Below are 72089 nucleotides of genomic sequence, written 5' to 3'. Positions count from 1 at the left end.
TCCAGCCTGCGCTGTCGCTTCTGCCTCCTCCTGTGTCTGGCCACCTCGGCTGCCACCAGCAACGCGAGGGCAGCCGCTGCGAGATTAACTCCACAACAATTTGAGAAGAAGATAGACCGTTAGGAGTTCCATCCCGGGACCCTCAAATCCAAGCCTGCCCCACTCTTATGTGTCTCACAAACCTTGCTCCGCACACTCATCCCTTGCCACTTCAGGTGTCCCTAGATCTAGACGCTAGACTTCTGCCGGGAACTTTCGGGAGACTGCGCTATAGTGCCCTCCCCTGATCCACAAACTTACTCCCTGGTCGTGAGAAGATTCAGTGCTGAAACCCTGCTCTTTAGTGTTTGATTATTGGCAGCTGCCTCTATAACTGTACACAGTTACAACAACTACGAAAACAGAACACCGAGAGGCCTTGTTCATCGTGGCCGGGGACAAGGCCAACCTCAAGAGTGTACTGCCAAAATTCCATCAGCACATCTCCTGCCCCACCAGGGGCGACAACACCCTTGCCCACTGCTACTCAAAAATCAAGGGTGCCGACTTCCGGTTGCGGCGATGACCAACTAAGCCACACGTTTCGGCGGCTCCAACTCAAACGGACCCTCGGGCTCTTTTAAGAGCCCCAACGGGAAATTCTTTCGTGACGAAACCCGGTGTGGGGTGTGGCAACAGGGAGTCCCCCCCAGCGGAAAAGAAAAATATCGGCGACGGCGGCCAGATCTCGGAGAATCCTCGAGGACAGGGGCAGAAGGAAAAAAGGAGCAAGATGGCGTCGGAGGGAGCCCAGGCGACATGGGGACCGGACCAGGACGATTATTTAAGACGGTGTGAGGAGCTGCTTAAGAAGGAGGTGCTGGCCCCGATGCTACAGGCAATCGAGGGGCTTAAAGAGACACAAAAGGCCCAGGAGATAGAGCTCCGTGTGGTGGAGCAGAAGGTAACGGACAACGAGGACGAGATCCTGGGCCTAGCGGTCAAAATGCAGACGCACGAGGCGCTCCATAAGAAGTGCACCGAAAGAATTGAAGTTCTGGAAAACAGATCAAGGAGAAAGAACCTCCGGATCCTGGGTCTCCCCGAGGGAGTGGAAGGAGCTGACGGCGGGGCTTATGCGAGCACGATGCTACGCTCGCTAATGGGAGCTGAGGCCCCCTCGGGCCCCTTGGAAGTGGAAGGGGCCCACCGGGTCCCTGCGAGGAGACCAAAGGCTGGAGAACCACCTAGGGCGATGATCGTGAGATTTCACCGCTTCAATGATAGAGAGGTGGTTCTGAGATGGGCCAAGAAGATACGAACTAGCAGAGGGGAGAATGCGGTTGCTGCTACGGAGATCTAAGGGGAGCTGGTAAGAGAAAAGGTGGTCGAGGCTGGAATGCGCCGCCTGAGGGATGGGTGGGTGCGTGGAACCAGGACGTGGGACTGGCCAAGAGGGTGATGGCTAGTCGACACGGGAGGGGGGCGGGCAGCCCCCCAGTCCAGCTGATCACGTGGAACGTGAGAGGCCTAAATGGGCCGATTAAGAGGGCCCGAGTGTTCGCGCACTTAAAGGGGCTGAAGGCAGATGTGGCCATGCTTCAAGAGACGCATCTGAAGGTGGCGGACCAGGTTAGGTTAAGGAAAGGATGGGTGGGACAGGTGTTCCACTCAGGACTGGACGCAAAGAATAGAGGGGTGGCCATATTGGTGGGGAAACGGGTGTCGTTCGAGGCTAGGAACATTGTAGCGGACGCGGGAGCAGATATGTGATGGTGAGTGGCGGACTGCAGGGAATGGAGGTCGTGCTGGTCAATGTATATGCCCCGAACTGGGATGATGCGGGATTTATGAAGCGGATGCTGGGACGCATCCCGGACCTGGAGGTAGGAAACCTGGTAATAGGGGGGGGACTTCAACACCGTGCTAGACCCAGGGTTAGATAGATCTAGATCCAGGACCGGAAGAAGGCCGGCAGCGGCCAAAGTGCTTAGGGGGTTTATGGGCCAAATGGGGGGAGTAGATCCGTGGAGATTTGCTAGGCCACTGGCCAAAGAGTTCTCCTTTTTCTCCCACGTCCATAAGGTATACTCCCGGATAGATTTCTTCGTTTTGGGAAGGTCACTGATTTTGAGGGTGGAAAGAACGGAGTACTCGGCCATAGCTGTTTCAGACCATGCCCCACATTGGGTGGATCTGGAACTAGGAGAGGAGAGGGAGCAGCGTCCACTCTGGCGACTGGATGTGGGATTATTGGCGGATGAGGGAGGCTGCGGAAGAGTGCGGGGATGTATCGAAAGGTACCTGGAGCCCAAGATGATGGGGAGGTCCGAGTGGGGGTAGTATGGGAAGCGCTGAAGGCGGTGGTCAGGGGGGAGTTGATCTCCATCAGGGCTCACAAGGGGAAAACAGAGGCCAAAGAAAGGGAAAGATTACTGGGGTAGATTTTGAGTGTGGATAAAAAATATGTGGAGGCCCCGGACGAAGGACTATACAGGGAGAGGCGACGACTCCAGACGGAGTTCGACCTGCTGACCACAGGGAGGGCAGAGGCACAGTGAAGGAAGGCACAGGGGATGAGATATGAATATGGGGAAAAGGCGAGTCGCCTGTTGGCCCAGCAGCTTTGAAAGAGGACAGCGGCAAGGGAAATAGGGGGAGTTAGGGATGAAACGGGAACCACGGTGCGGAGAGCAGGGAAGGTAAATGAGGTGTTCTAGACCTTTTACGAGAGGTTATATAGGTCCCAACCCCCGGAAGGAAAAGAGGGGATGCAGCAGTTTCTGGACCAACTAAGGTTCCCAAGGGTGGAGGAGCAGGAGGTGGCAGGCCTGGGGGCGCCAATTGGGGTGGACGAGGTGACCAAAGGGCTGGGGAACATGCAGGCAGGGAAGGCCCCGGGACCTGACGGGTTCCCGGTGGAATTTTATAGGAAATATGTGGACTTGTTGGCCCCTCTGCTGGTAAGAACCTTTAACGAGGCCAGAGAAGGGGGGAACCCTATCCCCGACAATGTCGGAGGCGACGATATCACTAATCCTGAAGCGAGATAAAGACCCGCTGCAATGTCGGTCTTATAGGCCTATCTCACTCCTAAATGTGGACGCCAAGTTGCTGGCAAAAGTGCTGACAATGAGGATAGAGGATTGTGTCCCGGGGTGGTGCACGAAGATCAGACAGGGTTCGTAAAGGGGAGACAATTGAATGTCAACGTGCGACGGCTATTGGGGGTGATAATGATGCTCCCAGCAGAGGGGGAGGCAGAGATAGTGGCGGCAATGGATGCAGAAAAGGCATTTGATAGGGTAGAGTGGGAGTATCAATGGGAGGTGCTGAGGAGGTTCGGGTTCGGGGAGGGGTTTGTCAGCTGGGTTAAACTCCTCTATGGGGCCCCAATTGCAAGTGTAGTCACAAATCGGCAAAGGTCGGAGTATTTTCGACTACATAGGGGAACAAGACAGGGATGCCCGCTGTCCCCATTACTGTTCGCGCTGGCAATTGAACCACTGGCCATAGCGCTGAGAGACTCCAGGAAATGGAGAGGGGTAGTTAGAGGGGGAGAGGAACACCGAGTGTCACTCTACGCAGATGACCTACTGCTATATGTGGCGGATCCAGTGGGGGGGATGATAGAGGTTATGCAGATATTGAGGGAGTTTGGAGATTTCTCTGGATATAGGCTTAACATGGAGAAGAGTGAGCTTTTCGTGATACACCCTGGAAACCAGAGTAGAGGGATAGATGGCCTGCCGCTAAGGAGAGTGGAAAGAAACTTTGGATACCTGGGGATTCAGATAGCCAGGAGCTGGGGAACCTTACACAGACTCAATCTGACTCGGCTGGTGGAGCAAATGGAAGAGGATTTCAAAAGGTGGGATATGCAGCCGCTGTCACTGGCGGGCAGAGTGCAGGCGATTAAGATGATGGTCCTCCCGAGGTTCCTATTTGTGTTTCAATGTCTCCCTATATTGATCACTAAGGCCTTTTTCAAAAAAATAGATAGGAGCATCATGAGGGCAGGGAAGGCCCCGAGGGTAAGAGGGGGTTCCTGCAACGTAGCAGGGACAGAGGGGGACTGGCGTTGCCGAATTTGGGCGACTACTACTGGGCCGCCAACGTGGCGATGATCTGTAAGTGGATGATAGAATGAGAGGGGGCGGCGTGGAAAAGGCTGGAGATGGCGTCCTGCAAAGGAACGAGCTTAAAAGCGCTGGTGACGGCGCTACTACCGCTCTCCCCGAAAAAGTTTACCACGAACCCAGTGGTGGCGGCAACATTAAGTATCTGGGGGCAATGGAGGCGACAGAGGGGTGTGTTGGGAACCTCGGTGTGGTCCCCGATCAGGAACAACCATAGGTTTGCCCCAGGGAGGTTGGATGGAGGGTTCCAGAGCTGGCACCGGGCAGGAATTAGGAGAGTGGGAGACTTATTTATAGATGGGACGTTTGCGAGCTTGGGAGCGCTAGATTAAAGTATGAGCTGCCCCTGGGGAATATCTTTAGGTATATGCAGGTGAGAGCGTTCACGAGTCAACAGGTGAGGGAATTTCCGCTGCTCCCGACACAAGGGATCCAGGACAGGGTGCTTTCGGGGGTGTGGGTCGGGGAGGGCAAAGTGTCCGAAATATACCGGGAGATGAGAGAAGAGGGGGAGGAGCTGTAGAAGAACTGAAGGGAAAATGGGAAGAAGAGCTCGGGGAGGAGATTGAGGAGGGTTTGTGGGCTGATGCCCTAACAAAGAACAAACAAAGAACAAAGAAATGTACAGCACAGGAACAGGCCCTTCGGCCCTCCAAGCCCGTGCCGACCATACTGCCCGACTAAACTACAATCTTCTACACTTCCTGGGTCCGTATCCTTCTATTCCCATCCTATTCATATATTTGTCAAGATGCCCCTTAAATGTCCCTATCGTCCCTGCCTCCACTACCTCCTCCGGTAGTGAGTTCCAGGCACCCACTACCCTCTGCGTAAAAAACTTGCCTCGTACATCTACTCTAAACTTTGCCCCTCTCACCTTAAACCTATGCCCCCTAGTAATTGACCCCTCTACCCTGGGGAAAAGCCTCTGACTATCCACTCTGTCTATGCCCCTCATAATTTTGTATACCTCTATCAGGTCGCCCCTCAACCTCCTTCGTTCCAGTGAGAACAAACCGAGTTTATTCAATCGCTCCTCATAGCTTATGCCCTCCATACCAGGCAACATTCTGGTAAATCTCTTCTGCACCCTCTCTAAAGCCTCCACATCCTTCTGGTAGTGTGGCGACCAGAATTGAACACTATACTCCAAGTGTGGCCTAACTAAGGTTCTATACAGCTGCAACATGACTTGCCAATTCTTATACTCAATGCCCCGGCCAATGAAGGCAAGCATGCCGTATGCCTTCTTGACTACCTTCTCCACCTGTGTAGCCCCTTTCAGTGATCTGTGGACCTGTACTCCTAGATCTCTTTGACTTTCAATACTCTTGAGGGTTCTACCATTCACTGTATATTCCCTACCTGCATTAGCCCTTCCAAAATGCATTACCTCACATTTGTCCAGGTTAAACTCCATCTGCCATCTCTCCGCCCAAGTCTCCAGACAATCTAAATCCTGCTGTATCCTCAGACAGTCCTCATCGCTATCCGCAATTCCACCAACCTTTGTGTCGTCTGCAAACTTACTAATCAGACCAGTTACATTTTCCTCCAAATCATTTATATATACTACAAAGAGCAAAGGTCCCAGCACTGATCCCTGTGGAACACCACTGGTCACAGCCCTCCAATTAGAAAAGCATCCCTCCATTGCTACCCTCTGCCTTCTATGGCCTAGCCAGTTCTGTATCCACCTTGCCAGTTCACCCCTGATCCCGTGTGACTTCACCTTTTGTACTAGTCTACCATGAGGGACCTTGTCAAAGGCCTTACTGAAGTCCATATAGACAACATCTACTGCCCTACCTGCATCAATCATCTTAGTGACCTCCTCGAAAAACTCTATCAAGTTAGTGAGACACGACCTCCCCTTCACAAAACCGTGCTGCCTCTCACTAATACGTCCATTTGCTTCCAAATGGGAGTAGATCCTGTCTCGAAGAATTCTCTCCAGTAATTTCCCTACCACTGAAGTAAGGCTCACCGGCCTGTAGTTCCCGGGATTATCCCTGCCACCCTTCTTAAACAGAGGAACAACATTGGCTATTCTCCAGTCCTCCGGGACATCCCCTGAAGACAGCGAGGATCCAAAGATTTCTGTCAAGGCCTCAGCAATTTCCTCTCCAGCCTCCTTCAGTATTCTGGGGTAGATCCCATCCGGCCCTGGGGACTTATCTACCTTAATATTTTTTAAGACACCCAACACCTCGTCTTTTTGGATCACAATGTGACCCAGGCTATCTACACCCCCTTCTCCAGACTCAACATCTACCAATTCCTTCTCTTTGGTGAATACTGATGCAAAGTATTCATTTAGTACCTCGCCCATTTCCTCTGGCTCCACACATAGATTCCCTTGCCTATCCTTCAGTGGGCCAACCCTTTCCCTGGCTACCCTCTTGCTTTTTATGTAAGTGTAAAAAGCCTTGGGATTTTCCTTAACCCTATTTGCCAATGACTTTTCATGACCCCTTCTAGCCCTCCTGACTCCTTGCTTAAGTTCCTTCCTACTTTCCTTATATGCCACACAGGCTTCGTCTGTTCCCAGCCTTTTAGCCCTGACAAATGCCTCCTTTTTCTTTTTGACGAGGCCTACAATATCACTCGTCATCCAAGGTTCCCGAAAATTGCCGTATTTATCTTTCTTCCTCACAGGAACATGCCTGTCCTGTATTCCTTTCAACTGACACTTGAAAGCCTCCCACATGTCAGATGTTGATTTGCCCTCAAACATCCGCCCCCAATCTATGTTCTTCAGTTCCCGCCTAATATTGTTATAATTAGCCTTCCCCCAATTTAGCACATTCATCCTCGGACCACTCTTATCCTTGTCCACCAGTACTTTAAAACTTACTGAATTGTGGTCACTGTTACCGAAATGCTCCCCTACTGAAACATCTACCACCTGGCCGGGCTCATTCCCCAATACCAGGTCCAGTACCGCCCCTTCCCTAGTTGGACTGTTTACATATTGTTTTAAGAAGCCCTCCTGGATGCTCCTTACAAACTCTGCCCCGTCTAAGCCCCTGGCACTAAGTGAGTCCCAGTCAATATTGGGGAAGTTGAAGTCTCCCATCACCACAACCCTGTTGTTTTTACTCTTTTCCAAAATCTGTCTACCTATCTGCTCCTCTATCTCCCGCTGGCTGTTGGGAGGCCTGTAGTATACCCCCAACATTGTGACTGCACCCTTCTTATTCCTGATCTCTACCCATATAGCCTCACTGCCCTCTGAGGTGTCCTCTCGCTGTATAGCTGTGATACTCTCCTGAACAAGTAGCGCAACTCCGCCTCCCCTTTTACATCCCCCTCTATCCCGCCTGAAACATCTAAATCCTGGAACGTTTAGCTGCCAATCCTGCCCTTCCCTCAACCAGGTCTCTGTAATGGCAACAACATCATAGTTCCAAGTAGTAATCCAAGCTCTAAGTTCATCTGCCTTACCCGTAATGCTCCTTGCATTAAAACATATGCACTTCAGGCCACCAGACCCGCTGTGTTCAGCAACTTCTCCCCGTCTGCGCTGCCTCAGAGCCACACTGTCCCTATTCCTTAGTTCTCCCTCAATGCTCTCACCTTCTGACCTATTGCTCCCGTGCCCACCCCCCTGCCATACTAGTTTAAACCCTCCCGTGTGACACTAGCAAACCTCGCGGCCAGGATATTTATGCCTCTCCGGTTTAGATGCAACCCGTCCATCTTATACAGGTCACACCTGCCCCGGAAGAGCTCCCAGTGGTCCAGATAACAGAAACCCTCCCTCCTACACCAGCTGTTTAGCCACGTGTTTGTCTGCTCTATCTTCCTATTTCTAGCCTCACTGGCACGTGGCACAGGGAGTAATCCCGAGATTACAACCCTCGAGGTCCTGTCTTTTAACTTTCTGCCTAGCTCCCTGAACTCCTGCTGCAGGACCTCATGCCCCTTCCTGCCTATGTCGTTAGTACCAATATGTACAACGACCTCTGCCTGTTTGCCCTCCCCCTTCAGGATTCCCTCTACCCGTTCGGAGACATCCTGGACCCTGGCACCAGGGAGGCAACATACCATCCTGGAGTCTCTTTCACGTCCACAGAAGCGCCTATCTGTGCCCCTGACTATAGAGTCCCCTATAACTATTACTCTTCTGCGCTTTGACCCTCCCTTCTGAACATCAGAGCCAGCCGTGGTGCCACTGCTCTGGCTGCTGCTGTTTTCCCCTGATAGGCTATCCCCCCCGACAGTATCCAAAGGGGTATATCTGTTCGAGAGGGGGACAACCACAGGGGATTCCTGCACTGACTGCCAGCCCTTTCTGGTGGTCACCCATTTCTCTGCCTGCACCTTGGGTGTGACCACACTTACATAACTGCGATCTATGACGCTTTCCGCCACCTGCATGCTCCTAAGTGCATCCAATTGCTGCTCCAACCGAACCATGCGGTCTGTGAGGAGCTGCAGTTGGGTGCACTTTCTGCAGATGAAGCCATTCGGGACGCTGGAAGCCTCCCGGACCTGCCACATCTCACAGTCAGAGCACAGCACCCCTCTAACTGACATTGCGTCAATTAATTAAAATTAAAATTTGTCTTTTTTTTTATAAATACTTTTTTAAAATTTCAAAGTTACTGTCAACTATCTTTGTCCTAGCACTAGATTTCTAATAGAAATGCGATAGCTAACTATAATATCCTCCGATCTCTGGCTTAGATATCCTCTAAATTATAATTAAGTTATTATGTTTAATTAGTTCCCAAATACTCAAAAAAATTTAGGTTAGAATCCCAACCAGCCACTCAGGTCACAGCTTTTCTGTGATGTCACTTCAGTTTCCCCCCGACACACACAATTTGAAAAACAGGTATAAAAGTAAAAATCACTTGCTTACCTTCTGAGATGTTCTCAGGTTCTCTCGCTGACAGAGACTGCTCCTCCACCTCCAATCCTTGACCTGCACAATGCTAATAATATAATAATATAATATGGCACTTACCTTACACCAATGGGTCTTATTATTAGGTTAGAGGAGGAGGGCGGGTGGGAGACACTACACGTGTAGTGTCTCGGGTTTCCTCTCCACCAGAATTTATTGGTTGGGGGGGGACTTGCCAGAGGTCGAACTTCCGGTTCCCGCCGAAATCCAAAGGGCTGCTCCTGTAAAGGTAAGTGCTTTTAAATTCACTACTCACCTCCAAGAAGGCCCCTGCGCACCGCTGCCGCCGAAATCCAAAGGGCTGCTCCTGTAAAGGTAAGTGCTTTTAAATTCACTACTCACCTCCAAGAAGGCCCCTGCGCACCGCTGCCGCCGAAATCCAAAGGGCTGCTCCTGTAAAGGTAAGTGCTTTTAAATTCACTACTCACCTCCAAGAAGGCCCCTGCGCACCGCTGCCGCCGAAATCCAAAGGGCTGCTCCTGTAAAGGTAAGTGCTTTTAAATTCACTACTCACCTCCAAGAAGGCCCCTGCGCACCGCTGCCGCCGAAATCCAAAGGGCTGCTCCTGTAAAGGTAAGTGCTTTTAAATTCACTACTCACCTCCAAGAAGGCCCCTGCGCACCGCTGCCGCCGAAATCCAAAGGGCTGCTCCTGTAAAGGTAAGTGCTTTTAAATTCACTACTCACCTCCAAGAAGGCCCCTGCGCACCGCTGCCGCCGAAATCCAAAGGGCTGCTCCTGTAAAGGTAAGTGCTTTTAAATTCACTACTCACCTCCAAGAAGGCCCCTGCGCACCGCTGCCGCCGAAATCCAAAGGGCTGCTCCTGTAAAGGTAAGTGCTTTTAAATTCACTACTCACCTCCAAGAAGGCCCCTGCGCACCGCTGCCGCCGAAATCCAAAGGGCTGCTCCTGTAAAGGTAAGTGCTTTTAAATTCACTACTCACCTCCAAGAAGGCCCCTGCGCACCGCTGCCGCCGAAATCCAAAGGGCTGCTCCTGTAAAGGTAAGTGCTTTTAAATTCACTACTCACCTCCAAGAAGGCCCCTGCGCACCGCTGCCGCCGAAATCCAAAGGGCTGCTCCTGTAAAGGTAAGTGCTTTTAAATTCACTACTCACCTCCAAGAAGGCCCCTGCGCACCGCTGCCGCCGAAATCCAAAGGGCTGCTCCTGTAAAGGTAAGTGCTTTTAAATTCACTACTCACCTCCAAGAAGGCCCCTGCGCACCGCTGCCGCCGAAATCCAAAGGGCTGCTCCTGTAAAGGTAAGTGCTTTTAAATTCACTACTCACCTCCAAGAAGGCCCCTGCGCACCGCTGCCGCCGAAATCCAAAGGGCTGCTCCTGTAAAGGTAAGTGCTTTTAAATTCACTACTCACCTCCAAGAAGGCCCCTGCGCACCGCTGCCGCCGAAATCCAAAGGGCTGCTCCTGTAAAGGTAAGTGCTTTTAAATTCACTACTCACCTCCAAGAAGGCCCCTGCGCACCGCTGCCGCCGAAATCCAAAGGGCTGCTCCTGTAAAGGTAAGTGCTTTTAAATTCACTACTCACCTCCAAGAAGGCCCCTGCGCACCGCTGCCGCCGAAATCCAAAGGGCTGCTCCTGTAAAGGTAAGTGCTTTTAAATTCACTACTCACCTCCAAGAAGGCCCCTGCGCACCGCTGCCGCCGAAATCCAAAGGGCTGCTCCTGTAAAGGTAAGTGCTTTTAAATTCACTACTCACCTCCAAGAAGGCCCCTGCGCACCGCTGCCGCCGAAATCCAAAGGGCTGCTCCTGTAAAGGTAAGTGCTTTTAAATTCACTACTCACCTCCAAGAAGGCCCCTGCGCACCGCTGCCGCCGAAATCCAAAGGGCTGCTCCTGTAAAGGTAAGTGCTTTTAAATTCACTACTCACCTCCAAGAAGGCCCCTGCGCACCGCTGCCGCCGAAATCCAAAGGGCTGCTCCTGTAAAGGTAAGTGCTTTTAAATTCACTACTCACCTCCAAGAAGGCCCCTGCGCACCGCTGCCGCCGAAATCCAAAGGGCTGCTCCTGTAAAGGTAAGTGCTTTTAAATTCACTACTCACCTCCAAGAAGGCCCCTGCGCACCGCTGCCGCCGAAATCCAAAGGGCTGCTCCTGTAAAGGTAAGTGCTTTTAAATTCACTACTCACCTCCAAGAAGGCCCCTGCGCACCGCTGCCGCCGAAATCCAAAGGGCTGCTCCTGTAAAGGTAAGTGCTTTTAAATTCACTACTCACCTCCAAGAAGGCCCCTGCGCACCGCTGCCGCCGAAATCCAAAGGGCTGCTCCTGTAAAGGTAAGTGCTTTTAAATTCACTACTCACCTCCAAGAAGGCCCCTGCGCACCGCTGCCGCCGAAATCCAAAGGGCTGCTCCTGTAAAGGTAAGTGCTTTTAAATTCACTACTCACCTCCAAGAAGGCCCCTGCGCACCGCTGCCGCCGAAATCCAAAGGGCTGCTCCTGTAAAGGTAAGTGCTTTTAAATTCACTACTCACCTCCAAGAAGGCCCCTGCGCACCGCTGCCGCCGAAATCCAAAGGGCTGCTCCTGTAAAGGTAAGTGCTTTTAAATTCACTACTCACCTCCAAGAAGGCCCCTGCGCACCGCTGCCGCCGAAATCCAAAGGGCTGCTCCTGTAAAGGTAAGTGCTTTTAAATTCACTACTCACCTCCAAGAAGGCCCCTGCGCACCGCTGCCGCCGAAATCCAAAGGGCTGCTCCTGTAAAGGTAAGTGCTTTTAAATTCACTACTCACCTCCAAGAAGGCCCCTGCGCACCGCTGCCGCCGAAATCCAAAGGGCTGCTCCTGTAAAGGTAAGTGCTTTTAAATTCACTACTCACCTCCAAGAAGGCCCCTGCGCACCGCTGCCGCCGAAATCCAAAGGGCTGCTCCTGTAAAGGTAAGTGCTTTTAAATTCACTACTCACCTCCAAGAAGGCCCCTGCGCACCGCTGCCGCCGAAATCCAAAGGGCTGCTCCTGTAAAGGTAAGTGCTTTTAAATTCACTACTCACCTCCAAGAAGGCCCCTGCGCACCGCTGCCGCCGAAATCCAAAGGGCTGCTCCTGTAAAGGTAAGTGCTTTTAAATTCACTACTCACCTCCAAGAAGGCCCCTGCGCACCGCTGCCGCCGAAATCCAAAGGGCTGCTCCTGTAAAGGTAAGTGCTTTTAAATTCACTACTCACCTCCAAGAAGGCCCCTGCGCACCGCTGCCGCCGAAATCCAAAGGGCTGCTCCTGTAAAGGTAAGTGCTTTTAAATTCACTACTCACCTCCAAGAAGGCCCCTGCGCACCGCTGCCGCCGAAATCCAAAGGGCTGCTCCTGTAAAGGTAAGTGCTTTTAAATTCACTACTCACCTCCAAGAAGGCCCCTGCGCACCGCTGCCGCCGAAATCCAAAGGGCTGCTCCTGTAAAGGTAAGTGCTTTTAAATTCACTACTCACCTCCAAGAAGGCCCCTGCGCACCGCTGCCGCCGAAATCCAAAGGGCTGCTCCTGTAAAGGTAAGTGCTTTTAAATTCACTACTCACCTCCAAGAAGGCCCCTGCGCACCGCTGCCGCCGAAATCCAAAGGGCTGCTCCTGTAAAGGTAAGTGCTTTTAAATTCACTACTCACCTCCAAGAAGGCCCCTGCGCACCGCTGCCGCCGAAATCCAAAGGGCTGCTCCTGTAAAGGTAAGTGCTTTTAAATTCACTACTCACCTCCAAGAAGGCCCCTGCGCACCGCTGCCGCCGAAATCCAAAGGGCTGCTCCTGTAAAGGTAAGTGCTTTTAAATTCACTACTCACCTCCAAGAAGGCCCCTGCGCACCGCTGCCGCCGAAATCCAAAGGGCTGCTCCTGTAAAGGTAAGTGCTTTTAAATTCACTACTCACCTCCAAGAAGGCCCCTGCGCACCGCTGCCGCCGAAATCCAAAGGGCTGCTCCTGTAAAGGTAAGTGCTTTTAAATTCACTACTCACCTCCAAGAAGGCCCCTGCGCACCGCTGCCGCCGAAATCCAAAGGGCTGCTCCTGTAAAGGTAAGTGCTTTTAAATTCACTACTCACCTCCAAGAAGGCCCCTGCGCACCGCTGCCGCCGAAATCCAAAGGGCTGCTCCTGTAAAGGTAAGTGCTTTTAAATTCACTACTCACCTCCAAGAAGGCCCCTGCGCACCGCTGCCGCCGAAATCCAAAGGGCTGCTCCTGTAAAGGTAAGTGCTTTTAAATTCACTACTCACCTCCAAGAAGGCCCCTGCGCACCGCTGCCGCCGAAATCCAAAGGGCTGCTCCTGTAAAGGTAAGTGCTTTTAAATTCACTACTCACCTCCAAGAAGGCCCCTGCGCACCGCTGCCGCCGAAATCCAAAGGGCTGCTCCTGTAAAGGTAAGTGCTTTTAAATTCACTACTCACCTCCAAGAAGGCCCCTGCGCACCGCTGCCGCTGAAATCCAAAGGGCTGCTCCTGTAAAGGTAAGTGCTTTTAAATTCACTACTCACCTCCAAGAAGGCCCCTGCGCACCGCTGCCGCCGAAATCCAAAGGGCTGCTCCTGTAAAGGTAAGTGCTTTTAAATTCACTACTCACCTCCAAGAAGGCCCCTGCGCACCGCTGCCGCCGAAATCCAAAGGGCTGCTCCTGTAAAGGTAAGTGCTTTTAAATTCACTACTCACCTCCAAGAAGGCCCCTGCGCACCGCTGCCGCCGAAATCCAAAGGGCTGCTCCTGTAAAGGTAAGTGCTTTTAAATTCACTACTCACCTCCAAGAAGGCCCCTGCGCACCGCTGCCGCCGAAATCCAAAGGGCTGCTCCTGTAAAGGTAAGTGCTTTTAAATTCACTACTCACCTCCAAGAAGGCCCCTGCGCACCGCTGCCGCCGAAATCCAAAGGGCTGCTCCTGTAAAGGTAAGTGCTTTTAAATTCACTACTCACCTCCAAGAAGGCCCCTGCGCACCGCTGCCGCCGAAATCCAAAGGGCTGCTCCTGTAAAGGTAAGTGCTTTTAAATTCACTACTCACCTCCAAGAAGGCCCCTGCGCACCGCTGCCGCCGAAATCCAAAGGGCTGCTCCTGTAAAGGTAAGTGCTTTTAAATTCACTACTCACCTCCAAGAAGGCCCCTGCGCACCGCTGCCGCCGAAATCCAAAGGGCTGCTCCTGTAAAGGTAAGTGCTTTTAAATTCACTACTCACCTCCAAGAAGGCCCCTGCGCACCGCTGCCGCCGAAATCCAAAGGGCTGCTCCTGTAAAGGTAAGTGCTTTTAAATTCACTACTCACCTCCAAGAAGGCCCCTGCGCACCGCTGCCGCCGAAATCCAAAGGGCTGCTCCTGTAAAGGTAAGTGCTTTTAAATTCACTACTCACCTCCAAGAAGGCCCCTGCGCACCGCTGCCGCCGAAATCCAAAGGGCTGCTCCTGTAAAGGTAAGTGCTTTTAAATTCACTACTCACCTCCAAGAAGGCCCCTGCGCACCGCTGCCGCCGAAATCCAAAGGGCTGCTCCTGTAAAGGTAAGTGCTTTTAAATTCACTACTCACCTCCAAGAAGGCCCCTGCGCACCGCTGCCGCCGAAATCCAAAGGGCTGCTCCTGTAAAGGTAAGTGCTTTTAAATTCACTACTCACCTCCAAGAAGGCCCCTGCGCACCGCTGCCGCCGAAATCCAAAGGGCTGCTCCTGTAAAGGTAAGTGCTTTTAAATTCACTACTCACCTCCAAGAAGGCCCCTGCGCACCGCTGCCGCCGAAATCCAAAGGGCTGCTCCTGTAAAGGTAAGTGCTTTTAAATTCACTACTCACCTCCAAGAAGGCCCCTGCGCACCGCTGCCGCCGAAATCCAAAGGGCTGCTCCTGTAAAGGTAAGTGCTTTTAAATTCACTACTCACCTCCAAGAAGGCCCCTGCGCACCGCTGCCGCCGAAATCCAAAGGGCTGCTCCTGTAAAGGTAAGTGCTTTTAAATTCACTACTCACCTCCAAGAAGGCCCCTGCGCACCGCTGCCGCCGAAATCCAAAGGGCTGCTCCTGTAAAGGTAAGTGCTTTTAAATTCACTACTCACCTCCAAGAAGGCCCCTGCGCACCGCTGCCGCCGAAATCCAAAGGGCTGCTCCTGTAAAGGTAAGTGCTTTTAAATTCACTACTCACCTCCAAGAAGGCCCCTGCGCACCGCTGCCGCCGAAATCCAAAGGGCTGCTCCTGTAAAGGTAAGTGCTTTTAAATTCACTACTCACCTCCAAGAAGGCCCCTGCGCACCGCTGCCGCCGAAATCCAAAGGGCTGCTCCTGTAAAGGTAAGTGCTTTTAAATTCACTACTCACCTCCAAGAAGGCCCCTGCGCACCGCTGCCGCCGAAATCCAAAGGGCTGCTCCTGTAAAGGTAAGTGCTTTTAAATTCACTACTCACCTCCAAGAAGGCCCCTGCGCACCGCTGCCGCCGAAATCCAAAGGGCTGCTCCTGTAAAGGTAAGTGCTTTTAAACTAACTACTCACCTCCAAGAAGGCCCCTGCGCACCGCTGCCGCCGAAATCCAAAGGGCTGCTCCTGTAAAGGTAAGTGCTTTTAAATTCACTACTCACCTCCAAGAAGGCCCCTGCGCACCGCTGCCGCCGAAATCCAAAGGGCTGCTCCTGTAAAGGTAAGTGCTTTTAAATTCACTACTCACCTCCAAGAAGGCCCCTGCGCACCGCTGCCGCCGAAATCCAAAGGGCTGCTCCTGTAAAGGTAAGTGCTTTTAAATTCACTACTCACCTCCAAGAAGGCCCCTGCGCACCGCTGCCGCCGAAATCCAAAGGGCTGCTCCTGTAAAGGTAAGTGCTTTTAAACTAACTACTCACCTCCAAGAAGGCCCCTGCGCACCGCTGCCGCCGAAATCCAAAGGGCTGCTCCTGTAAAGGTAAGTGCTTTTAAATTCACTACTCACCTCCAAGAAGGCCCCTGCGCACCGCTGCCGCCGAAATCCAAAGGGCTGCTCCTGTAAAGGTAAGTGCTTTTAAATTCACTACTCACCTCCAAGAAGGCCCCTGCGCACCGCTGCCGCCGAAATCCAAAGGGCTGCTCCTGTAAAGGTAAGTGCTTTTAAATTCACTACTCACCTCCAAGAAGGCCCCTGCGCACCGCTGCCGCCGAAATCCAAAGGGCTGCTCCTGTAAAGGTAAGTGCTTTTAAATTCACTACTCACCTCCAAGAAGGCCCCTGCGCACCGCTGCCGCCGAAATCCAAAGGGCTGCTCCTGTAAAGGTAAGTGCTTTTAAACTAACTACTCACCTCCAAGAAGGCCCCTGCGCACCGCTGCCGCCGAAATCCAAAGGGCTGCTCCTGTAAAGGTAAGTGCTTTTAAATTCACTACTCACCTCCAAGAAGGCCCCTGCGCACCGCTGCCGCCGAAATCCAAAGGGCTGCTCCTGTAAAGGTAAGTGCTTTTAAATTCACTACTCACCTCCAAGAAGGCCCCTAAGTAGGGTAAATTCCTCTTCCTCGTGTGCCAGGCTTAGCCTGGCCCAATTTAAGGTGCTACATAGAGCACACATAACGGGAGCGAGGTTGAGCAGGTTCTTCGGAGTGGAGGACAAATGCGGGAGGTGCGGGGGAAGCCCGGTGAACCACACACATATGTTTTGGTCGTGTCCAGCACTGGAGGGGATTGGCGGGAGTGATCTCGAAGGTGGTGAAGGTCCGGGTCAAGCCAAGCTGGGGGTTAGCTATATTTGGGGTAGCGGATGACCCGGGAGTGCAGGAGGCAAAAGAGGCCGATATTGTGGCCTTTGCAACCCTAGTAGCCCGGCGTAGGATTTTACTCTTGTGGAAGGAAGCGAAACCCCCCCGGCGTGGAGGCCTGGATAAACGCTATGACGGGGTTCATAAAACTGGAGCGGATGAAGTTTGCGCTGAGAAGATCGGCTCAAGGGTTCACCAGGCAGTGGCAACCGTTCCTCGACTATCTAGCGGAACGTTAGGGGGAAAATAGATAGCCAGCAGCAGCAGCCCGGGGGGGGTAAATTGTTTGTGTTCTAGATGGGGTGAGGGGGCGGGGGGGGGGGGGGGGGGGAGTGTTATTTTGTTAGTTCACTATTTTATTTTAACAATGTTATCTATCAGTTATCATGTTACCATTTTTGTTGATTTGTAAGGGGGAAAAATTGTGTTTGAAAACTTTAATAAAAATATATATTTTTAAAAAATCAAGGGCGCCTACCGTTCCATCCCCGACTGCACTTTGGAAAATCAGACCATGAGACGGTGCTCCTTCTCCCAGCATACAAGCAGAAACTCAAGCAGGAGAATCCAGCTAAGAAGGTTGTGCCGTGCTGGTCCACAGAAACAGAAGAGCTCTTACGTGACTGCTTAGAGACAGTTTACTGGTCCTTATTTAAGAACTCAACGACCAACTTAAATGAGTATACCACCACCGTCACAGACTTCATCAGCAAATGTGTGGACGACTGCATGCCAAAGAAAGCAGTACGTACATTCCCCAACCGGAAACCATGGTGCAATCACGAGATTGACTCCCTACTGAAGGACAGATCTGAGGTGTCCAAGTCAGACGACCCTGACCCATACAAGAAATCCAGGTACGACCTCCGCAAAACCATCCGAGATGCCAAGAGAGAATATCAAACCAAGCTAGAGTCACAGACCGACTTTCGACGATTGTGGCATTGACTAAACAACATAACGGGCTACAAAGCAAAGCCGAGCAGTATCTCCGGCAGCAGCGCACCCCTCCCCGATGATCTCAATGCATTCTATGCTCGGTTCGAGCAGGTAACCAACAATCCACTGTCCCAGCAGCCCATAACTCACTCATACCCACCATCACAGCTTCCGAAGTCAGATCGGCCTTCCTGAAAGTGAACCCCCGGAAGGCGACGGGCCCGGGTGGGATCCCTGGTCGTGCACTCGAAGCCTACGCGGACCAGCTGGCAGAGGTATTCGCGGACATCTTTAACCTGTCCCTACTCCACCCGGAGGTCCCCACCTGCTTCAAGAAGGCCACCATTATACCGGTGCCAAAGAAGAACCAGGTAACGTGCCTCAATGACTACCGTCCGGTGGCCCTGACTTCAGTCGTAATGAAGTGCTTCGAGAGGTTGATCATGAAGCGCATCACCTCGATACTCCCAGAACACCTTGATCCACTGCAATTTGCATACTGTCGCAAACGGTCCACAGCAGACGCCATTTACCAGGCCGTACACTCATCCCCAGAGCATCTCGACAACAAGGGCTGCTACATCAGTTTATTTATTGACTACAGCTCCGCCATCAACACCATAATCCCAGCCAAGCTCATATCAAAGCTCCAAAACTTAGGACTTGGCTCCCCACTCTGCAACTGGATCCTCGATTTTCAGACCACACTCAGTAAGAATGAACAACAACACCTACTCCACGATACTCCTCAATACCGGGGCCCCGCAAGGCTACGTACCTAGCCCCCTACTTTACTCCCTGTACACAGACTATTGCGTGGCAAAATTTGGTTCCAACTCCATCTACAAGTTTGCTGACGATACGACCATAGTGGGCCGGATCTCGAATAACGACGAGTCAGAATATAGGAGGGAGATAGAGAACCTAGTGGAGTGGTGCAGCAACAACAATCTCTCCCTCAATGCCAGCAAAACTAAAGAGCTAGTCATTGACTTCAGGAAGCAAAGTACTGTACACACCCCTGTCAACATCAACGGGATCGAGGTGGGGATGATTAGCAGTTTCAAATTCCTAGGGGTGCACATCTCTAAAAATCTGTCCTGGTCCACCCACGCCGACGCTACCAGCAAGAAAGCACCACAGTGCCTATACTTCCACAGGAAACGAAGGAAATTCGGCATGTCCGCATTAACCCTTACCAACTTTTACAGATGCACCATAGAAAGCATCCTATCTGGCTGCATCACAGCCTGGTATGGCAACTGCACGGCCCAGGACCGCAAGAAACTTCAGAGAGTCGTGAACACCGCCCAGTCCATCACACAAACCTGCCTCCCATCCACTGACTCCATTTACACCTCCCGCTGCCTGGGGAAAGCGGGCTGCATAATCAAAGACCCCTCCCACCCGGCTTACTCACTCTTCCAACTTCTTCCATCGGGCAGGAGATACAGAAGTCTGAGCACACGCACGAACAGACTGAAAAACAGCTTCTTCCCCGCTGTTGCCAGACTCCTAAATGGAGCTTGAGAGTTTGGGAGAATAAAGTGTTTTCACGACTAACAAGGCTAATTCCTCAGCTGAATTGGTTTTCAGCCATGAAGCTCGAGGCTGTTCAGTCAATGGGAGTGAATTTGACTTTCAGGAGATAAGCCACAGTAGGGCTCTGTCCTGGAAATGTTTGGTAGGACAGACTGGCTACAGCTGTGATTGCCCCTGTCATGGGTCTCCATAATATTAAAAGATGGCTTGAAGGCCTCACAGGCGCAAACCCCCCCCTCCCTCCTCGGCCCAACCCCGCTCTGCCTTTCAAAGTGACTACTCCAGTTATACTGCTGCTAAACTGGACCTTTGATGTTGTTGCTGTCTTGAGATTTTTGATAAATGCTGGTGCGCGCCATAAAGGAGACTGCTTCCAATAAATGGCCCTGCGCAATTTTCACTTTGCACTAAGCTGCCTAATTCTGTGACATGCCCTTTTAATTTTCTTCTCTGTTACACCGCTTTTCCATTCTCCTGCTGGGAGAAGTGCCGCCCACGCCGTCTCTTCACCACCCAGGCTCTCAATTGCCTTGTAATTCTGGTCCCATGCAGCTTCACGGATCGAGAAGGGTCGGTTCGAGCTGCCTGACTTCTGTGCCCATGAGGGCAAGAGAGGGGGAGCCTGGGTGCAGTGTTGTTGCTGGTACCCTCCCTCCACGGCTGCTGGGCACTTCCAGGTGGGGACTGAAAAAGGCAAGAGACTGCGGGATATCTGCCCTGGCACTCAGGGGGCGTTGTTACTTCCACTCGAGAGCGGCACTTTTTAAAAAAAAGTTATTCCTCTCCCACAATGACAAAGGCAATAAATGCTCAAACTAAGTCATGTGTCGCTGCTACTTCGAAAACAACCACTTCCCTCTCACACTGGCTTCATTGATAAGCCATCAGCAAAGATGACGTTGACATTTCTAACCAAAGATTTATAAAAGGTTCCCCTTGCAGAGGTGTTCAGCATTGTGAAGGAAGAGATTCAGCAGGAACAAAAACACATCCCGAGTGATGACACCACGCGCAGTATCGTTGCTTTACTTTGCCGTTCTCGGCGCGGTAACTGGCTCTATAACGGTAAGAAAAATATATCTGTTTGTCAATGAATCCACATTTCAGATTTTTCAAAGCAGATTTATACCAAAAGTTATAATAACAGGCGAGATCAAATGATGATCAAATCATGAATGTCTTGGCATCTCCAAGTTTGCGCTTATTGTGACTTTAAATGATTTCTACACCCTTTACTGTCAATATTTTAAATAAGTTATTGGTGCCTTCTATAAGTTTGGTAAATCAAAGACAAAAACTTTAAGACCTTCTCACTCTGTGGAATTTAAATAATGTTCGCGTTAAATCTCTTCTGTTTTAAGAAAAGTGTTAATCATTTATTTGCTTCATGACTTTGCGTAGCAATGCGAGAAAACTAAATACACGACTTTCTGAAATGATCTCTGGTGTCTCCCAATGGTCTAACCCGGACTTCCTCCTGTTTCTCAGCTACATGCTACCCCCATCATCTGGAAACACAACCTTTGTTTCCACATGGATGTTGAGGATACCCCAGCTTTCCCTCTCTGCCCCTCCATTCTCCCTAAATTGACAGACCTTTTGTCCAACTTCCGACATTGTATGAGCAGGAATGTTGTCTAATTATTTGGAAGACTGACCTACCCACAAGCTCCATTCCCCAGCCATTAACTCTTTCACTTCCCCTGCACAGCAATTACCTGAGGTTGGGACAAATTGTTCAAAATCTTGATGCCGTATTTGGCACCGAGAAGCGTATCCAACAAAATATCGACATCACCACTAAGACTGCCTGTTGCCCGTTACCTCAGCTCTTCTGCTGCCGAAGGCCTCACTCTTGCCTTTGTTGCCTCCACACTTGACTATTCTAGCAGACTCTTGACCAGCTTCCTACTCTCTGCCCTACCTAGGTTATCCACACCTCGTTGCCTGTGTCCTAGCACACACCAAATTATGTTCACCCATCACCCTTGTGCTCCCTGTCAATCAATGATTGGCTCCTGTCAATCATTGCGCCAATTTTAAAATTCTCATCATTGTTTTCAAATCCCCCCATTCTCACCCCTTCACATCTCTGTAATCTCCTACAGTTTTACACCCGCCTGAGATATCCACTCACGTCTACTTCAGGTCTCTTGAGCAGCCACAGTTTTAATTATTCCGTCAATGTTGAGCATGTCCTCAGCTGCCAAGACAGTAAAGTCAGGAACTCCCCACCCCCACAAACCTCTCTGCCTCTCTTTCCTCCTTTAACACTCCTACCTCATTGACCAAGCTTTTCTTCATGTTTTCCAATATCTTCTCATGTGGCTCAATTACAATTTTCCGTTTGATTAAGCTCATAGGAAATACCTTGGAATGTTTTACTACATTACAAGTTTTATATAACTGTCACTTGTCTGTTTTAAGCTGGTTGGTAATATTATGGAAAAATGGGAACCTAAGAACTACAATCTATAGGCGTTTTATTGTTGAAAGACAGGTTACAATCTAATAATTTAAGGTAACAACTCAAATGATCGGATTCAATCATTTTAGGACCAAATTCTCTCACCATATTATTTGCATTGTTTAAAAACATGTTTAAAAGATCAAATATACAATTTATATCAGTTTGGAGTCAACGCTCACTAATATAATATAATATAATATACAGGGGTTGGTTTAGTAGTGGGCTAAACAGCTCGCTTGTAATGCAGAACAAGGCCAGCAGCGCGGGTTCAATTCCCGTACCGGCCTCCCCGAACAGCTGCCGGAATGTGGCGACTAGGGGCTTTTCCCAGTAACTTCATTGAAGCCTACTTGTGACAAGCAATTATTATTATTACATCAGTTGGTAGGGGGACATTACAATGCACCTGAGCCCCAATCACATGTCCTCTGCCGCACCACCCCCGACTAATCTCCTTTTTTAAAAAAAATGTTTATTCAAAGTTTTTCCAACAAAAATTTTCAACCAATTAAACCGCACCCCCCCCCCCCCCCCCCCCGCCCGTAACAGAAAAGAGAAAGAGAAAACAGAACAGAACATAAACATATCAATCAAACATAATACAGAACTTATACAATGGGTTTCTCCCGCACATATTAACCCTCCCATATGCTTTTTTTACAAGTACCCCTAGGAAAAAACCCTCCCCCATCCGCCCAAATACACCCCCCCCCGAAAGAGACACCCCCCTCCCCTCCCCCCTCCCTCCCTGGGTTGCTGCTGCTGCTGACCAACCTCATTCTAACGCTCCGTGAGATAGTCTAGGAACTGTTGCCACCGCTTGAAGAACCCCTGCGCAGACCCTCTCAAGGCAAACTTTATCCTCTCCAGCTTAATGAACCCTGCCATGTCATTTATCCAGGCTTCCACACTGGGGGGCTTCACGTCCTTCCACATGAGCAAGATCCACCGCCGGGCTACCAGGGACGCAAAGGCCAGAATACCGGCCTCTTTCGCCTCCTGCACTCCCGGCTCCTCCGCCAACCCAAATAATGCCAGCCCCCAACTTGGCTTGACCTGGACGTTCACCACCTTGGACATAGTCTTCGCGAAACCCCTCCAGAACCCATCCAGTGCTGGGCACGACTAGAACATGTGGGCGTGATTCGCCGGGCTTCCTGAGCACCTCCCGCATCTGTCCTCCATCCCAAAGAACCTACTCAGCCTCGCCCCTGTCATATGTGCTCTGTGAATAACCTTAAACTGTATCAGGCTGAGCCTGGCACATGAGGAAGAGGAATTAACCCTCCTCAGGGCATCAGCCCACATACCCTCTTCAATCTCCTCCCCCAACTCCTCCTCCCACTTGCCCTTCAGCTCCTCTACCGAAGCCTCCCCCTCTTCTTTCATCTCCTGATATATCGCCGAAACCTTGCCTTCTCCGACCCATACACCCGAAATCACCCTGTCCTGAATCCCCTGTGCCGGGAGCAACGGGAATCCCCTCACCTGCCGCCTCACAAACGGTCTCACTTGCATATACCTGAACGCATTTCCCGGGGGTAACCCAAACTTCTCCTCCAGCGCCCCTAGGCTCTCAAACGTCCCGTCTATAAACAGGTCCCCCATCCTTCTGATCCCTGCCTGATGCCAGCTCCGAAACCCCCCCTCCATCCTTCCTGGGACGAACCGATGGTTCTCCCGGATCGGGGACCACACCGAGGCTCCCATCTCACCCCTATGACGTCTCCACTGCCCCCAGATCTTTAGCGTTGCCGCCACCACCGGACTCGTGGTGTACCTTGTCGGCGAGAGCGGCAACGGTGCCGTCACCAGTGCCCTCAGGCTCGTTCCTTTGCAGGATGCCATCTCCAACCTCTTCCATGCCGCCCCCTCTCCCTCTATTACCCACTTACGGATCATCGCCACGTTAGCTGCCCAATAATAGCCACCCAGATTCAGCAACGCCAGCCCTCCCTGTCCCTACTACGCTCCAGAAACCCCCTCCTTACCCTCGGAGTCTTGTTTGCCCACACAAAACCCATGATGCTCCTACCTACCCGCTTAAAAAAGGCCTTGGTAATCATAATAGGAAGGCACTGGAACACAAAAAGAAACCTCTGGAGGACCATCATTTTAATCGACTGTACCCTGCCCGCTAGCGAGAGTGGCAACACATCCCACCTTTTGAAGTCCTACTCCATCTGCTCCACCAGCCACGTCAAATTAAGTTTGTGCAGGACCCCCCAGCTCCTCGCTACCTGGATCCCCAAGTACCGAAAGCTCCTTTCCGCCTGCCTGAACGGTAGGTCGTCTATCCCTCTTCCCTGGTCCCCTGGTTGCACCACAAAGAGCTCACTTTTCCCTACATTGAGCTTATAGCCCGAGAAGTCCCCAAACTCCCTTAGGATCCGCATGACCTCCACCATCCCCTCCACTGGATGTGCCACATACAGCAACAGGTCGTCCGCATACAGCGACACCCGATGCTCCTCTCCCCCTCGGACCACCCCCCTTCATTTCCTGGACTCCCTTAATGCCATGGCCAAAGGCTCAATTGCTAATGCAAACAACAGGGGGGACAGGGGGCACCCCTGCCTCGTCCCTCGATACAGCCGAAAATACTCCGACCTCCGCCGATTCGTAGCCACACTCGCCACTGGGGCTCTATATAGCTTAAGCCAACTGATAAACCCCTCCCCAAACCCAAACCTCCGCAACACTTCCCAGAGATACTCCCACTCCACCCGGTCAAAGGCCTTCTCCGCGTCCATAGCTGCCACTATCTCCGCCTCTCCCTCCACCGATGGCATCATAATCAGGTTTAGGAGCCTCCGCACATTGGTGTTTAGCTGCCTGCCCTTTACAAATCCCGTCTGGTCCTCATGAATTACCCCCGGGACACAGTCCTCAATTCTCGTAGCCAGCACTTTTGCCAGCAACTTAGCATCCACATTGAGGAGCGAGATCGGTCTATACGACTCACATTGCAGTGTGTCCTTGTCCCGCTTCAGGATCAGAGAGATCAGCACCCCGGACATTGTCGGGGGCACGGTCCCCCCCTCCCTTGCCTCATTGAAAGTCCTCACTAGCAACGGGGCTAACAGGTCCACATACTTCCTGTAAAACTCAACCGGGAACCCATCTGGCCCCGGGGTCTTCCCCGCCTGCATGCTTCCCAGTCCTTTAACCAGCTCCTCCAACCCAATTGGCACCCCCAAACCAGCCACCTCCTGCTCCTCCACCCTCGGGAACCTCAGTTGATCTAGAAATCGTCGCATCCCCTCTTCCCCCACTGGGGGCTGAGATCTGTACAGCTCATCATAAAAGTCCTTAAATGCCTCATTTACTTTCACCCCACTCCGCACCGTAGTTCCCCTGCTATCCTGGACTCCACCTATCTCCCTCGCTGCCATCCTCTTACGGAGTTGATGTGCCAGCATCCGGCTCGCCTTCTCCCCATACTCGTACGTCGCCCCCTGTGCTTTGCTCCACTGTGCCTCTGCCTTCCCTGTGGTCAACAGGTCAAATTCCGTCTGGAGACTTCGCCGCTCCCTAAGTAGTCCCTCCTCGGGGGGCCTCGGCATATCTCCTGTCTATCCTTAGGTTCTCCCCGACTAGCGACTCCCTTTCCCTGCCCTCTCTCGTCTCCCTGTGAGCCCTGATGGAGATTAACTCTCCCCTGACCACCGCCTCCAGCACCTCCCATACTACCCCCACCTGCACCTCCCCGTTGTCGTTGGCCTCCAAATACCTTTCAATGCACCCCCGCACCCTCCCGCACACCTTCTCATCCACCAGTAATCCCACATCCAGACGCCACAGCGGGCGTTGGTCCTTCTCCTCTCCTAACTCCAGCTCCACCCAGTGCGGGGCATGGTCTGAGATGGCTATGGCCGAGTACTCCGTTCCCTCCACTTTCGGGATCAGCGCCCTACTCAAAACAAAAAAATCTATCCGGGAGTAGGCTCTGTGTATGTGAGAAAAAAAAGAAAATTCCCTGGCCAGGGGCCTAGCAAATCTCCACGGATCTACTCCCCCCATCTGGTTCATAAACCCCCGAAGCACCTTGGCCGCAGCCGGCCTCTTCCCCGTCCTAGATCTGGAGTGATCTAATGCTGGGTCCAACACAGTGTTGAAATCCCCCCCCCATTATCAAGCTTCCTGCCTCCAGATCCGGAATTCGCCCCAACATGCGCTTGATAAATCCAGCATCATCCCAGTTCGGGGCGTATACGTTTACCAATACCACCCACGCCCCCTGCAACCTACCACTCACCATCACGTATCGACCTCCATTGTCCACTACAATATTCTTGGCCTCAAACGACACCCGCTTCCCCACCAGTATTGCCACCCCTCTGTTCTTCGCATCCAGCCCCGAATGGAATACCTGTCCTACCCATCCCTTTCTTAACCTGACCTGGTCTGCCACCTTCAAATGTGTCTCCTGAAGCATGACCACGTCTGCCTTCAGTCCCTTTAAGTGCACGAACACTCGGGCCCTCTGAACCGGCCCATTCAGGCCCCTCACATTCCAAGTTATCAGCCGGATTGGGCGGCTTCCCCCCCCTGCTGACTAGCCATCTCTTTTTCTAGGCCAGTCCCGTGCCCGCGCCTCCCGCAGTCTCCAGTCCCCCAGACGGGGAACCCCCGCCCCGACCACCTCTTCTGTTTCCAGTTCCCCATCGGCCAATGCAGCAGCAACCCTATTTTCCCCCGTCCCCCCTCCCCCGCTAGATCCGTATCTAGCTCTTTTGCTCCCCCCATAACACTCCCGTAAGTCAGCTGACTCCTGCTGACCCCAGCCTCCCCTGCCGTCCCATTGACACCCCCCCCCCCCCCCCCCAACCGGTGTGGGAATCCCCCCTCCCGCTCCTCCCCAGCAATCGGCGTGCGCTCCTCCACCCCCCATCCCCTCCGTCCTTCCCTAGCGCGGGGAAAAGCCCGCGCTTTCCTGAGCCGGCCCCGCCCCCTCTGGCGCCGCTCCTGTTGTGGCCTTATCCCAATTCCCCCTTCCCCGGGCCTCCCCTCCCTCCAGCACCGGCGCCCACACTCTCTCACAGTCTCCCCATCAGATCTCTTCCCCCATCCCCATCCATCACCCAACCCGTGGAACATTCCCTACGCATAGTTAAAACCCTGTATACAACCGACATCCCCCCCACAACCACAAAGTCTCAGTTTGAATCCAACTTTTCAGTTTGTATAAAGGTCCAAACCTCCTCAGGCGTTTCGAAGTAGTGGTGTCGATCCTGAAATGTGACCCACAATCGCGCTGGCTGCAGCATTCCGAACCTCACCCCCTTCCGATGGAGCACCGCCTTGGCCCGATTAAAACCAGCTCCCTTCTTGGCCACCTCCGTACTCCAGTCCTGATAGATTCGGATCTCCGTATTCTCCCACCTGCTGCTCCGCTCTTTCTTGGCCCATCTCAAGACACACTCTCTATCCACGAAACGGTGAAACATCACCACTACCGCCCTTGGCGGCCCGTTGGCCTTGGGTCTCCTCGCCAGGACCCGATGAGCCCCATCTAGCTCCAGGGGACTCGGAGAGGCCCCCGCACCCATCAGTGAGTTGAGCATCGTGCTCACATATGCCCCGGCATCGGCCCCCTCCACTCCTTCAGGGAGACCCAGAATCCGAAGATTCTTCCTCCTCGACCTGTTCTCCAGGTCCTCGAATCTTTCCGCCCACCTCTTGTGCAGCACCTCGTGTGCCTCCATCTTCATCGCCAGGCCCAAGATCTCATCCTCGTTCTCCGAGGCTTTTTCCCACACCTCCAGGATCGCCGCCCCTTGGGCCTTCTGGGTCTCCACTAACCCCTCGATCGCCGTCAGCATTGGTGCCAGCACCTCTTTCTTCAGCTCCTCAAAGCAGCGCCTGAGAAACTCCTGCTGCTCCGGCACCCATGCCGCTTGATCTCCGCCCGCCGCTATCTTGTTTTTCCTCCCTCGTACTTTTTGCTGCTCCAAAAACGCTTTTTTGACCGCTCCGCTCCTGGTCCAATCCATATACTATGGGGGGTGGACCTTGCTATCACCTTCCCACACTGGAAGTCGTCGCAAAATTGCCGTTGGGGCTCCTCTGGAGAGCCCAAAAGTCAGTTTTAGCGGGAGCCGCCGAATGTGCAGCTTAGCTCCGCATAGCCGCAACCGGAAGTCCCCCGACTAATCTCCTGAGCAACCAAACTCCCCCATCCTCCCTGATCACCCCCCCCATACCCCACCCCCAACAACCTCCTGACTGACCACCCTACTCCACGCCACCTCCTCAGCACCCAATAGCGATTGCCATTTCACGGAAGATTTGGCCCAAATTTCATGGTTGCAACTGATGACAAATATTGATGGAATTGTTTATGAACATAACTGTACAAATATACGAGTTGAGAAGTTATCATTTCTTTCCATAAGAAGTGACAAAGCTGAGTCTTAAAATTTGAGTGTCTTATTTAAATACTGTGGTAGCCAATCTTATAAATTAACCTTTTGAATTTAAGTATCTAACCTCTGTCAAGAACAATTAAACATACGCCCATTCCTTAATTCAAAATCTTCATCTCTTTTGAATTAGAACCTGGAACCTTCTTGCTGCAGCTACATTTCTGCGTACCATACAGCATATACATATTAATTGTATAATGTATTCCATTTCCATTCATCTCTTTTGAAATAAACACTTTTTTCTTCTGCTGACAGATAACGTGTGAAAGAAAGCAATGTAAGTGTGTATTTTCCTAATTTATCAAAGTTCTGCATTTATACATTACATATGTGCTTGTATAACCCTCTGAGATATCTGCACTCCTCTAATTCTGGCCTCCCAAGCAGCCCTGATTTTAATCACTGTACCACTAGTGGCCCAGTTATCCTTCACTCCACGAGAGCACTACAGGTTCAGCTCATCCAGCAATTGGATGGAAGTAGCAGAGATTTGAATGAGTTGCTATTTGAGGAGGATAGAATCTCAATTTCCTGATCTGTGTAATTGCATTTATTGAATAAACTAAATCATGCTTATCCGACAGTTCTTTTTAGATAATAGTCTCTTCTTCAACGGGCGATTTAAAACGTCATGCAATTTCCGTAGAGTTACTGAGCACTTTCCGCTCCAAATGCTCCCCACAGATAACTGAGCAGCATACCTATCTATGTGGGCTAGCTGAAGCCCATTTACTAACAAAACCATTGTTGATATGAACTGGGACAATTCTGTTGGAATTTTTCAAGCCCTGGATACCAGATCTCCAGATGGCAGAGCAAAATTAAAGGAAAGCTCTCATATTGATCTTAACAATGGAGCAGGCTCAAGGCACGTGTAAGAGACAGATACGGATTGTAAACTCATCCTTCGGTGTCTGTTGTTAGATAATAGGTTAATTTTCATTATAGATGATATTTACTGAAATCATTTTCAAATATCATGCTTGTGAATTACGTTAGTTTTAACGTGACCGTGTAGTGTGCATAATTGCACATGAAAATCTAAAATAAAATCCTTTTTGTTTAGTTAATGAACCTCCACCAGAATGGGCAATATCACATGCGAGAACCCCTTCAGATATTTTAAAACTTGAAGTTCAGCTACAACTGTCTGAAGAAAGTCAGCTTCCAGTGCTTAATATCAGCTGGGTTATCAGTCCAGATGGTAAGATTTTATTTCAAAAGAAATTTAAAATATATTGTACATGTGTATTTCTGGGCTTTTCAAGATTAGTGACAATTCTCCCATGGCATTACATGATAAGTACAAGAACCTGGTCCTTCCAACCTTCCTCTGTTTAATTGAAGCAAAGAATGATTACGGCATAGAGGGAGGCCATTCAGCCCTAGCTCTCTGCAAGAGCACCTCGGCTAGTCCCACTCGCCTGCATTTTCCCTGCAAGACTTTTCACTACAGCTAATTATCCAATTAATTCGCTTTTGAAAGCTACAATTGAATATGCCTCCACCACACTCTCAGGCAGTGCATTCCAGATTCTATTCACTCGCTGCATAAAATAATTTTTTTGTCACATCACTGTTGCTTCTTTTGTCATTCATCTTAAATCAGTGTCTCCAGGTTCTCAACCTTTCTCGACCCACTCTCTTCAGACCCCTCGAGATCTTTATCACTATCCAACTTTCCCCTCTCTAAGGAAAACAGCAACAGCCTCTCCGATCTATCCATGTGTCTGGCTAATTCTTCATTCCTGGAACCATTCTGGTAAAACTTTTCTACATCCTCTCTAATGCATTCGCATCCTTCCTAAAGTGTGATACCCAGAATTGGACACAATACTCCTGTTGAGACCAAACCAATGCTTTATCGTGTTTCACCATAAATAACTTCCTTGCTTTTTTGTTTTTTATGCCTTTGCTTATAAAACCCCGCATTGCTATGCCTTCTTTAGGAAGTTGGTGTACATCACATCAGCTATATTTTGCTCATTAACTCTCTCTGTTACCTCATCAGAAAACTCAATCAAGTTAGTTAAACATAATTTGCACTCAACAAATCCATCCTTAATCTACATTTATCGAATGTACAAAAGTTGCAGTTGGAACCTTCAGTATGGAATACATAATTAGGTATGATGAATTTTTGGCGGCACAGTGATTAGCATTGCTGTCGACAGCGCTGAGGACCCGGGTTTGAATCCCGGCCCTGGGTCACTGACCATGTGGAGTTTGCACATTCTCCCCGTGTCTGCATGGGTTTCACCCCCACAACCCAAAGATGTGCACGGTAGGTGGATTGGCCACGCTAAATTGCCCCTTAATTGGAAAAAAAAAATTGGGTACTCTAAATTTACAGGGAAAAAAAAGTATGATGAATTTTTTAAGTTCAATTTATTTTTCAGAATTGTCTTTTGTGATCAGAAACCTACAGAAATGCTTGAATGATGAAAAGTAGGATTGCAACCAATTGATTCAAAATGCTAAAAAAAAGTGGACCACAGATCAAGTACAGGGAACCTTTTATTCATTGTGTATATACTTCTGGACAACACGGTAGCATAGTGGTTAGCACAGTTGCTTCACAGCTCCGGGATCCCAGGTTCGATTCCCAGCTGGGTTACTGTCTGTGCGGAGTCTGCCCATTCTTCCCGTATCTGCGTGGGTTTCCTCCGGGTGCTCCGGTTTCCTCCCACAGTCCAAAGATGTGTGGATTAGGTGGATTGGCTGTGATAAATTCCCTTAGTGTCCAAAAAGGTTCAGTGGGTTTACTGGGTTACGGGAATAGGGTAGATTTGTGGGCTTGAGTAGGATGCTCTTTGTAAGGGCCGGTGCAGACACGATGGGCCAAATGGCCTCCTTCTGCACTGTAAATTCTATAAATTCTGGATTTCCCTAATAACGTGAGATAGACCAATGTGGTGGATAGTAATAGATGAAAAGAAGAAAACAATCAATAGGTTGGCTAAATTCTATTCACTTAACTTGAAGATTCATCCAATTGAAGAAAATTGATGGCAGTAACATTTGGATGATTATGAGCTTTTTAAAATCATACCTTGGACATTTTAGAACATTCAGATCAGCTATAAACTTATTGAATGGCAGAACAGGTTTTAGGGGCTGAATGACACACTGCTGCGCTCCTAATTCATATGTATTTTACACAGTAGGGGTACCATATTTCTGCAAATTGTTGTTCTGTTCTTCATATCTTCTAAAAGTGATTTATTTTTCCAGGAAGCATTCAAGAACTTAGAGCTACTATGATATGCATTCAAGGTCGACAAAGCATCTGTTTTCGATGCAATTACAGTGCATCATTCAAAAGGGCACGAAGTTCTCAAGATCAACCAGTGAGTATAAGACATTCTGATGAATTTAATACATATTATACAAAGGATAAGCTAACATGCATAAAATTAAGTGTAAACTTGTGCTTAATAAGGAACTCATTAAATATAAATTTCTACTACCTTCATTCCATTGTTTTGAAATTGACTACACAAGTGGGAGACACCAATCGTAATAGCTCAACAACATAATTACTATAGGAAATTCTGAAAATCATATTTAAATGATTCTTGGTGTCTGACATGTATTCTTAAAAGATCCTGATATTTGTCTATTTAAAAACAGCATATTCCACTTTCTTCAATCAGTACCAGGGAATACACTCCCTGTATTTCAGAATGTTATCGGATTGTACAGGACTTGATAAATACTGTAAACATTCCTGACATGTCAAAGCTTGTTGCCTGAAACAATTTTTTCCCTTTTTCAAGTGGCAGTTTCATTATGCCGAATACCCTGTTGATCCCAAAACCAATTACTTTGTGACAGCTTTCAACATCCCAACATCAAATATTGGTGAATTCCAACCTGACAAATCCAGACGTTTTTCCACACCATGTAAGTATTCCGTGCCATCTATATATAATGCATTAAGGTCAATTATATTTCGAAGTACTTTCACCACCATCGCCAATTAGGGGTGTCTCCACTTGTAAAATACAAGTTGTAAAAGAAAAGACAATCACAATGTGACACTTGTAAAAGAAAAGACAATCACAATATTCTCCACACCTCAGTATTACGGTGAAAAATTACATTTGATAAGTTGTGTTTTCTGTTTTTGATCATTTGTGCCTTCACTTCATGGTTATTAATTGCATTTTAGGAAATTCCTCCATCCTTAGCATTTGGAGTGTTATTAGCCACCTTTCAATTTTCAGTTTGCTCTGAATAAATGACAAAATCATTTTTAATCTTAAAACCAATTATTACTTGCTGAAGAATTCTCAACCGCATCCAAACATCCCTTAAGCTTCAACAGGGTTTTTTTTTAACCATTCCCCACTTACTGTTCCTTACTCTGATCTCATAACCGACAAAGCTAAGGAAACTAGGAAACTAAGCTGTTGGGTGACTGCAAAGAGGCTGCAAATTAATATAGACCAAATTAAATGATTGGGCAAGGAGGTGGAAGGTGCATCATGGGATGAGGGGGGAAGGGGGAAATATGAAATTATATGCTTTGGTCAGAAGGGTAGAAAAGCATAAAAAAAATGTTTAAAAGGAGAGAGACTAATAAATATTGGCGTTCAAGGGGATTTGGATATCAAAGAACAACAAAGAAAATTACAGCACAGGAAGAGGCCCTTCGGCTCTCCCAGCCTGCGCCAATCCCGATCCTTTATCTAAACCTGTTGCCTATTTTCCAAGGATCTACTTCCCTTATAAACAAATTAGAGAAAGTTAACAGGCAGGTTGAGCAAGCAATTAGGACTGCAAATATTTATGTTGCCCTTTATTGCTAGGAGATTGCATTACAAGAATAAAGTAGTTTTACTGCATTACATTGGCTTCCGTGAGATCACATCTGATGTACTGCATACAATTTGGTTTCCGTACCTAAGGAATGATACACTTGTCTTAGAGAGGGTATAACAAAGGTTCATTGGATTTATTCCTGGAATGACAGTAAGCCTTATGAGGAGAGATCAAGTAGAATGAACCTATATTCTCTGGAGTTCAGAAGAATGAGAAGCGACCTCCTCGAAACACAAAACCTCTTAGAGCGTCTGACAGGCTGGATGCTGAGAGATTGTTTACCCTGGTTGACCAGAGCAGACTTTGGAGTTTTAGTGTCAGAATACAGAGTCAGGCTATTTAGAACCAAAATGAAGGTGGTTAAGTGAAGCTTTGAATTCTCTACTGTAGATGGCTATGGATGTTCACTCATTGAATATATTCAAGATGTTACGATCCCAGTTGATGTTAATGGGACAGGAAGATTCCAGAATGGAACCCTGGCTCAAAAGACTAATATAAAAAAATATAACGTGGAGGAACAGTCACAGGACCGCTGATTAGTTTTAACAATAAGAAAAAAATAATTTAAAAAATTATTAGATTATAATACAATACACCTTTACTAACCACCCCCTCCCCACCACTTAATTACACACAGGTTATAGGATTAATACTGATTAAAAGTACTGACACTGATTAATCTACAATGGTTTCATTAACATAATGTCCCTTTTAAGCATACAAGATGACTACGTGCAAAAACACTCTACACTCTGAACCCCAAGTGAATTTTTGTGGATGTCTCCTCAGAATCCCCCAGATGATTGTCACATGAGTGTTTCCAAACTCCACTCCCAAAAATACACTTTAAAATCTTCTCCCATAAGTATCCATCCCGAAATCCAGACCAGGTTTTCCACATGACAAAGCTTCATCTCTGCTCATAACAGCAAATCCAGTCCAGGATTTTATACCACCCCTTTTAGGATTTCCTTGTCTTGATCGCTGTCTCAGCTATTCACAGTACGAAGTCATACAACACCAGGTTAAAGTCCAACAGGTTTGTTTCGATGTCACTAGCTTTCGGAGCGCTGTTCACAATTGCTTTAACTCTCAATTCACAGACTGTATTAAAATGACATCAAACCTTTCATCCAACTCTGAAGTCTGCTGTCCCACTTTAAATCTCGGTACTGGAATTGACACTTTAACTCAGAACACTTTGTTTACTCTTGCTTGAATTGTTCTGAACAATACCTTGGTCACTGTTTTAAACTTCAGGTGTCTTAAATGTTCTTTCAGTCCCAGTTCACTGGTTATCTGGACTGTAACTTGCACTTTAAGAAGCCTGCCTCTTTGCAGCTCCCATCTTGTCCAGTCTTTCTTCTGGTAGAATTGAGAGATGTTCACTCCACATGGTCCTGTCTCCAACTTTCCAGAAATTTAGCTAAAAGTTAAAAGCTTCTCTACCTTACAAGGCCTCAGTTGCTAAGCAACACTCACATGCTTATTATGCCTTTTATTAATTATTCATGTTGTAGCCCTCTCCAAGTGCATTAGAAGCACAGGTTTGAATTAAACAAACCCCCACACAATATAAACACCCTTGTCCAGCTTGAATCAAATTATAGGTTTTTCCCTTTTCAGGCAGAGAAACATTAAATTTAACCCACTTAAAACATTCCTTATTTCCAATGTTTTTCAATACAAATATACATCCCTTTAAACTACCTTTGTTTTCCTAACAAGTACAAGATGAACAGGTGTTTGGGCACTAATGGATTTAGTGGGGGGGGGGGGGGGTGTTAGGCAGTGATTGGAATTGAAATCAATGTAGCCATGATTTTATTGAAAGTTCAATTTCAAGGGCCACATGGCCTACTCTTGGTCCTGCTTCTTATGTTCTCATCCACCTTTATAAACAAATTCTGATGCAGTCCTGTCTTCTGAATACTAATGTGATAATTAACTTAATGATGACTCAGTGAATTTATGCAGAGAGCTAGTAAACCATACAGAAGCTCCCTAGGTTGAGCCATGGCTTTTGCCATGTTAGCTGACAGAAATGGTGGTACAATTCGTTTCAGTTCATCAGGATTAGGGAAGAGGGAAATCTGCTTGTGTTCACCTTCTGCATATATGTGTGTGAGGGAGCAGACTGCATATATGTGTCTGTGTAAGGGAGCAGAATATGTCTCTCCTCTGGTCAAATAGTCTGCTGAAATTAATTGCCAAGTTGCATCTGTCAATAATGATCTTTGTGTGATGTAACAGACAGCACCCACTGCCCAGATGAAAAATCTAGGCTAACATCGTGGTTCTCTGCAGCCAGTTCAATGCATCTTAGACTATGTTCATTATAGATATAACATGTTTGAACCTGACAATTTTTTTTTAATTACGTAGCATGTCGTAATGTGGCAATGAAAAATCATGAAAGTTGTGAAGGTAAGCCCATTTAGCTTCACCACATACACATGCAGCCCAGATCCCACTCACTTCAACGGCAAGCAAATTTCCCCCGAACTGTCGGTCTTCTTTATTCATGGTTATAGTTTTTTTTTAATTTAAAACTTCATCATCGGTATCAGTGCTTTGGCCGACGTGCGTTTGTGTGTGCGTGAATCCCGTCCTGAGAATCTTCTTTTGCTCAATATGCCATCTCCACAATTTAGTCAACAAATTTCTTCGGCGATTTTCCTGCCTCAATCCTTGTCGCCAGTTTTCTCCTCTGTTATATTTTTTTGTTTGCCAGAGAGAGAAAAGGTATGGAGGTGCACACAGTCTGGATTCTTTTAAAACACGATGAGAGGTTTATTAAGACACTGCTAATGCCACTACACATCATGTGATGCTTTACCAGCAGAAATGTATTGTCTGATACATGACAAATGGCCAGTACGTCCAGCGACATTTCGACATCTGACTGTGACTCTGATCCTTTATCGTACCCTTTTTGTATCACGTGGATAGTTTCCCCTCTTCAATTTTTCATTTGATGTATTTGTTTATGCTTTTTATAATTCATGTTTGAAACTTGTTTCTTTCTCCAGCACGCACGTTCGATGTGTCCCTTTTCACCACAATTTCTGCATTTGGCAGCTTTGCACCAGCTGTCTGCTGGTGTGTGACCAGTTTTTGCACATCGGTGGAGATTTCGAACCTGTGTCTGTGTTCGGGTCTCGGACGATATTTCATGGTTTTTAATGCTCAAACTTAATAATTGGTTACATCTGTGGAACCTGAATCTTGGCAATGATCAAATGTTTAGGTGAGAAATGGCCCTGCAATATCTCCACAATCTCATCATTGGTGCAGCCAGAAAAAGCAGGCTCAAAAACCTGACTTCACAGGAGGTTGAAGGTTTCTCTGTACCCCCCCCCCCCCCCCCCCCCCCCACACACACACACACACACACACACACACACACCAGACGCCATTGTACTCTGGAAAGTTGGGGCTTCAAGTTCTGCCTCAATTTTCTTCTCTTGGACGAAGTATTTGAATCTTTCAGTGTTAAATGTATGAACTCCAATGCTCGGAGCTTTCATTGTATGGTCCCATGATGCCAAAATGTCCCACCATTTTACTATGGGAAGGCTTGGGTAAGCACAAATGTGCCACAACGTTGTAGCACTACCTCACTCATTGCAAACAAGGTCACCCTGAGCACAGTCTATTCCCTTCCCAGTTTTGCAAAGGTTGGAAAACTCCCCAAGTTCTCAAATAAATTACGGGGTATTTGACTTGCTACTCCCAGTAGAGTACTGTTCCAGAACTTTCTGGGCAGAGCACGTAACTAGATTATTTTGATGCTCTTTCACCAATATCCTTGTTTAAAATTGTTGTTGATATTATTCGGCACCTCTCCGTTGTCAGCTTGGATTACTTCCTTAATCCTTTTCGGATGTCTGCACACAGTCAACAATTTTTCAATTTTTTTTACTTCTCCCAAGAGTCTTCCAGCGTGGTTCTGATACCATCGTCACCAGTATTCTTTGTGGTATTTTTAAAGGATAGACTTGCAGACCACAAAGGTACAAACAAACAAGAGTTTTATTGGAAACGATTTTTCTCACAAGCTGCTAGAGTAGACTGACTGGTAGCCTGCCCATACTGCTGATGATGTCATCAGTATGTCACATGATCAAACTCATAAAGTAACCTTGTTCCAGCTTGGGACAAACATGAATACACAACAGTCTCTTTTCAGGATGGCCCACCACCACTTAATTATTTGGCAGGCCAGCGGCGAGCCCTCCCCTGGGATCAAGGAACCTGGCGGCAGGCGTCCTAACCATCGAGAGTTGCCAGCCATTGCAAGGTCAGCAGCTCTTCTGCCTCGGCATTTCCAATGGCGAGGCAGTGACTATTCCTGGTATGACACCCACCCTAGCCCTAAGATCGAGGGTGGACCTAGGCCTGGGTCTGTGATAATGGGAAGGGCATTGTGGAAAAGGGGTCATTGGGCAGGGCCTGAATTGGATGAGCAGAAAGTGCAGGGGGTGGTTCTCAGTGGCCTCCCACTTCCTAATCCCGATGCAGGGTACTTCGATCAGGAACTGTATTTGCTGTCATGTTCCCTGTGTAGTCACATAAAAGATGCACAATTTTTTTTTTTTTTAAATTGAGGAGTGTAAATGACATTTTGGGAAAGACTGCAATGTAAATAAATAGATATCTATATGTATGTCGGTACATGTAGATGCATATCAGTCATCAAGACCTTTCATTTTCACTGCTGAAGCCTGTTTGTTTAGTTATGTAGTTTCATGAATAGTTCATTCATATTTTGCACCCCACCAACATTTATCCACGAAAGGTGACTGCCTAGTTTGCATCGTGACTGCACCAACCCTGCCATCAATGGGGCTTCCCCTTCACCCTGGACTGAATTAGAGTGGAGGCTGGAAAGTGCCGGGATCCCATCTGCCTGAGTAAATACCTCATGCCGCGACCAAACTCCCAATGGGGAGGGCATAAGATTATGACTATATGGCTACAGGCCTTATATGAACCTTGTGAAGATATTGATGGAATCTGTTGTTCTGGTGGAACCCCACCACATGGCAGCCTACAGCTTCCTCCAGGCCGCTACACCATTCAGGCCAACTGGAAAACTGCAGCCTTTGATAATAGACCATTAAAACACTTTAACAAGTTGAATTGGCTATCTGCTGCTGTGGGTGGGTAGCCTGCTGCACACCCACATACCACTTGCAGGAAAGTAGCCTGGGATCCAAATGGAGCTGAGGAACCAGCATGTTGGCCAATGGCAAGAAATTCCAATCTGCCAACTCCGCTCATGGCCTTAAACTTCAACCCTGGGTAATGACACTTAATGATCATTTTGAATCTAAGTCTGGAGGTGATTGACAAAATGTGTGAACAAATGGTTTTTAGATATAGGTAGCTCCATGCAATGCATTGCATCCTAAAATATCTTATTTTAGGATGCAATGCATAATGGAGCTATGCATTGCAGCACAGTAGCACATTGGTTAGCACAGTCACTTCACAGCTCCAGGGTCCCAGGTTCGATTCCCAACTTGGGTCACCGTCTGCGCAGAGTCAGCACGTTCTCCCCGTGTCTGCGTGGGTTTCCTCTGGGCGCTCCGGTTTCCTCCCACAGTCCAAAGATGTGCAGGCTCGGTGGATTGGCCATGCTAAATTGCCATTAGTGTCCAAACAGATTAAGTGGGGTTACTGAGTTACGGGGATAGGGTGGAGGTGTGGGCTTGGGTAGGGTGCTCTTTCCAAGGGCTGGTGCAGACTTGATGGGCTGAATGGCCTCCTTCTGCATTGTAAATTCTATGATTATCATCTGTCTTGTAGAGTTTTCCCACAGATTTTGAAAGGATATTTAATTATAACAATTATTATACATTTATAATTTTGTAATTGTTTTGCCTTTATCAAAGTTATTGCCATTGTCACATTTTATCCATTTTTAATATTATTTAGTACATAACATATCTCATATTTGTGCACCATGAGGGACTAAGTTGTGAATTGTTGTCAACTAGACAAATCAATTTATTTCACCACAGTAGTTTTTGCTTTTGTCATTTTTAAATTGTATTCATTTAAACAGAAACTCAGATGGATTAAACTACCTTTGCATTTATTTAGTTGTTATTATGCATTTACAGATATTCATTGGAATCCAAACATGTCTTTGTGTATGGTCAATAATGACGTGGTAATCAATTTTACTACCACGGCAAATTCATTAAATTATGATGTTCAGCTTGTCATGTGTGATGGCATTGAGACACCAATACTTAATGAAACTACAATTCCTCAGGTATGTAAACTAAACTCTCTCCATACTGCACAGCCTTCACCTAGGGCTTGAACTTCAAATATTCTGGCTTGGATATTAATGTGCTGTCAACTGAGCAAAGCCTCAATTTCAAAATTGATCTAATGGGCGGGATTCTCGGCCCCCACCCGGCGACTGGAAATTCCCGCCTGAGGTCAATGGACCTTTGCATGGTCCGCGTCCAGTCCGTGACGATCTTGTAGCGGGCGATGCCGAAGAATCCAGCCAATGTCTCTATTTGTTTGTAGAATCCCGGGCAGGATTCTCCCATTCGGCGGCAGAGTGTCCACGCCATCGGAAACGCCGTCGCATTTCACAACGGCGTGAACGGGCCGCTGGTAGTACTGATTCTGGCCCCTACAGGAGGCCAGCACGGCACCGGCGTCAACGAGGACAGGCGCAGTGGAGCCGGCGCCAACCCGCGCATGCGCAGTGGCCTCCCTCTACGTGCCGGCCCCGACGCAATATGGCGCGGGAGTTCAGGGGCTGCGCGTAAGAAAATAGGCACGCGGAGCGAGAGGACGGCCCGCCGATCGGTGGGCCCCGATCATGGGTCAGGCCCCATCAGAGCCCCCCTTCCTCTCCCCACAGGCCGCCCCCCGATCCTGCGCGCAGAGTTCCCGCTAGCTGCGACCAGGTGTGGACGGCATCGGCGGGACTCTTCCTTTTCAGAGCGGCTGCTCGGCCCATTCGGGCCGGAGATTCAGTGGCCCGGCCTGCAACCGGTGCTGCGCCAAACGCGCCGGTGCCAATGGCGCCGATTGAATCACGTGCCGGCGTGGCGCGGTTGCGGGGATTCTCCGTCCCGGTGCGGGTCTGGGAGAATCCCGATCCCCATCTTTGACCCCTCCTTGATTTTTCTGAGATAAAAACAGAAAATGCTGAATATATTCAGCTGGTCTGGCAGCATCTGTGGAGAGAGAAACTGAGATTCAAATTTTAAGGATGGCGAGCAATCTGTGCTCACCATCTTGAACGTCCTTGTCTACTACCATTTAACACTCGCTTGAAGGCAATGGCTTAAGAGATTGTTGAACTATGTGCCTGGAAGGCTGTAAAGTGCCTAATCAAAAGGTTAGATGCTTTTCCTCAAGTTTGTATTGAGCTTAACTGGAACTGTGCAATAGGCCATATGTTTGATTTGCACAGCTTCCAACCCACATTGTTGGTTGATAGTTACATTTCTTTCCATTGAATTTGGGCAAGGTTGCTTCTTTTAACGAATTATATAAAGCATTCTGTCTGCTTGCAGATGCTATATGCTGATGCAGTAGGTTAAAGTTCTGGCATTGATGGTTGAGTAAGAATATCTTGGCTGTTTTGTTGGTGTAGCTATCAAACATTCCATGTACTTACCTGCAAAGGGCAGCGATCATACAAAGGGCAGGCATCTCGGCAGCCAGATCAACAGCCACTTTAGTGGAGATCTGCAAACAAGCATTGAAATAACACAGAAAAAAGGCTAACAATAAAGAAAACATTTAAACCACCATATTGATTTGTGAATGGTAACATGTTGTTTAATAACCAAATTCATTTATTTCATCTAGTCGAACAGCTCAAGAATATCCATAACATTTGTGAGGAACGATATATTGGATCTTTCTGAAAGATTTTGTGTCATAGTAAGTAATCCTTATTAACATATGTTTGCCTTGGAGCTCATAATTTGAAATTCTAATTAGAATAAAGAATTCTTTCTATTTTTCTCAGTCTATATTGAATGCATAACTAAACAAAAATGTTTATTGCTGTTGATTTTTAGATACAGCCATATTTCCCTAAATGTCAACATTACTGTCGTATACGTGAAAAAGTGCTCAACTGCTCCAAGAGAATTGGTAAGGTTTTTTTTTCTGTAATCTTGATTGACAGTTTGCTTTTAGGTCAGCCTGTTTTATCATCCATTCAGCTGCCGCCCTTTATTGTCTCCAGAATTGTTAAATCAGCAGAAAGAACTTAGGCTGATTTTGGCTATTGCTCACATTTTTCTTGTGGGCTTGGTTAATTCAGAATAAATCAACCCACCTTTTTACAATGGATTTTATTTGTCATTTTTTTAATAGAGGTGCAACTACTAGCAGGACAGATTTCAATGTCCTCGGCACACGTTTGCAATTCTGATGTAGTTATCTTGCTGAAATATAGTAACAGGAGACCATTCTGCACTTACCCTTCTATTTCTATGTGGTTTATCGGAACCTCAATTCTTAGCAACTCATCTTTGATTTTTCTTCATTAGCATATCTAACAACAAAAAGCATCAATCTCAGATTTGAAAATTTCATTTGACCAAGTGACCACGGTTTTAGAGCAGTAGCTTTATTTAAAACAGTCATTTGTAAAACCTGGACTGGATGTCAGAATCCAAACCGCTAAGGGAAAACATTATTATGAGAAAAGATCTTAAAGCGTGTTATTGGGAGTGCACTTTGGAAACTCATGTGGCAGTCATCTGAGGCAATTCTGCGGAGAAAACCACAGACACTAACTTGGGTTCAGAGAGGAGTGTGTGTATTTGACCACAGCCAATCTGTATGCTTAAAAGGGACTTTGTGTTAATAAGACTATTGTAATTTAAGATGTACTTTGTAGTCTGTATTAATCTGTGCGTATTTGTTAAGCAAAGAGGAGATTAAAGGAGTATGTATAATAATTCACTTTTCATGTTTAATAAATGCTTTTTCCTTGTTAAAACTAATTAGTAGTCCTGTGACTATACCTCCACCTTTTATATGTTAAGAAAAAAGATTGCGGTGTTTTGAGCCAGGAATCCATTTTGGGATTTTCCTGTCCTGTTATAATACAACTAATAACAATAATCTTTATTATTGTCACAAGTAGGCTAACATTAACACTGCAATTAAGTTACTGTGAAAATCCCCTAGTCGCCACACTCCACCGCCTGTTCGGGTACACAAGAGGGAGATTTCAGAATGTCCAATTCACCAAACAAGCACATCCTTTGGGACTTGTGGGAGGAGCACCCGGAGGAAACCCATGCAGACACAGGGAGAATGTGCAGACTCCACACAGACAGTGACCCAAGCGGGAATTGAACCCGGGACACTGGAGATGTGAAGCAACAGTGCTAACCATTGTGCTACCGTGCCGCCCTCTACTAAGATTTTAACAGGTGCCTCAAAAATTTGAGCAAAAGGTGAAGCTAGCCATTTCACGCTGCTACAATGCAGGAGCAATACGAGTGATATTCTCTACTAACAGAATTCTGCTGACAAGCCAAAAATATACAAATGAGTAAAGTAGTCTATGAATTTCAGTGCTGGTGTGATGCCATGTAGTGTTATGGGCCAGGGTTTAGAGAACCCCAAAGTGTATCATGGAGTTCACCTGACCCACAACTTTTAATAGATTGTGGTATGGGGAGCACACGGCCCACTCTACAGGTGTGGTACAGCAGAAATGGAAAAGTTTGTTTTAAAAGCAAAACAATGTTTATTCTATGAATTCAAGTTAACCTTTTTAAAACATACAGTGAACATCTTAGCAACCATTAATTCAAATACAACCACCAAAGAATACAACACTAAGTAATGCTTACACTGTCCTTTTAACATCCAGAACACTTACAAAAGATACACCTTTTAACAGAAGCACATCATGTTAACGTCGCTACTGAAAACATTTATAATTCTGAATTCATCAAATGATCAAGAGATAGTCTTTTAATGGCAGAGAGATCAACAGTACAGCTGGTCTGTCTGGCTTCAGTTCCAGCACTGAAAATGAAACTAAAACACATCCTGCAGCAAACAGCCTAAAATGAAAGTAAAAAGCCCAGCTCCACCCACTCTCTGACATCACTGAAGTAGTAAACACCCATTTCTTAAAGGTACTCTCACTGCAGATATTTATATACACACCCATTTATAAACATCCATTTCTTAAAGGTACTCTCACATGACAGTAGGCTGTACATCCCAGTGACTGGTTGATTATATCAAACAGCATGTCCCTTTGGCTGTATGCAACAGGCAAAGTACTGACTGTACTCAAACAGCCTGTGCTTGTAAAATTCAGAACATAACGTTCAACATTAAATGTGATTTTGTGATTGGACAGCACTTTACTATGCAACACTGATTGTGCTAATAATAACACTGACACTCACTTTAAGGTCATTAATTGGGCTCATCGTATGGCTCAGTTATGTGTGCTAGAAGTTACAGATATTCACACACGGTGCCCTGTCTCTTGCAGACAGAAAGAACATTTCCAAACATTACGCAGTTTTCAACTAAACAAGAGCTTGGGGGGCAGTCATTCTCCCATGGCAATGCCGTGACCTGCCTGATTGGAATTTGAACAGAAACTTGGTAGTTAACTAATCAGAGTCCACTTGCCAACCAATCAGCTCCCTCTTCACATGCAGTATAAATTGTTGTTCTCTTTAATATTTGGTATTCTTGAGGATCTGTCCTGCCCAGCGCAAGACGAAAAGCTTCGGCAGCATGTCGAATGTATGGGTTCAATTCCTGCCTTTGGTGTCTGTGGGTGTGGAGTTTGCACTTTCTCCCTGTGTCTGCGTGGGTTTCCTACGGTACTCTGTTTTCCTCCCACAGTCCACAGAAGTGCAGGTTAGGTGAGGTCACGGGGATAGGGCGGATGGAGTGGGCCTAGGTAGGGTGCTCTTTCATCGGGCCAATGCGGACTCGATGGGCCGAATAGCCTACTTCTGCTCGGTAGGAATTCTATGGTTCTATGTCTCTTTTCTGAGCAATTTATCCAAATGTGGAACGAAAGAGAGAGACCTGGCTGGGAATTTCCTTATAGTTGCTCCCAATATGTTGCTGTAACTTCAAAAGAACGCTGGAAATCCTATACCATGTGCCGATGGGGCTTCCATTGAGTTCCGATGAAGTTCAGTGACTGAGCAGCATGAACCATGAGGATTTGTCAGCTATTGAGACAATCTTTGAATCAATGTCCAGTCTGCACTTAGAAAATCTTCAACTGAAAAGTTCAATTACATTTTTCAAATGATACATACTAATAATGCATTTCTTGATATAACTATGGCTTTCAACACTAATTGATGTATCTTATTACAAGACTACAATAAATCAGACACTGACGGAGGGATGAAATTGATTTCAGGGGAATTCAGCAATGGTAAGTGTTACAGAGCACCATTTATTTTATTTAAAAAATTTTTTAGTGCCCAATTCATTTTTTCCAATTAAGGGGCAATTTGGCATGGCCAATATACCTACCCTGCACATCTTTTGGTTGTGGGGGCAAAACCCACGCAGACACGGGAAGAATGTGCAAACTCCACGAGAACCGTGACCCAGAGCTGGGATCGAACCTGGGACCTCGGCGCCGTGAGGCAGCAGTGCTAACCACTGCCCCACCGTGCTGCCCTCCAGAGTGTCATTTATGAACCTTTCTCCTATGTAATTATTTCACTGGTGTCTGTTGAGGGTTCTGAGCATGCAGCACAGGCTTTGAGCTGGCTTTTTCAGTCTGGCAGAGGGTGACCTGTAAACAAAAGAAGTGCCTTCTTTTAAACATGCATTTGACTCTCTATTTTGTGGACTCAAGTTACCAAAGTTTAAGAATGAGACAAATGGTGATCATCTGAAAGTGATTGATGTGGAAATGATGAGGAAAATCATATGCTGTACTTTTCTATTCGTAAACTAGCCAATACAAATATGGGGCAGATTGTGATGATGTCCTGGCTGAGAGTTTCCTCAAAATTGCTTCTGCTCGGTTACTGTTACTTTGCGAGTACTTTTAGCCTCTTAGCAGAAGCAGCTCTGTGGAAATTACCAGTATCTGACAGATCTGAAATTTCATAGGTAATATTATCTTCGTGCTACTGGAGTGTCCAGTTTACCATGAGTCCAAGAATCATTATTAACCATAAATCAAATCATGATCACAAAAAACCGTGAATCCTGCTCCTCTGATGCACCAGCGTGGAATGCATCTCCCGAAGTAATACTCATCAGTCACAAAGAGAACGGCAAATACTTTGGTTGCCTGAGTACGGTGAAAACGCTGTGCCATGTTAGCTGATGGCAGCCGAATTTCATGGCTCCGTTGCCTCCATGCTTTTGATTAGTAAGTGAGAAAACACAACCATTACCATATGAAATCCCATCAACTGACCTTACTGGAATTCTTCAAGTGTGGTTAGGATTAGGATCATTGATATGTGAGAAGAGGAGGGGGTGGGAAGTAGGGGGGTGCCAGGTTTAAACTCACAAAGCAAAGCAGACACTTTAACACATTTACTGGCCAAACTACTGAATGCTTTTGCTCTGGTGATTTTAGTTGGGGTAAGGTTCCAGCATGTTGGTGCCTCCAGCATGTGGCTGATTGGGGAACAGGGCGCAACACAACTGTGCATCACACCAAAGTGCTAGCCATTCTCTTTGGTTAATATTGCTTCTTGGGCTCATGATAAACTGGACACTCCAGTCGCACAAATACAATATCACCTATGAAGAAATATAGCTAAGAATGAAAAATAATGTTAAAACCTCACAATTTTTAAAGAAGTAGGTCAAATATCTCATCCCTTTATCTAATAATCTTGTTGTATTATCGTATTTTTCTCAATGTTTGACTACCTTACTCTGGTATAAACCATCAGACCCTATCTGAAAATCTCCTACACATGACCTGTAATTCTGAAAGCTCTTATCAGCAAGTTCTCAGTATTTCACAACTGTGGTATTTGCAATTTTAACGCTGAGGCACCGAGAATAGTAAGAGATGAACTGGAGCTTATTTGGGTCGTGAGGATGTCTTTTCATTTGAAGTTTAAACACTTTCTTTGCAGCTGTCGGGCAAAAAACAAACTCTTGACAAAGTTTAGCCGAGGACTGGCACCACGGCCTGGATTCTCCGTCCTGGGAGAATTGTTACTGGTCTCTGATGCCGCTGGGAGAGGGGCCCAGGATACGAGTCTTCCTCCTCCACCATGCTAATTTCTACACGGGGGGGGGGGGGAGAGAACTTGCTGGATTCCGTCGGAATCCTGGTATCGGGCTGCCAAGTGCGTTGATGAGTGGTTATGTGCCTGATAAAGGGTGCGAAGCCTTGAAAGATTAGCACAAGTTCCAACTAGCCTGAGAAGCAAGCCTGCATCTCCTAAAAGGAGCTGCATTTTGGATTGAACAGATGCTTGAATTCATTGCAAAAAATAGATCCGGAAAAGACAAAGGATCGACACAATGTTCATTGACAGAGCACTCGAGGCCTTTGTGAAGGAGGTACACCAGGAGAGACTAACAGGCCTTAGAGATGGACGCTAAGAAGGCAATGGGAGCAGTGTCGCTCTCGAGGACCTGGATGCAGTGTCCCAAGAAATTTAATGACCTCATTTGAGTGATTATGGCTAATTAGTGCGCCTGTAAAATATCCTGGGCTGGATTCTCCACCTCACCGCGCCACATTTCTGCCCCGACCCACCAGCGGGATTCTCCATCACGACGGCCGGTCAATGGGTTTCCCATTGTGGGGCAGTCCCATGCCGTCGGGAAACCCCCGGGCGCCGGCAAAACGGAGAATCACGCCCAGCATTATGTCCCACCAACTGCACCACCAACCTTACACACTACTCAATGCACCACATCTCCACCTCTTCCCTGTTAACAATCTCCATCAATCACAACTCGTACCTCACATTTATAGCCTTATTTCACTCTCACACATATAATACTGCCGCAAGCTCCACACTCGCATCTCACATCTTACACACAGTCAGCTACTGAACTATTGAACTATAACAACCATATCACCAAGCACCTTCCAACACATATCTCTTTCTCTTGCAGGACAGATTGCGTAGCTTTATTAAGAAGGTATTTGGGATACTTTCCTTTATTAGCTGAGGCATAAATTACGAGAGCAGGGAGATAATATTTGAGCTATGCAACATGACCTTTAGGCCACAGCTGGAATGCTGTGTACAAATCTGTTCGCTAAACAATGAGAACACGAGGGAGAGTGTTGAGGAGACTTATGAGGATGTCAAGAGAATCTTAATTTTGAGTAAAGATTGGATAGACTGAGGTTATTTTTTTGGCACAGAGAAGACTGAAGGGACATTTAATTGAGGTGCATAAAATTATGAGGAGCATAAATAGAGGTTAGGAAGGATCTATTTCCTTGAGAACAAAGGCCAATCAGGGGCCTAATTGGTGGAATGATTAAAGGGGAGTTAAGAAGAAATGTATTTTATGCGGTGGGGGGTCTGGAACTCCCTGCCTGAAAAGGTGGTAGAGGCAACCTTCAGCACATTTAAAAAATACTTGTAAATTTGCTTGAAATGTTGTGACCTGCAACACCGATTAGCTGAAAAGCGGGAGTGGGCTGGACAGCTTTCTCTGACAGTACAGACACTATGGGCTAATTGGCCTCCTATATTATAAATTTCTATGATGACTGAAGGCAACAGCACCTAACTGATGGTGGCAGGCACGGGTGTATGTCCTCTCCCTCATGAAGGAGATGGATGTTGGCCATCACTGGTGTGGCAATACTGAGGTCGTGGTCAGTAGTGGGGCTGAAAGGATTGAAAATTATATGTTCCTACCTGATCCTTTTTCCTCACATCCTACTTTTACCTCAGCCATAACTCTTCTGATATACAAACTGCAGGTGGAGGACCTTTGTATTCCACCCCTCCCCTCAACGGGGCCTTGTCCATTCCTCCTTTCAGATACCCAAGAACTACCAGCTGACCAGGCTGTGGTACAGAAGTGTGAATGACAAGGGAGAAGACACTGGTGATGAAATACTGACTCCATCCAGAGAATCCCTCAATGCGCAAGAAGGCCATGAGGCCCATCGAGACTGCACCACCCTCTGAATCAGCACCCTATCGGCCCACTCTATCCCATACTCATAACCACAAGCTCAGCCACTAGCTGCTTGTACTTTAGAGGATAGCTCAGAGATGGTATCTGCGCACTGAGTCACAAGGCACAAGAGGCCTGCTGGAACGGCATGAAAAAGGGCTATGCTGGTGCGAGCTCCTTGGAGGGTGAGTAGCATACGAGTTCTGCTACAGAAAACTCAGATGAGCACTTTGATGAGGTACCTTACTGAAAAAGACTGATGGGTACTTTGTACAACGGTCAGCTAAATCATCCATGTACAGTCCCAAACTGCCTGTCTTCCATGTGCCTTTGCCTGTTCCAAGGCTCCCATGCAGTTTTACCCTAGAGGTTGAAGCATTGTTAGCAGTAGCTGTCTGGTGCATTAGCAGGCCCATTAGAAACCCTGCTGTCACTGTCAATGAACATGGAGGAGATTGGTAATCTTTTCCAGCGGGGAAGTGGTGAGAACTGAACATGACGTAGGCTCTGATGGACAATGTCTCAGCTTTTATTGCAGCTCAAGAGGAAACCTCCCAACATCTGAGTATTGCAGTAAAAGCTCGGGCTGATGCCAAGCAAGTTCAGGCTGTTGTTGTTATTGTTCAAAGGGCTTGCAGGCTCTCACAGTCTCTATCATATTACTAGGATTATTGAGGTGCTGCCCTGCGTTTGGCAGTGGCACCACAGAGCACAAACCTGCTGACCACTCTCAGGACAAATGCATTCATCCACACACCACAGCCATTTTGCCAGTGTTCTTGCTGTTGCCCATCTGCCAGCTGACAGGCTGCCACTGCCCATGTCAAGGCTGCCTGGAGCTGGGGGTTCCAGACCCTGCGCTGTTCTGCAAAGCTGTGAACAACTCACCCACAAAGTCAGCAGCTTCTGCCAACTCTGCTTCACCTACTGGGGTAGTGATGCATGGGAGCAGGACAGAGACAGGCACATGGAAGACGGGGAATGCATAAGAATGATTGGTTTACAGAGTACACATTATTGGATAATTTGCTCGATAAAGTTAGTTTGGAGTGTTTGTTTTGCGGTGACTTTCATTTCAGTATTGTGGCCAAGAGGACACAGCGATGGTCAGCAACAGAGAGAAGTGAGGAACTGTTGTTACATGGGGAATTTGGGGTGTGCTCACTGTTACTGCAGTAAGATGATCTGATCATGAATGGCCCACCTGAGAAGGAGATATAAGACATAGGAGCGGAAGTAAGGCCATTCGGCCCATCGAGTCCGCTCCACCATTCAATCATGGCTGATTTCAACTCCATTTACCCGTTCTCTCTCCATAGCCCTTAATTCCTCGAGAAATCAAGAATTTATCAACTTCTGTCTTGAAGTCACTCAACATCCCGGCCTCCACCGCCCTCTGTGGCAATGAATTCCACAGACCCACCACTCTCTGGCTGAAGAAATTTCTCCTCATCTCTGTTCTAAAGTGACTCCCTTTTATTCTCAGGCTGTGCCCCCGGGTCCTAGTCTCCCCTGCTAATGGAAACAACTTCCCTACGTCCACCCTATCTAAGCCATTCATTATCTTGTAAGTTTCTATTAGATCTCCCCTCAACCTCCTAAATTCCAATGAATATAATCCCAGGATCCTCAGACGTTCATCGTATGTTAGGCCTACCATTCCTGGGATCATCCGTGTGAATCTCCGCTGGACCCGCTCCAGTGCCAGTATGTCCTTCCTGAGGTATGGGGCCCAAAATTGCTCACAGTATTCTAAATGGGGCCTAACTAATGCTTGAAAAAGCTCCAGAAGTACATCCCTGCTTTTATATTCCAAGCCTCTTGAGATAAATGACAACATTGCATTTGCTTTCTTAATTAAGGACTCAACCTGCAAGTTTACCTTTAGAGAATCCTGGACTAGGACTCCCAAGTCCCTTTGCACTTCAGCATGATGAATTTTGTCACTGTTTAGAAAATAGTCCATGCCTCTATTCTTTTTTTCAAAGTGCAAGACCTCGCACTTGCCCACGTTGAATTTCATCAGCCATTTCTTGGACCACTCTCCTAAACTGTCTAAATCTTTCTGCAGCCTCCCCACCTCCTCCATACTACCTGCCCCATCACCTATCTTTGTATCATCGGCAAACTTAGCCAGAATGCCCCCAGTCCCGTCATCTAGATCGTTAATATATAAAGAGAACAGCTGTGGCCCCAACACTGAACCCTGCGGGACACCACTCGTCACCGGTTGCCATTCCGAAAAATAACCTTTTATCCCAACTCTCTGCCTTCTGCCTGACAGCCAATCGTCAATCCATGTTAGTACCTTGCCTCGAATACCATGGGCCCTTATTTTACTCAGCAGTCTCCCATGAGGCACCTTATCAAAGGCCTTTTGGAAGTCAAGATAGATAACATCCATTGGCTCTCCTTGGTCTAACCTATTTGTTATCTCTTCAAAGAACTCTTAACAGGTTTGTCAGGCACGACCTCCCCTTACTAAATCCATGCTGACTTGTCCTAATCCGACCCTGCACTTCCAAGAATTTAGAAATCTCATCCTTAACAATGGATTCTAGAATCTTGCCAACAACCGAGGTTAGGCTAATTGGCCTATAATTTTCCATCTTTTTCCTTGTTCCCTTCTTGAACAGGGAGGTTACAACAGCGATTTTCCAATCCTCTGGGACTTTCCCTGACTCCAGTGACTTTTGAAAGATCATAACTAACGCCTCCACTATTTCTTCAGCTATCTCCTTTAGAACTCTAGGATGTAGCCCATCTGGGCCCGGAGATTTATCAATTTTTAGACCTCTTAGTTTCTCTAGCACTTTCTCCTTTGTGATGGCTACCATATTCAACTCTGCCCCCTAACTCTCCTGAATTGTTGGGATATTACTCATGTCTTCTACTGTGAAGACTGACGCAAAGTACTTATTTAGTTCCTCAGCTATTTCCTTGTCTCCCATCACTAGATTACCAGCGTCATTTTGGAGCGGCCCAATGTCTACTTTTGCCTCCCGTTTGTTTTTAATGTATTTAAAGAAACTTTTACTATCATTCCTAATGTTACTGGCTAGCCTACCTTCATAATTGATCCTCTCTTTCCTTATTTCTCTCTTTGTTATCCTCGGTTTGTTTTTGTAGCCTTCCCAATCTTCTGACTTCCCACTACTCTTTGCCACATTATAGGCTTTCTCTTTTGCTTTGATGCATTCCCTAACTTCCTTTGTCAGCCATGGCTGCCTAATCCCCCCTCTGATAACCTTTCTTTTCTTTGGGATGAACCTCTGTACTGTGTCCTCAATTACTCCCAGAAACTCCTGCCATTGCTGTTCTACTGTCTTTCCCACTAGGTTCTGCTCCCAGTCGATTTTCGTCAGTTCCTCCCTCATGCCCCTGTAGTTACCTTTATTTAACTGTAACACCTTTACATCTGATTCTACCTTCTTTCTTTCAAATTGGAGATTGAATTCTACCATATTATGATCACTGCCTCCTAAGTGTTCCCTTACTTTAAGATCTTTAATCAAGTCTGGCTCATTACATTACACTAAGTCCAGAATGGCCTATTCCCTCGCGGGCTCCATCACAAGCTGTTCCAAAAAGCCCTCCTGTAAACATTCCATGAATTCCCTTTCCTTGGGTCCACTGGCAGCATTATTTACCCAGTCCACCTGCATATTGAAGTCCCCCATGATCACTGTGACCTTTCTGAGATGCACTTTCTATTTGGTTGTTTCCTCGCTTTGTCTTCGTTCTCCTCGGCTGCTTGCCATATACCTGGGGGGCGAAGTCTGCACCCTCCTGGTGAGATGCTGTGAATGATGCAGAAAACCATAATGAATCGTGACACCCACTCTAGTTATACTGCAGGACTAAAACAAAATAAAAGCATCATTACGTCTGCCAGGATGTTCTGAGCGTGGCCATGCTACCAGCTGCACATTCAGTGTGGTATATCTCCATGTGGCTCTTTAAGACACGTGGCATGGCGATAATTGATTTCCCTCATACAGCATGGACAGCAAACTGGGAGGTGTTACAGATGTCAGCTGGCCTAGCCTGAAGGATCCGATGCGGAAAGGTTCATGGCCAGACTCACCTTCATAGCCACTGGAAGTACTGTCTCCACTGCGTCCTGAAGCTACAGGTCTGCCTGAAGAAGTGACAGATTTCAATGTGCATCTCTTTCATAAAACAGAGATGCCACTCACACTGGATGGAATCTTGTGCCCTCTCTTGTGGTATGTTTGATAGCTCGGGTGATTTAATCATGCAGTAGGGTGGTAGATAGGGACCCCACTGCCTTTTCGCCTCCATTGCAATTACTAATTAATGTCTACTTAAGGTCCTCATCCTGCTGTTGCTGATATTTGCCTCATGGTGGGCAGGGGCTCACCATACGGAGAACATGACCAGCAAAACGTGGTTTGTTTGGACCATGGGTTCTGTCATTCAAAGTGCCTGATTAAGGGACCTTGCATTCGGGAGGGGGATTCTTGCAAACAGTCATTTGTCTGCCCTAGCGTTCAGCCCCCTACACCCCCCTTCTCCTGCATCCCTCTCCCTGGGACTCCTTCCTACCATCACTAACCTGTGCTTGGATCCATCCTCGATCTAAGGTCTTGAGTGGCTGTAGTGCTGGTGATCACCACCAACTCCCTGGTGGCACTGCTGAGTACAAAAAAAAGCTGTCAGCCTCTCAGTGGGTAGGATTGCTGGCCCCCTGGGTCCTTGAATCCTGGCCCTTTAAATGCCTGATTGGCACATGATGTGGCAGGCCTTCACGAAAAGTAGTAAGCAGGATCTCCGAGGCTCCAGATGTCGGTCGAGACCCACAACGCTTCCGTATTGTTCCTCCCACTGTTCCTCTGGGAGGCAGAGGTTTGCTCGATTTCTCCCTGAAGACCTTGGATGGATAAAACTCCATCTTCTGTTCCTCCTCCCTCTTGGAGCAGCCTGTCCTCTTCTTCTCGATTGCTTCCGTTCAATCTGTCTCTCATCTTGTGGGCCAAAGGGATGCAGTGGAGAAGGGGGAGCGAGTGGTCTGACTAAAATTTAAAACAAAGGTTTCCAATTAAGAGGCAAATAGTGTGGTCAATCCACCTACCGTGCATATCTTTTGTGTTGTGGGAGTGAGACCCATGCAGACACGGGGAGAATGTGCAAACTCCACACGGACAGTGACCCTTGGCTGGGATCGAACCCGGGTCCTCAGCGCCATGAGGCAGCAGTGCAACACACTGCGCCACCGTGTCGCCTGAGTGGTCTGCCTGACTGCTGAAGTCCGAACCATTAGATTAAATAGGATATATGTCCATTTGGCCTGACCAGCATTTATGTTCCACTGGACCTCCGTCCATCTTTCCTCCATTTAAATCTATCATTGTAATGCTCTATTGTCCTCTCCCTCATTGTTTGTTTAGCTACCTTAAATGTATCTATATTATTCATTCCAACCAGTTCCTGTGGTAGCAGGTTCTATATTCTTACCACACTTTGGATAAGTAAGTTTCTTCTGAATTCCCTATTGGATTCCCTGGTCATTATCTTATATTGGTGGCCTCGGGTTATGCTCTTCCCCACAAGGGCAAACATTCTATCTGCATCCAAGTGCTGCAGAGCTGAGTTTTGCAGCAAATCTATTTTGAGCAGCCTGCCTGAAATGCAACAAACATATTTAGCTACAGGTAAAAAATCAGATTAAATTGTTGAGGCTGAATCACCTGCGAATCTGCTTGTGGCTGGATAAATGTTTTATTTATAGCAATTGATTCCAGAAGTTCGGCTAGCTGTCATTAGATAGAGACATCTCTTGACTTTAATAATGGGAGCAATCTGGCAGGATTCTGTGTGGAGTTTGACTTGATAAAGTGTCGGTCAAGGTACGACTGGGTTCCATGGTCAATACACCCATTCGCTGAGTTTCTAGGCCGAGAGCAGGGACGCACAAAGCTACATAAAGCTTCAGTGGTGAAAGTAAAATAGAGATTGTTTTGTCAAACTCCAGCTACTTTCCACATGCAGCATTTTACCCTTCACATAAATTTGGTTGGAAAGATTGTAAGAAAGAGCAGACAACATTTAAAGTTTGCAAAAATGTACATTTGCTTTAGACAAAAATGTTTTTCTTTTTGTGCAGGACACCTGTTTATGATCTTTGGTTACACTGTACTCGGTGTGATCCTCTTTGTTTTGGGAGCTGGGCTCTTTGTAATTTGTAAACAAGGTAAGTTATTTGGGTTCTCTTAAATTAAGCTACCCAATGTTGTGTGTCTATGTGTGTGTGCGTGTTTGGGGGGGGGGGGGGGGGGGGGGGCGTCCAGTTAAAACAAAACTCCAGAAATGTAATATGGTGCACATGCCAGAGCTTAGTTTCTCTCAGCCTGAAATTGTTATTTCAAATCGGTTATAATTTACATAATCCAAAGATTCTGGTGTCAGCAAAGCATTATTTAGTGATCTCTGCCATAAAATCAAAATGCTTGGAAGACAACCTAGTTCGCCCCTCTTCACCCTCCCCCCCCCCCCCCCCCCCCCCATAATAGTTTTATCATCAAATTAAATTTTCCATATGCAATAACTATTGTACTTGGATCCTGGTGCTTAGCTGAAACAATCGGGTCCATTTATAATTTTGATGCCAAATTTGATGGAAGGCTACTTTATTTGTGAATTGAATATGCTTTCTTAAACCAATAAAAACTTCAAAGGAGAACTTTTTCTTTTACAGGCAAAGTCAATGGAAAAGTCTTATTCACCAATGATGCACAGCTACTGCAACCAGTTAAAGTCCTGATCATTTACTCGATGGATAATATACTCTTCCAAAACGTTGTCCTGAATTTCGCTGAGTTACTGCAGAGTTCCAGGGCATTCCAGGTATTCATTGACATGTGGCAAAAGAGAAGAATTGCTGAAATGGGCCCTGCTCAATGGCTTGCCTCCCAGAAGGCGAATGTGGATAAGGTCATTATTGTGTGCTCCAAAGGTGCCAAAATGAAATGGGACGCCATTTGTCACAGAACGAACTTTGATCAAAACATGAATAGTTCAGAGGACATGTATTCTACTGCCTTAAATATATTTTGCAGTGATTTGCAAAATGGTTCACATCTGCAGAAGTATAGTATTGTCTACTTTGATCAAATAAGCTCAGCCAAAGATATTCCGAGTATTTTCAGTTCATGTGTGAAGTACTGCCTTGGGAAAGACATCAATAGGTTTTACAAAAATCTACATGGTGCCTCACAGAAAACATGCAGAAAATATGCAAATCTGACCCCATATTGCAATTATAAAATTCAATATAATCACCAGATGAAAAACGCAATTTCGGAATTAAAGTACTGGCAAGACATTCACCCAGCTTCAAGTGCACATGAGATTCCAGTGGAAGAGTTGGAGTCCCGACATGCAAAGAATATTCAATAAATTGATATGAAATGCCCTGCTCCTTAACTATTAACTCTGGGGCGGGTTCCTCCGAGGGCTGATGCCAAAACCGGAAATGCGATTGTGCGGAGAATATCTTCTGACGGCAAAATCACGGCAGGTGCCGATTTGACACCAAATCGCCATTCTCTGTCACTTCGAAAATGGAGTAAATGCGACGCGCACTGCACGCAGTTTAAACACGTTTGTGTCTCCTTTGTGGGCCCACCCGCGATTCTCCGCCTCCGATGGGCCGAGTTCCCGATGTCCACATGTGCTTTTAAAAATTGTGAACCTGGCATGGTGGCTGCTGAGAGTGGAGGTAGGACATGGAGAGGAGTGACTGCGGGCTGCCAGGCCGGACACCGACCGTGCTGGCTGAGGTGGGGGGGGGGGGGGGGGGGGGGGGTTGCTGCCAGGGCTGGGATGGTGTAAACTGGCTGAGCGGCCCCCATTACGGTGGCCATCTTGCCGCGCACCCACCGACCACCCACCTTGGCCCCTGGTTCACCACAGTGACCCCCGCCAAACACACCCCCCCGCCCCAAACCCCCCCACCCAACCCCTGTCCCAATCTCCCTGCCCAACCGGCCACCAGCAGACCACCCAGGGAAACACCCATGGGCAGAGGTGAGGGGATGGGGTGGGGGGAAGGAAGATGCGGGGGCAGATCCTGCAGTGGCATCCAGGGCCACCGTGTAGCCCAGTGGACATGGTTGGGCAGAAGGGTATGCACCACGCTAACATGTCGACCTTTCACCCCCTGCAGACAAGGAGTTTGGAGTCCGACCAGCAATGGTGTCCCCCCTGCTGGTCGCGGCAACTCTGCGGGATGCCCAGCAGCTGTATGAGTGGGAGTTGCCCGAAGAGAGGTGGAAGCTGCAGCAGCGATGCTTGCAGCAGTTGAGCAGATTGTAGCCAGCCAGGTTGGAAAGCCAGCTGCCCAGCAGGCCGAGGAGGGGCAGTTGCCAAGGAGGCGCTGTATGAGGCCTCGTGTGTACTGGAAGTGCCTGACATTCGAGGACCTGCCAGACCGGACATGCCGTCGAAGACTCCAACTGTGCAGATAGACAGAATGAAACGAAATGAAAATCGCTTGTCATAAGTAGGCTTCAAATGAAGTTACTGTGAAAAGCCCCTAGTCGCCACATTCCGGCGCCTGTTCGGGGAGGCTGGTACGGGAACGGTTTGGTATGTAATGTCACCAGTGCGACATAACTGCCAGATAATGGCACACCTGACACCGAGGGGGTATGGAAGAGGACACCCCTTCACCCGGTGGCCATCAAGGTGATGGTCGCTCTGAACTTTTACTCAACTGGGTCCTCCCAGGCGCCGAGTGGGGATCTGTCCAGGATCTCACAGGTCTCGGTACAGAGGTGCATCCGCGCTGTCCTGGTAGGCCCTATATGCCTAAGCGGATCAATACATCTATTTCGATGTGGACCAAGCCCACCCGGATACCCGGGCAGTGGGGTTCGCCGCCATCTTTGGGTGCCCCGGGTCCAGGGGCGATCGACGGGATGTATGTCGCCCTACGGGCAACTGTGGATAACAGGCCGCTCTACACAGACCGAAAGGTTACCACTCAAAGAACGTTCAGTTGGTCTGTGACCATCAGGTGCGCCTCATACATGTCTGCACAAGATACCTGGGCAGTGTGCACAGTGCCTTCATCCTGGCACAGTCGGCGATTGCTGACATGTTTGAGAGGCTGAGGGGTTGGCTCCTGGGGTTACCTGCTGCGGTTGTGGCTGATGGCACCTATTGGAGGCCACAGACCAACGGGGAGGTCCGCTACGACAATGCCCAGGCAGCGACCAGGAGTGTGATGATCGGTGCTTCGGCCTCCTGAAGATGTGGTTCAGGTGCTTGGACTGTTCTGGAGGGACCCTCCAGTATGATGCTCAGAGAGTCATCCGCATCGTGGCGGCCTGCTTGTCCGTTGAGGAGAAAGCGGGGAGGGCAAGGATGGGCAGGACATGAGGCCCAGGCAGGCGTGGGAGGCCGCACAACGCGTGTCAAGGCCAACGTGCAAGAGACACTCTGATCACCTCCAGGTTCACCGACTAGAAAGGAGGGATGGGGACTGGCCAGGGGCACGGACACCACATCCCAACCTTACAGCCCCTCACTGGCCAGCCCACTGCCTGCAACCCTCCCGTGATACATATCTGCAGCACCACAAGGTTGGGGGCCTGGGTTGACAGTGACAGCGGGTCTGGTCCATGGGATGGAGGGTGATTACAACCCATTCTGCGATGCGCTCTGGTGCTCTGCATCACTCGTCAACGTCTTGTCTCTTGCCCACAGTAGCACCTTCTACCATCCACCTGGGTGATCCCGGCAAGTGAACTGGCCATTCTATCGCACGGTCCCACCAAATCCCTGGGGTAGCGGTGGTGGGGACTGTCGGGTAGTGAGAGGAGGAGGGTGGGGAGCACTGGCCACCCACAGGGCCTGCACCATTCCTGTCCCCCACCCCCGGCCAGGCCAGACCAGCCCACCCATCAGACAGAGCACCGAGGCAGGTTGTAACGGTGGTAACAAGTGTTTATTGTGAACAAATATTTACAGGTTTGTGCCTTAGCCCCTATAACTAAGCTGTGCCCTGCACCTGTGCCAACTCAACTGGTGTCTAACTTTCTGGCCTCACGGGCCCTGATGCTACGTCTAGGTGGTTTCCCAGACGGCGCAGCAGGACTGGAGGCAGCCTGCTGTTATTCCTGCCCTTTGTGGGCGACCGGACCTAGATGGGTTCAGCTGCTGCTTGGGTGACCAATGTGGCAGGTGCTGCCCTGTTCTTCCCGCTGCCCACCCAGTGCACCAGGGACAGGAGGTGGAGGGGAGTCCAAGGTGCTGCGGTGTTCGGGCACCTTCCCTGGGGGGAGGGGGGGTGTTGGAGGGGATGCCGACACATACAATGACAGTGTTGAACAGTCCAATGCATGCAGCCCAGGGTGTGGGTAGCTGGTGGCCTCAGTGGCCAGGGTGGCTGGTTTGGATGCTGGCATGTGGGGCAGGGTGGAGATTCATCCGTCCCCCGGGGTGGGGAGGAGGGTCGGTTTACGGGTGTGTGGGAGGGGGCCGGGGTTAGTGCCAGGGTCACAGTGCTGCCTACTCACCCTGGCCGCCATGAGGATGTTGTGACGTTTTTACGACGCTGAATGCCGGTGCAGGCAACGTTGCCCACGCCGCTGACTGCCTCTGCCACCTGCTCCCAGGCACAACGGACGGGGCCGGGGTGCAGGGTCATCCGCCACTCTTCTACAACATCCAGGAGGGTGACCAGTGGTTATCACTACTGCCTCATAGTGCCAAGGTCCCAGGTTTGATCCCGACTCTGGGTCACTGTCCGTGTGCACATTCTCCCCGTAGTTGCATGGGTTTTGCCCCCACACGCCAAAGATGTGCAGGGTAGGTAAATTGCCCCTTAATTTGAAAAAATTAATTGGGTACTCTAAATTGAGGGGGAAAAAAAGAATTGCTCATGTTCCATGTGGCGCCGGTACTAGCGGAATCGGTACAGGTGCGGTGCCGATGTTTCTGTCTTGAAAGTCCATGGATCCTCCGTCAGCGTCAACACTTAGTCTCAGAAACGGAGAATCCAGCCCCAGGTCTTTGTTGAGGTGATCAGTCTCAATCATTGACTCTGACTTCAGTATCCTTGTAGGGAGGGAACAAATGTCCAGACCAACTGCTGTCAATCAAGCAGCTTCTACTGAAATTGTATGTCTTTGAATACCAAATGATTGGATTTTAGGTCAAATATTCTGCTGGCATTTACTGCTTGGACTGTTTCTGTTCTCAGGAGAGCAACTCCAATTTCTCCAGAGTCTCCATCCACATAGTTGAAATCCCATAACCCTGGTACCATTCTACTAATTCTCTTTTTCACCTTCCCTAAGGCCCTGGCGTCCTTCGTAAAATGTTGTCCTCAGAATTGAATACATCCAGCTGAGGCCTATAATAGTTTATCATGACCTCTTATCTTTTGTAGCTAAAGTCAAGGATCGCACAAGCTTTTTTTGAATGGTCTTTTCAACTTGTCCTGTCACTGGATATCTGTACGCATACACCCCAAGCTTTCTGTGCTACTGTACTCTCTTTAAAATTGCACCATTTTGTTTATTGGTCTTAGAGTGCTATGATGTACATTGAAATAAGATAAATATTTTTTGAAATGCCAGTAAAAATAAATAAGTAATATGTACACAAAATTGCAATTGTCAAGTGTTTCTTTCTATTTTGCGTTTTGATCATTTTATATTAATTGCTTTAAATATTGACTTTTACATGAACTTCCAAAGGCTAAGTAAGAAGTCTCACAACACCAGGTTAAAGTCCAACAGGTATGTTTGGAATCACTAGCTTTCGGAGCACAGCTCCTTCATCAGGTGAGTGGACTCATGACTCCGAAAGCTAGTGATTCCAAACAAACCTATTGGACTTTAACCTGGTGTTGTAAGACTTCTTACTGTGCCCAACCCAGTCCAATGCCGGCATCTCCACATCATGACTTCCCCAAAGGCTAAGACAGAGATCAACCATTAATTTTTCCATGGATGAAAATATACCTGGACTGCTGATACTCTCACCGCCTTTCTAGACTCAATGTGGAAATCCCACTTCCATCTATACTAAATAAAAAAAAAACAAAAGGAGGCATCTCTTAGCATAAATGACTGTGAGTCATTTAATTACAAACGTTTACTCCGATGTTATTAAATTTTTAAAAATCAAAACACTTGTATGGCTCTCTTTGCTATTATTTTATGCACATTTGGACGACAACAAGCAGCCAATAACTTAATGCATGAAATAACTTTGTATAATTTTTAGCTGTTCATAAACTGCACCATTACACTCCGGTCTGGATTTTCACCATGATGGAGAAGGTAAATGGTGGACGAGCCCGGAAATGGCAATTCCTGCCTCCGAACATGACTCTTCCCAGTTTGGGGGACGTGGCGGGGGGAGCACAGCCGAAATAGCGACGATTTGTGTTTTGCGATGGAATGGTTCCCTGAGGTAGCTGACCACTTAAAATCATCCACTGTTTCCACACAAGGAAGATTTTGGTAACCTAGGAGTGTGAAATCCGAAGCAGCACGGTGGCACAGTGGTTAGCAGTGCTACCTCACAGTGCCAGGGGCCCGGGTTCAATTCCGGTCTAGGGTGACTGTGCAGAGTTTGCATGTTCTCTCAGTGTCTGCATGGGTTTCCTCTGGGTACTCGGTTTCCTCCCACAGTGCATGTTAGATGAATTGGCCTTGATCAATGCATGTGGTGATGGGGGGGGAGGGGGGGGCTAGGTAGTGTGTTCTTTCGGAGAATCAGTCCGGACTCCATGGGCCAAATGGCCTTCTTCTGCACTGTAGAGATGCTAGGAATTCTATGAAATTGTGCAGGGAAGACCTGATAAGAGCAGCCCTGAACTTTGCAAAAGTACTACTTTTTAAAAGTTGGCATGAATGTGCATAAAACAGGTATAAACGCATTAATTGTCAAACTCATTGGAACTGTCGTCAGATCTATCAAAACCAACGGTCAAGTGGACCTGCCAAAAGTGTCAAGGCATCCTGTCAAAGGGAGGTGCCAAGTCAAGGAATTGAAGGTCCAGTCTTTGAAATAACTTGGCTGGAGTGTTAAATTAAAGATCATTGCTTGCTGATTTCACAATCATCCATTATCACAGTAAGGTGCATGTCATTTCACAGTCTGACAGTTACAAATGATTGTAGATTCATTGACGTGGGTCTGTGAATTCTAATGCTTGGTGTTATAAGGGATTGTGCACTTGAAGGAAATATTTGTTGTTATAAGGATTTATGTAATTGAAGGAATGTAAATGTAGTAAATGGATTTTTATGAGAGTATTTCTTTTTTCAATTTAGTGAAATCTGCAAAAGACACTTACAACTTTATTTTATGGGACTCTATCTAATCTCTGGAAGAGTCCTGAGCTCTTCCCATGTTGGATACTGGGTGAGTTAGCATGGTAGGTGTAATGGTAAAAAGTGGTGGTCAGGGAGCATGGGTTTGCCTGAGTTGGTATTAAGTTGAAACAGGGATTATGAAGGGCCATGGGGCTTGAAGGTGACATAAAACGTATGAGGGGTTATGGGTAGTAGGTACAAGGCATGAGGTGGCACAGGTTGGCATGGAGGGGGTGTGGGGAGTGCAGGGGTGAGGGGAAGGATGGTTTTTTTAAATTTTGGACAGTGTTGGAGCCCTGAGCAGGCCTTCTGAACCCAGCCTCACTACTTCCAGGTATATAACTGCTCCAACTTTTTTAAAATTCCTTTATCAGAGTTACAAATCCAAAGCGGATTGGACAGGGGCAAACCCCTAATCCATATCCTTGCCATCTCCAAAAAACAATTCAAAGTCAAATTGAATCCAAATCATGGTCCCCACAAGAGAGACATACCTGATCCAGGCAATACACCTGACCTCACGTTCGATCTTCGCCAAAAGGCCAAGGAGCAATCTGCTGGTCCAACTTCTAATGTAACCCTCCCCCTCCCTTCCTGCCCCCAGGTGGACCAGACATCTGACAACCAGGCTGCCATTTTTAAAAGTCAGGTTCATCGAGCCAGAAGTTCTAGAAACTCGCAGACAAAATATAGACCTCCGTTTTGTTCTCCTTGTAGGCAGGATTGGGCAAGTATCAACATAAAATGCCTGGGATCAAAACATTCTGCTGAATCATATAGCTTTTCAGAAACAAACAGATGACGTACTCAGAGAACTTTGCAGTCTTTGACGATTCAGAATGATCAATCATTTTTCTGTACAAAGCACCAGATTATCATCACCTGCCCATCAACTAGTCTTGTACAAATTCTGCCAATGAATCACTGAACAATTCTAAAATATAGGTGATTGGCCTTAGTGGTTTCAAGAGCATATTTTCTGAATAATTTCTCAGATGTATAAATTCCCACCTTGAGGGCAGGAAGATCTTTAAGGGCAGGGCAGCACGGTGGTGCAGTGGTTAGCGCTGCGGCCTCACGGCACCGAGGTCCCAGGTTCGATCCCGGCTCTGGGTCACTGTCCGTGTAGAGTTTGCACATTCTCCCCGTGTTTGCGTGGATTTCGCCCCCACAACCCAAAAATGTGCAGGCTAGGTGGATTGGCCACACTAAAATTGCCCCTTAATTGGAAAAAATGGACTGGGTACTCTAAATTTATAAAACAAAAAGGAAGATCTTTGAGGGTGATTGCTGTTTAAAAAAAATACAGTTTAGTAAGTGCTACTCAAAAACATCCTTTAAACGGAAATGTAATCTGGCGTTTTCGCAAATTAATCATTGTCTTGTAAAAATCAAAAAATATCGACAAGATTACCACAGCAAGACAAAACTGTCTCAGTTCTGCTGAAAGATCACTGACCTGAAATGCTGGCCCAAATCCTCTGACATCCGGATGGTCGGAGATCAGACATAAGTTGGGGAATACGTGTCAGGATCCCGTGGAAGTCATGTCGTGCAGGCGTGCTCAAATTGCCCAGGATGTTTAAACTTCCGATGGGCTGATTTGCACTGCCTGCAATCTTCCAGCAGTGTCAGAACCTTGGGCCTGATACACGGGACCTACCTGGATTATTACCCAGGAAATGTTACGGTGGTTAATACTTTTGGTCTAATTCAGTGTAACTCAATAGCCAGCATATCTCAATTTAAAACTACAATCAGATTCCACCCGCCGCCCCACCCCAATGAACTCACCCCAACCAGAACCGACTATTCCCCGACACAACTAACCCCCATTCAACCACTCGACCTCCCCTCCCTACGTCACCCAACCATTTACACAGATCACCTGACTGCACCCCCCAACCCCCGACTACTCCCGCAACCACTGCCCCCCAAATATCCCCACGACCAACTGCCTCCCACCCGACTACCCATTCACCCATCTCATCCCCTCATCCATTCATCAATCGACTAATTTACTGAAGGACATGCATCTTTAAAACCGTACCTGAATAGGGCAGTTACAGTTGTGTAAAGGGGACCTGTCCTGCATTGATCCTTTCTCCTTGCACATGATGATCTTCTCCAGTAATGTTTGCGCTGACCCTTTGATGATATTGCTAAAGGGTCAGGTCTTTCAGGAAGCTTTGTGGGCAGCAACAACGCGGGCAACATCGGCACCGAGAAGAACATTTGGGCTAATGTTTCTTGTTACAGATGCTGCCTATCTCGCTGAGCATTTCTAGTATTTTCTGTTTTTAATTTCAGATTTCCAACATCAGCAGCATTTTCCTTTTGAAAACTGGCTGTCAACTTTCTGAAATGTACATGCAGGTTTAAACAAACAACCACTGTTAAATCAACTTCAACATGCACTAAATCTTAATCATGTACGATCCTGTCATGTTATAATACAGTCTTCTGCGACGATCACTCCCCAACGAGTATGATTGTCCATCTAAGAAACTCCGTGTTACTGGTCATGGGTTCTGTGAGTTCTCGCGTGGCTGATGATTGATGATTTTTGATCTTTGACCGCACACTTGGCAGGTGTTTCTGCGAGGTGGGATCGGTCCTTGGACTCTCGATCACTGATATTCCTTTCTCGGGCTCCTTTTCCAAGCCTCCTCTTGCCATTCGTCATCCTCAAAGAGTTGTGTCCCTTCAATCAGGAAGTTCCTCCAAGTAGGTCTCTTCTGAGCAAGGGTCTCCCAGACATGGACGTCGATGTTGTATTTCTTTTTAGAAAATATTTTATTGAGGCATTTATAATTTTAACACTTTTCAACAATAACATCCAACAGGACCCACAACAAAATAACCATCATTCCCCCCCCCCCCAAATACAAACCCCAACCAACATAGCTTATAAAAACATCTATGTTGTATTTCTTTAGATTGGCCTTCAGGGTTTCTTTGTCGCACCTCCTTTGTCGTTCTCTCGGAAAGAAGATTTGCTTTGGAAGTCGACTTTGACATCCGAAGCACATGGCTGGCCCAGCAGAGTTGGTTTCGGATGATCATGGCCTTAATGCTGGTGCTCTTGACATTAGAAAGAAGTTGAAATATCTTTAAAAAAATTAATTCTGTGACAAGAATTTAAATTTTCCTAGTTGGTTGATGCAACAAAAGTATCCCAGGCTGTTTGCCAAGGTGATTGGAAAAAAGGAAGAGCGAATGAAGATTTTTTTTAGGCGGCTTTAGAAAGAGGTGCCAGGGTGCCCAGGTAGCACCAGCAATGCCAAGGTACCACCCTGCTCAAAGGGTAAGCATCTGGGGCCTCCGATCCCCTGGGAGATCCTCACGAGTTTGTGGAGGCCAGTACTGAACAGCGCACGCCTGAGGTCTCCGAGGCAAAGGGGATAGATCCCAACACTTCAGGTACTTTGAGAAACTCCATATTACAGTCAGACTAGCTGTCTTGCTCTAATATGCAGATTTGCTAAAAAGTGATCTTGCCCACAATGAGTGAGATTTACATTGCAACATCTTGTATGATCGCGTTAGATCTTGTGAGGTGTGGGGCAGCACAGTAGCGCAGTGGGTTAGCCCTGATGCCTCACGGCACCGAGGTCCCAGGTTCGATCCTGGCTCTAGGTCACTGTCCGTGTGGAGTTTGCAAATTCTCCCCGTGTTTGCGTGGGTTTTGCCCGCACAACCCAAAGATGTGCAGGATAGGTGGATTGGCCACGCTAAATTGCCCCTTAATTGGAAAAAATAAATTGTGTATACTAAATTTATATTTAAAAAAAGATCTTGCAAGGTGTTGCAAGCCGGGTAGAACCCGGGAGCGGCTTTTATCGGCCATGCTACGCCGCAGTGAGCTGCTTTTCGGGTGCAGTGTGTCTGTTGGATCTTGCCCCAAGTGTCTCACACCACTATCTTCGATTAATTTCTACCCCAGAATTTCAGAGAGCAGATTATTGCCACTGAAGGAACTGCTTTTGAAACAATTCAAAAACGTTGAATGATAATTTAAATATATTATAATAATAGAGCTCATTCTATGAAAGATTCTGATACTATTAAAAAATAACGAGGATGGTTTATTAAGAGATCTTATAATGGGAGTACGGGATATAGGTAATTCACTGAAAGGATTTTAGGGGTATTGATGACGATATGATTGTATTAAGTTTAAGTTCTATTCGAACTCGGGGTAAATGACACCAGGAACGGTCTCTGGCCGCGTTGCGCCCTGCACCAATTCTGCTGTGTCGGGAGAATACCTGGAGAGCGCTAAAATGGGAATCACGCCCGGCACCAAACAGTTTGACATTCTCTCAGCCTGCTCCAGCTGCCATGATCAGGATCTCACCCAGAAAGGGCAAGAAACTGGTCACGCCTCACTTGCATTAATTTAAATCTCATCAATGAGATTAACGCCGAAGGCACCAGTAGCCCGGAGTCACCAGCACCCCTCCCCCCACAGTGGGCCGTCATTTAGTAGTCCTCTACAAAAGTGGGGACCAGGTGCCATGGACACCGAGGGGGAGCAAGGAGGTGAGTAGCCCTCTCCAGCACCGTAGCTGATGGCCCAGTGCTGTTGGGAGAAGGGCTTCAAAGGGACTAGGATTGTTTGGGGGGACTGGAGGGGCCAGGTCGAGGGACCCCCTTTGCCATGTGAGGGGTGGGAGGGGGTTTGCATATGTAATACACGGTAGCATTGTGGATAGCACAATTGCTTCACAGCTCCAGGGTCCCAGGTTTGATTCCCGACTTGGGTCACTGTCTGTGCGGAGTCTGCACGTTCTCCCTGTGTGTGCGTGGGTTTCCTCCGAGTGCTCCGGTTTCCTCCCACAGTCCAAAGATGTGCAGGTTAGGTGGATTGGCCATGATAAATTGCCCTTAGTGTCCAAAATTGCCCTTAGTGTTGGGTGGGGTTACTGGGTTATGGGGATAGGGTGGAGGTGTTGACCTTGGGTAGGGTGCTCTTTCCAGGAGCTGGTGCAGACTCGATGGGCCGACTGGCCTCCTTCTGCACTGTAAATTCTATGAATTCTATGAATTCAATGCATAAAAAATTATTTTTAGGGCAGCATGGTAGCATTGTGGATAGCACAATTGCTTCACAGCTCCAGGGTCCCAGGTTCGATTCCGGCTTGGGTCACTGTCTGTGCGGAGACTGCACATCCTCGCCGTGTGTGCGTGGGTTTCCTCCGGGTGTTCCGGTTTCCTCCCACAGTCCAAAGATGTGCAGGTTAGGTGGATTGGCCATGATAAATTGCCCTTAGTGTCCAAAATTTCCCTTAGTGTTGGGTGAGGTTGCTGGGTTATTGGGATAGGCTGGAGGTGTTGGCCTTGGGTGGGGTGCTCTTTCCAGGAGCCGGTGCAGACTCGATGGGCCGAATGGCCTCCTTCTGCACTGTAAATTCTATGACATTCAAGACATCTTTAAATATTGTGGAGAACCATAACAGGATAAATGACAGCTGCAGCCTGTCTGTCCTACCAAACTCCAATAGGCTCTGCGGTTTCAATGTTGAACTCTTGCCTTATTTTCTACCTTTGTACTTCACATTCCATTTCACACCTCATTAACTGCCATCAGTGTTACGTTCCCTTGCATTGCTATGATTGAGTCAGTGCACCAAAGAATGTCTAATTCTGGACTAGTTAAGATTTATATTACAATAACGTGGGTAGAAAACCATACTAATACTACTAGTGAACTGTAAACTGTTAACAACTAGAAATCAAGAGCTAATACAACTATCCATGCCGGCTTCTCACTCAAACTCCTCGAGGCTGCAGTGTCACAAGGTGTAACTCTACTGCCACCTACTAGTTGGAGGTCTAACATATTAACATACAGAATTGCTCATGAATATCATTACATCCTGGGCTGGATTCTCCATTTTTGGGACTATGTCCCCACGCTGTCAGGAAAACGATGGTCTTTTACGCCAGGAAAACTGGTGTCAAAAGGCCACAGATTCCCCGATTTGCTGGGGGCTAGCAGGCAGCCGTCGTAGAGCTCGCAGCTCCAGCTGCTGATAAGGCCCCCAGCACTTCCGGGTCAGAAGCCGCACATGTACACGGCGGCGGCCTGTCGCGGCCGCGCCATGCTCCATGGCAGACTCAGCCAAAATAGTGCCCCGCAACGGCCGCTCGCCCATTCCGGACCACCTGCACACTTTGCCCCCAGCCCCGAATGAAGCCCCCCCCCTGCCCGCCAATCGGCCGTCCCCCAACTGTGGCAGCCCCGGAGTCGGGGGAGCTGCCGGCTACCATCAACACTCCGTAGGATCGAGCCCCAGCTGCCCCTGCGTCATCTGGCTCTGCCCGCCTTGGTGGCTCCCCAGTGCCGCAGCATGGTGTCAATACCTTTGAATATGCCCCTCAGTGAGTGGGATCAATCCCCCAACGGCCGGGACATGCTCTGTAACCCTCAGTTATGCCCACCTGAGATTGGAACATGCTCCATAGTGCCTCATCAAGGTTCACCTGGTACTGAGTGACGTCACCCAGTGACTTGGACACGCTGTCGACGCGCTCAGCCATGGCCAGCACTGACTGAACCACGCCTTGGACACCTCCACTCATGCTGCTGACGTTGTGCACCAGGCTCTCCATTGTGGCAGTGTGGACCTTGGTGCCACGCATTGCTGGCGCTAACTTCTGCTCCCGTAGTCTCCGGGACTCCTCCAAACAGCTATGGATTTGTTGGCGTGTCGCTGACATCCCCCTCTGAATCTCAGTGCTGCTCCCTAGCATCTGCACCAGCTCCGGGTAAACCTGGTTCAGAGGCTCAGCATCTGCCTCCACCTGAAGATCGTCAACAGGTGTGTGGTGCTCACCAGAATGTGCTCCAGAAGCCTGTCCATTACCATTGCGCACCGAGGTATGTGTGTCTGCGTCGATGGAGGGTCAGGGTGACAGTTGTGCCTTGATTATTATGGTGGCATCATCGGAGCTCCCCTCCGAGATGTTGTCATGGGAGGCAGGGGTGTGGCCCACCCTGGCTGGGCCGGTGCCATCTGCTGCAGGATCTGTGGAAGTATTCAGTGGGAGGGATGGCTCAGTGTGTATGGCATTAACAGCATCACGTGTGACAGGCCATCTGGGTGGGGGCTGGTGGATCCTCACCTCTGAGCCGTAAACTAATATCCACGGCGCTCACTGCTCGGTCCTTGGCCACCCCCGTGTCCTCCAGGGCCCATTCTTCATAGGGAGTGAGAACTCTGATGTCCAGCACTCTCCACCTTTCTGGGCCCTCTCCCGCCAGTTGTGGGCCACTTCTCCTGCGGGGCACAGAGGTGGCATTGTTAGCTGCACGCGCCGTTAATTGGGGGAGGGCGCTTGGGGATATGGGGAGTATGGGGTGATTGGTCTGGAGTATTGGGGGGGGGGGCTTCAGGGGTCCGGTGCAAACTCACCCGTGCTGCCCGGTGGAGGTCATTGACCTTCTTGCGGCATTGGGTGCTGGTCCTCCTGGTCACGTTCCCTGAGCTGATGCCCATGGCATTTCCTCCCAGGCAGCGGTGGCTGTCCTGTGGCTGACCGTCCTGGACACTCGAGAGAACAGGGTATCCTGTCTAGCCTCTGCCGCATCTAGCAATCATCCCAGGTCGGCGTCACCAAAATGTGGGGCTGGTCTCCGTGGAGGCAGGGCTGGGAAATGAGTGGGGTTGGCTGAGCCGGATTGGTTTAAGTGCTGCTGTCACTTGTTAGCGGGGGGCTGGCGAGCGCGGTCCCGGCAAATCAGCCGGCGAACCATGATTTGTGGCGTGAATCCTGTGGGGCCTCATTAAGTGGACCAACGGATGTTTTATCGTAATGACGGCCTCGCCGGGGCAAGCGTCGGGAAGCTTGCGGCAATTGCCGCTCACTACCGCACTTAGAAACATATTGGTTGAATTGCGCCCTGAGTAATTTTTCGGGAGAATCGCACCTACCATCATGCTAACATGCTGACGTGGCAAAGGCACCGCTAGCTTCATGCTCACGTGGTATCAGCTAGTATCAGTGAACCTCGGATGTCTCCAGGGCCCATATCAGTAGCTTGAATGCCTGGTGACCTCTGTACTCCTAAAAGATCTGACTTGGCAGACAAATCCAGCAGTACAAGGCCAAACCTGGTAGCAACAGTCACCAGGGAAGAAATTAGGAATAGCCTCTGGTCGCTAGGGAAGACAGATAATTCCTAGGTTAGCAGACACCCTGCAGTGTGAAAGTCTACAAACAGAGGTATGTGTTTAATGTAAACATAAATCAGACGATGCTGGAATTTAAGCAATGTACTGCCTTTGCGCTTCTCAATGTATAAATGCCCGACAATTTCTCAGTTGGGCAGGGTCTTGCTTCAGAGACATTGGCCGGGATTCTCCCATACCCGGCGGGGCGGTGGGTCCCGGCGGCATGGAGTGGCGTGAACCACTCCGGTGTCAGGCCGCCCCGAACGTGCGGATTTCTCCGCATCTTTAGGGGCCAAGCCCTCATCTTGAGGGGCTAGGCCCGCGCCGGAGTGGTGGGCGCTCCGCCGGCCGGCGGGAAAGGCCTTTGGCGCCATGCCAGCTGGGGCCGAAGGGACTCCACCAGCAGCTGCTGACGTCATCCCCGCGCATGCGCGGGTGGGGGGTCACTTCTGCCGCGATGGCCGAGGCGGAAGGAAAAGAGTGCCCTCGCGGCACAGGCCCCGCCCGTGGATTGGTGGGCCCCAATCGTGGGCCAGGCCACCGTGGGGGCATCCCCCGGGGCCAGATCGCCCCGCACCCCCCCAGGACCCCGGAGCCCACCCGCGTCGCCAGTTCCGCCGGTAAGATAGATGGGACTGGCATGACAGCAGCAGGACTTCGGTCCATCGCGGGCCGGAGAATCGGCAGGGGGGGGGGGCCGCCGGCCGGCACGGCGCAATTCCCGCCGCCGACGAATTTGCGCTGCCGGAGAATTCGGCAGCCAGCGGGGGCGGGATTCGCGCCGCCCCGCCCCCCACGATTCTCCGACCCGGCGTGGGGTCGGAGAATCCCGCCCATTATCTGAGGTAGTGCTCTGCCAACGCATTGGAAAATAAACTACCGTTCTGTACCGGAGACTCCTCAGATTATTTTGAATCATAATCTTCTCCCTACAACAAACCTATGAAGAGGGTGTATCATCTGTGGCTAATTAAAGAAATTAAAGATGGTGTCTGTGGTAAACCACTGTTGTACCTATATTAGAGGATGTGCGGTAGAACCGCAATTTATTGCTATCAGTTTCTGAGGATGGACCTCCATATCAGACCGGATCGCCTGCAGTTGGATTCGCACTCAAGCGACGCCAGAAAGGACTTCCAGCACTGGCTAGCTTGCTTCGAAGCGTATATCAATGCGGCGCCCACCCCTGTTCCGGAGGCTCAGAAGATTCAGATCTTATATTCCAGGCTGAGCTCCAAAGTCTTCCGGCTGATCCAGGATGTGCCGAACTACGCCGAAGCCATGACTCGACTCAAGGACAATTACGAGCAAAACACAAACACGCTCTTCGCCAGGCACGCGCTCGCAACCCGTTCTCAACTACCGGGTGAGTCCATAGAAGACTTCTGGAGGGCCCTAATCCCACTAGTCCGTGACTGTGACTGCCAGGACGTTACAGCTAAGGAATACTCAGACCTCCTTATGAGGGACGCCTTTGTGACTGGAATTGGGTCAGATATCAAACGCCAGCGGCTCCTAGAAGGGGCCACGCGCGAACCCTGCGCAACATGCAGTCCTACGCCCCCAACCGAACGGCCCACCTGTCCTACGCTTCGTGGACCCCACAGACAGCCGCCCCAGCGGGGGCGCTGCCCACCCAATACGCCTGCGCTACACGCCAGCCAGCGAACCCCGGGGCGCCCCGATGCTATTTTTGCGACCAGCAAAAGCACCCCCACCAATGCTGCCCGGCTCGCGCTGCCCTTTGTAAAGCCTGCAGGAAGAAGGGCCACTTCGCCGCGGTGTGCCAGGCCCGCTTAGTAGCCGCGATCGCCCCCACCATCCCCCCCGGGCACGGACAATGGACGCCGCCACCCCCCCCTCAGACCACGTGTGGCCAGTGGGTGCCGCCATCTTCCCCTCCGCGCGACACGTGCGTTTCATGCGTGCCGCCATCTTGTCCCTCCCCGCAATGTGCGTTCCATGGGCACTGCCATTTTGTAACCCGCAGGATCTTCGGGCGCCGCCATCTTGTCTACCCCTCAATACATGGGCACCACCAGCATTCCAGGACCTGAACTCAATGGCCGCCCCATTACCCGATGACCAACCAAGGCTCACCTCCATGTCAATCGACCAGTCTCACCCGCATAACCTGACCAACGCATCCACCAGCGTGAAAGTTGATGGCCACATAACCGCTTGCCTGCTGGACTCCGGGAACACCGAAAGCTTCATACACCCGGATACGGTAAGGCGCTGCTCCCTCACGATACACCCCACCAATCAAAAAATCTCCCTGGCCTCCGGATCCCATTGCGTAGCGATCCGGGGGTACTGTACAGTCACGCTCACGGTCCAGGCGTAGAATTCCACGGCTTCCGCCTCTACGTTCTCCCTTACCTCTGTGCTGCACTAATCCTCGGCCTGGATTTCCAGTGTAACCTCCAGAGCCTAACCCTGAAATTCGGCGGGCCCTTACCACCCCTTACTGTGTGCGGCCTCGCGACCCTAAAG

At 48.4% G+C, this 72089-nt stretch overlaps 1 protein-coding gene across 1 annotated transcript; it reads left to right on the top strand.

The window, feature by feature from the left end:
* The first annotated feature begins 19759 nt into the window (after positions 1 to 19759).
* Positions 19760 to 55855, top strand: LOC140388392 (interleukin-17 receptor B-like). The gene is made up of 12 exons (XM_072472486.1): positions 19760 to 20251; positions 28340 to 28361; positions 29151 to 29288; positions 31319 to 31434; positions 31864 to 31990; positions 35300 to 35341; positions 39046 to 39200; positions 40769 to 40843; positions 40984 to 41059; positions 44292 to 44351; positions 54183 to 54269; positions 54774 to 55855. Exons 1-12 carry the CDS (start codon positions 20186 to 20188, stop codon positions 55472 to 55474), a joined length of 1665 nt encoding a protein of 554 aa, XP_072328587.1. The 5' UTR covers positions 19760 to 20185; the 3' UTR covers positions 55475 to 55855.
* Positions 55856 to 72089: the final 16234 nt, after the last annotated feature.

This window comes from Scyliorhinus torazame, chromosome 13 (assembly GCF_047496885.1).
Source record: "Scyliorhinus torazame isolate Kashiwa2021f chromosome 13, sScyTor2.1, whole genome shotgun sequence".
NCBI classification, from domain to species: Eukaryota; Metazoa; Chordata; class Chondrichthyes; order Carcharhiniformes; family Scyliorhinidae; genus Scyliorhinus; species Scyliorhinus torazame.
The sequence above is the reverse complement of the archived record's forward strand: the minus strand, read 5'-3'. Positions and strand labels throughout refer to the sequence as shown.

Excerpts from the sequence above, each read along its gene's own strand:
- LOC140388392 (XM_072472486.1), top strand. The coding sequence starts at position 20,186 with ATGACACCACGCGCAGTATCGTTGCTTTACTTTGCCGTTCTCGGCGCG. Across the intron at positions 28,362-29,150 it reads AACGTGTGAAAGAAAGCAAT|TTAATGAACCTCCACCAGAA; the intron begins GTAAGTGTGTAT and ends CTTTTTGTTTAG. Across the intron at positions 41,060-44,291 it reads CAACTGCTCCAAGAGAATTG|ACTACAATAAATCAGACACT; the intron begins GTAAGGTTTTTT and ends TCTTATTACAAG.